Genomic DNA, 67,592 nt, shown 5'->3' with positions numbered 1-67,592 from the left:
ATTTTTTTTATTTTTTTTTTAATCGCGTATCTAAGGAAATCTCAGTATAACTTTGTTCATGAACAAACAGTGGCATGTTACATTATTATTAGTTTTTTTGTTAAAAAAACTCGCCAGCTAATGTGAATCGAAACCTGTCTTTCTAGCTTTTAAAGTCGTGCGATGTGTAAACCAGAATTCAAATAGAGAAAAAAAGACCTGACTGACAAGATTTAAGATGTGGCTGTCAATGTTGGATTAAAAAAAACACATTGCCCGACGTTTGTTGCATTGCTTGAAAAATAACTTTATTTCGAGAGACTGGATAAGTAATCCAAGTGTTTTTTTTAACTTCCTGAAAAACAACTAATAATTTAACTATATGTGCAAACGTTTTATGATATGTCGCTGTTGTGAATGTCTGTGGACATGTGCTGGCTGGACAGGAGGCTCCACTGTACACAAAGAGGGGCGGGAGGAGGGGACAAGCCAATACATACTCTTAGAGTTTGATTAATAGGGAATATAATACAAAAATATAGTACTAAAAATAAGATACACTCTACAGACATTCACAACGGCGGCTGTCAGAAGATAGGACACAGCGGTTCAGGCACCCGCTGAATGGAAAAGGGGCACTTTAATGTTCTGTATGGCTAATACTAAAGCCAATACTGGCTCAATACCCTCAATGGGCTTTGATGTGCTAATGCGTTGGTTTAACAGTCCTTGGTGTATTTATGCTATATTCACATGTACAGCTAGAATGTTCATTGTCTCCCAATGAAAGGCGGTGCCTTTTGCCGAAGTCGGGAGACATTAGAGGCTTGCCACACCCGGACTGTTAAACCAACGCATTAGCACGTCAAAGCCCATTGAGGGTATTGAGCCAGTAGTACCTTTTTTAGTACTATATTTTTGTATTATATTCCCTATTAATCAAACTCTAAGAGTATGTATCGGCTTATCAGTCAGGTCTTTTTTCTCTATTTGAATTGTGGTTTACACATCGCACGACTTTAAAGGCTAGAAAGACAGGTTTCGATTCACATTAGCTGGCGAGCCTTGTTAACAAAAAAAACAGACAATACACAGGGAGGGGGAGGTCAAGCCAGAGAGAGAGTTTTTTACCCTCTGTCTAAAAACCCAAATAGCCCTGGGCAGAGACTCTGGGGGGATCATTACGTGGTACAGAGCGGAGCTCAATCAATTCCTATGGAATGTGTTTTCTTTCTTCTTTTTTTCAGCATGGAATAAACCTGTTACTTGATTCATATGGATGCCCGGTTCCGCCAGGGATTCAAAACATTTTTTTACTTTTTCATTTTTTACTTTGCGCTTTACAACCCTTACTTCGTGCAACTGGAAAAGAATTCGTGATCGGATCAACGAAATGCTTCGTAGAAGGAGGCGCTCTTTTCCTCTAGTCTAACAGTCTGTCCACAAACAAAACATTCCTGTTAGACAAGAGGAATTGAAAAAAAAACAATTTTGTCAATGGAAACCGGTGTGTGTGTCTCTCTCTGCTGGATGTCCCTCTCACTCTCTGCTGAATGAATAAAAGCATTTTATTAAAAACGCGTTTGCGTTTGTCTGGTATTTACTTTGGTCCCTTTTAACTGTTTTTCGATCTACTGTATTGCTTTGAGATGCCACTTTTAAAGGTGATATGTAAAATAAAGTTTTTTTATTATTGTTATAGAGAAACATGATCAGATTTTCCCTGGTTCAGAAAAAAAGATCTAAAGTGCTACACATAACTTTTTTTAATTCGATTTAAAGTAAACTACTGTAGGTGTAACATAACATTCAGAAATACAATCACGTATTTGACAAATAAAAACGATTACAATCTAATCCTTCCACGTTTGATCCCAAAATCCCAAGAAATATAAATCTTAACAGGTAGAAAGCTATGCTGAAAGTTTATTAAGATACTTAGAAGACAAAGATACTGTATCAATTTATGTTGCATTAGCCTGATTATGATTAAAAAACACATATAATTAAACACGCGTTTGCGATTTAAATCAGAACACGATTTAAATCAATATAAATGTTTATATTGTAACGCATACTGTCCAGCCTCCATTTCTCTATAAAAATTTACTCTATTGCACACACACACACAATAGAAGCAGGAAGCAGAAGCAGGGACCGTTGTCAGAAGGGAAGAAGGTGACTATTCATTGTTATCAAAAATGACTTAGAATCGATCATGTTGCGATATTTTGAAATATAAAAGTCAATTGATTGTCCATAATATCGCTATTCTATTTTTTCGAAGAAATGTTTGTTAAAAGAAAAGTCCAGCACCAGCTGGATTTGAACACATTTGAGTTGGTAGTCAGGAACGTAGACCAGTAGGCTACAGGGGAAGTCACATGAAGAGGGATGCGAAACAGCCCTACACAGCCCTGTCGCAGTACACGAATATAATCATACCGTTATTGAATTCTTTAGATACGCGATTCCATATTATATTAGCAGAAAAGCTTAAAACTACCACTTTTTCACACGCTATTTCACATGCTATTTAAAAATCATTAGGGAGAAATGGAATACCGGTGTGTATTTTTCCTTTAAAGTACCGATTCCTGGAATCTGACTGGCTGACACCCTTCTGAAGTGGTTCCATAAAATCTGGTATACGGAAAAGAAAGCTTTGATACATACAAGTGTCTTTTAATACAGTCTTTGCTGTGCTCTTGAGGATCCTTGTGATATTTTGAGCTCTAGTTGAATGATAAGTGTCGCATTTTAAATCATTTTCGTAGTTAGAAATTATGAAACGCCCTGTTAAAAGCAAGGAAGGTTTTATGCCCGTTGAAGTAAAACAAAATGCCTGACAAAGTATGGCTTGGACAGATTCCAAGTGCTTGTACAAATGTGCTAAAGAAATTATACTTTGAGTATACAGCTTGTCCAAAGTCATCCATTATTAAAACTATTAGTTATATCTTCGGTAAAGGCTTTGATGCATAAATATTTCTGATAAAGGTAGGTTGTGTACTTTTGTCCAACTGAGCAATCTTGCTTTCATAAAATATACCAACATTTTAATGACTGATGATTAACATGCTGTAATACACAGTTCAAAATTAAAAGCTCAAATGCTGTACATGAGAGGTTAAGCTCCCCCTGGCGGTTTTACAAGGTGACGCCGGATAGTTTCCGGCATGACGTCAAATGACGCGTGATTAACCACGTGACACCGCGTGATGCCGCGACACGCCCACCGGGGTATGCCGCGAAATACCCCACCCATTTTGAATGGCTGCATCTTGTAACAATTATTTTAGCTTTGAGTGGAGGGACTGATAGAAAGGAATTTTAAAGATAGTGTGAATACTTTGAATGATTTCAACATATTTTCACACAGTGGAATGTAACACCTATCACTGCAGCGGGGAGACAGAACTGTACTGAAAATGTGGACCACTCAGAATCCGGGATAATTCCCTGAAGAAATAAAAACACAACTCTGTACTTATTGAATGTACTGTACACTACTGAACAGCCATGTCTAAAGTGCCTAACAAAAAAAGGGACAGATACGCCCTTTACTTAAAGAGATGACAACAGTGAGTATTTCAGTTTTTAATGAAAGACACCTAAACGCTTACTTGAACTAAGAACGTTCCCTGTCATATGTGTTCTCATATGGCCGTTTGGTGCCAAAGACCATTCTATGGGTGACAGGACCTTCTCTTGCTATGCCCAAGAGCTCTGGAATTCCATCACTAAGGAGATCAGAGACTTACTGAAGCTTATTAGTGCCACGGAGAGAAAGAAAATGTATTGAGTTTATGTGAGATAGTACTGTGTTTAAACGAAATACTTAATTTTCTAACAATATTACCTACTACATTAATATTTTGAATTATGTATGTCATAACATTATCCTGCGCAATTAGCAAGTACCATTTACTTTAACAAAGGAAGAATATTGTCCCACTCCTCTTTCTGGAAATAAAAATGTGTCCTGTTTCGTGAACATTCCTGGATTAAACGCATGTCGTTTTCTCTGTTTCTGTGAAAAGTAGAAATAACATGGTTTCCCAAACCTATGTTATTCTTGATGTGAAACCGCAGAAACATGTACTATACATAGGTGTTTTGCCTACTCTTTAAACATTGAACGGAAGACATTTACGATGACTTGACAGTCAGATTTACATCTACTGTTGACTGTTTATGTTGGTCAATTGTTAAATCTTTAAAGCACAAAAACCTCAAACGCTTTTAGACTATGGTATGCAGATATGCAATACATTTGAATTTGGGATTACAAACCAAAATGTTTGCACAGATATGAATGTAAAGAGATAAGGAAAAGCCCAACAAGAAGAAAAACCTTTTCAGTAGGTCACACAATCCACTATACAGTTTGTACATTACTAGCTTGCTGTTCACTATGACCAACAACAACAGTAACAGTAAGCCAGTTTCTCACATTATGAAAACCCAAAGAGAATGTAACATCCGGAGCGGGTTAAATGTCCTGAATATACGGGTTAAGGAAGTGGCAGTGTGCAGCTGCTTTGGCAAGGCCTGGAGGCTGTGCTCTGCTACAGTATAAAGAAATGTTATAAATCAGCTACTTTAAAATTCCATCACTCCCAGTTCACAAAACTTTAACAACACTGTAAACTGGTTGTTGGCTTTATTGCATGGGCTAAAGATGTCCTGTCCATAATCACGGCCCTAGAGAGTCATGTGGAGCACAGTAACTCCATGCCGATTTGCTAGGATCCGAAGCACCTACCACTACCTGTTTTTTATCTGTACTCTAGGTGTCACTATTGAGTCATATTTCAGTAGGACTTCCTGGGGTTGGGCACGCCAGCAATTTGTGAGAACAAGGGCAGTAAATGAAAATTGTCACACAACACTGACAGCTGTAATACCTCCCTTGTAGCCTGATCTTGTCAGGAGCTCAGGAGGGAGAAAGTACTGTTTGTAGACCACTTGGTGGGTGGTGTCACATTTCCCTACGAACCAGAATTTCCATCCAGTGATCCTATATGGTGATCTGGGACACTGTGGTGTGGTCTGATAATCAGAACTCCCTATCATTCTGTCTTCATTCCACTGGCTCAGCTGTATCTCTCATACCTCCAGATCTGCACTGCAGTGGGGCAGTTGGGGCAGAAAGGCTGCTGGCTCTTACCCAGGTGGGGCTCTATTTCAGTGGGGCTGTGTTCAATGTGCTTTGGGACATTGCAAAAATACAATGTTGAGGGGGTCTTTCTGATCTCTGTCCATATTGGTTTTGTTGACACTGCAGTATTTTATAATGCATACAGGTGGACATGCAGACATACTGGTTTGAACTGGAATGGAAGAACGCAGGACACAAGGGCTTCTGTGTAATTTTATACTGTGTTTTACAGGAACACATGCTATGAAACTAAGTAACCAGTTAAACTAAGTAACTAAGTAACTAAGTAACCTCAAAAGAGGTTATCTTTGGCCAGAAAGGATGAGGAAGATGTGCGTGAATTTGGAACACTGCCAATCTGATAAACACAGGGAAGCATGATAGACAAACAGAAAAAAAATATTTAAGGAATGTTCTCATTTAATCACTTTAAGAACAAAAAACAGCAGAGCGTCTCTGTGTGTTTCACTCCCTTGCGCGTGAAATAAAATAACTTCCTTTAACATCACCTGATTGTCTTTTAAGGGGAAATTTCACCCAACAGCAAGACATTTTTAGAATTAATTAGATCACAGAAAGGATTATGCATGAGCTAGACTAAAGACTCCAGCTATCTGTGTGTATTCAGGCCATGCAATATGGATGTGTCTTTTGTCAATAGTGCAACACTGAAAATGTTGCCACCCACTAAACTTCATGGCCTTGGTGAAGTTAGGATGTTAAGGAATTAAATCATCACCACCATCACAAACGGTTTATTTTTTTTTAAAGAAACCACTATCTGACACTGCATTTCTTTGCAACATAATAATAAACTATATTCTACATAGTGTCTTTAATAACCCATTCCTACATCACATTACATTAAAACAAGACAAAGGCCAAACAATAGACGTGTTGCAGCTTATATGTGGCACCACACAGCACAGTGGGTGCTATATAAATAGAGACTAACAGAACAGAATAAAAAGCCAAATTAAGTCTGCTGGGCCTGTGCTGTAGACTGCGGTCAAAAAAGATCTCTAGAGTTTCACATCTTGTAAAAAAAACTTACCTATATTTAGTGCATCGTGTTTCAAATGCTCCAACCTACAGGCAGAAAGAGACCTACGAAACATACTTGACTTCAGTTAACCTGCTGAGGACAGTGGACGAGGGGAATATTTCTGGTCAGCAGCAGAAGCCCGCGACAGTTTTACACAAAAACTAAAGAGGCAGTCAAGACAGTGGTAACAATCAGACAAGAAAGTATCAAAAAGACATCAAACGCAGTATGATGGTTTGTTTCTTAAGACTTATTTAACAACAAAAGAGAGACGCCAGAGCAAACTATCGGCTACGCAGCAGATATGACCACCTGCTTTTTGAAGAAAAGATGCATTTCTCAAAAGCCATCATCTCGATTAGTAAGTACAATGATTCCATAATATTATTTCAAAGCCTGTTGACTGACAAAATCTACCAGTTCAACATTCAGAGGAAGACCAGATCAACAAGAGGTACATGCTGCTTAAAGACATTTGGAATATCATTGCAACAACAATAATACTCCGTCAACATAGTGAGAATAATGAAGAGGAGCAAAGATATTTCTAATTATAGTGCAGTAGAAAATCAAGATTAATCTAACATGACATTGGAGGAATGGAAGGATATTGAATCTAAGCATACAACATGTCAAGAAAAATGTTATATATTTAATAGGGTATTCATCAATAAAGTAATCACATTTATTAACAAATAACGTTTATTAATAGCTAGAAAAGTATTTGCTTTGCTAGAATAGGTGTGTTGTATTGTAATGCTATATAGCAATGTGTATGTCCTTAACCTCCCCAGAAAACTAAAAATCAAATTGGTTTGAGCTCTCACTGAACAAAGGTAGGTCAGGGAATCACTTCTGAAATGGCTTAAAACTGCACAATACAGTAGATAAATAAATTCTCAAACTTTTACCGAGAAAAAAAGATTTGTGAGACAAAAAAGATTACCCATTGAATCTAAAAAAATGGAAATAAATGATCAATGAGCACCCTCATTGTCGAACAGATAATGTCATCACTAAGTCTTGTGTTGTCTGCATAAAGTATTGAGGAAGAAATGCAAGATTATTTTCAGCAATGCATATCAAACTACCGCTAATGTACTTTTGAGCAGTTGTGTGAATATGACAGGAAATTTGTTCTTAAAGCTGTAATCAAACTCTGTGTTGTTTCTAATATTCTTCAGAAATAGAAGCAACAAACTCATTTTAGAGACTCATGCTAACTCATTTAAACCTTTTAGCAAAGACTCTGGTGCATTATAATAAACAGATATTGTAAAGTACATAACATTATAACATAAACGTACTTGCTAGCATTCTTTGTCAGAAATAAGTGCCAGATACACTTTGTAGATATCACTCAGAAAGATTTTCTTCTATGTTATTAAAAAAACACACTTCAATTATCTGTTTTTCAACAAAAATAAACATACACCTTATACCTAAACTCAAAAATAGAATCTGTTTTTTTAAGTCATTTTGGAAAACAGGCAATTATGGAAGACTTAACATTCTGGTACTGTTTATTTATGGTTATGAACAATTAATAAAGTAACTGACTATTGAAGCATTATTTTTTTGCTGTATTTAGTTTATTTCATACACCTTTCTCTAGAGATTTAGATTTAAAAAAAAACAGCCTCAAAATTGAAATTGCATTTTGTTGATTTTCATAAACTCTTTATTGCCTTTTCTGACAGGAAAAATCCTGTCACAAAACGTAAAAAGAACAATAAGCAACACTTAATAATAAGATTACATCTAGAGCCCTTAATAAGTAATCTGTGTAATATTTATAGATAATTGATTGTTTAAAAAGGAATGTACTATCAATAAGTAACAAATGAGAATTGGTGTTGATATATAGACACTGTATACATGCTTTGTGGAAGATGTGATTGAATACCAACACATCGTTTGATAACTAGGATTTTTATTATTTTGTAAAAGACTAGATACATTGAACAAGCTAACCTTGAAGTATTCCTACTTTTGCTTTTCTGGAAGATAATTTATTCTTAAGTGACTATAACTTCTTATATGTTGTTAATTATCATCTATTGATTTGCTACGCTTGCAGTTGAACTGTTATTTTTCCAGTCTTGTCATAAAGTGTTACCGAATCTTTTTCTGCACATTTTTATCTTGATAAATCGTTGGGGAAAGCAACCCAACTCTTGAGGTCAACAGAAAACACTGAATAGCGGGAAAAGGTGGTTGATTTCACCTATTTTTTTTGTCAGAGAAATTCAGCCACAGTATTAAGAAATTAAGGTAATTCCCGGAGAGGTGCTTTCAGAAAGTCAAAAGCGCTCGAAAAGTAGAAGTGTCGTTCTCTCAGAGGGAAGGCACACAGTTAAATAATCAGTCCGTTTGCTATGAGTCAGTATAAAGCCCGTCATACTGAAAAAAGTGCCAGGAGGGGGAAAGTGAAGCAGAGAGTTGTAATTCCTGCTTTACGAAAGTCCAGGTTAGTTTTATTGCATTGAAGCCTCACGTAGTGCAAACCGCGACGAAGAAAAAAAAATGAACAACTTTTTTTGGAAGGTCCTAATAAAGAAACGTAGAGCAAGAGAAAGCAAATAAAAAAAAAACCGCTTTTACTGAAGACCGGATAGACCCGTACTAGAACCAGAATATCTGGCGCAAAAAAGCTTCTCTAATGAGCGAGGTCATCTGGACTCACACTAGCAAACCGGGAGCTCCTGTAGTCGATTTACTCCTCAGAGAAACGCGACTCGTTACAGCGAGATCTAACGTTGGTCAAGGCTATACTGCAGTTTCAGTTACAGTACCATTTCCCCAATGTCAAACCAGCTACTCCGCCAAAGTCCAGAATAACTCCTTAGAGAAGATCTTTACAGGTTTCTATATAATGTATCCTAGTTTTCTATATTGGTTAAACAGATTACATATGTTTCTACTGTACATAGAATCTAAAGAGTCTGTGTAAGTTAAATAGGTTTCTATGTTGGTTATATGGTTTTGTGTATTGGTCAGGCAGAATATACTGTAGAATACGTTTCTATAGCATTTAAATGTTCAATTCTATAGTTTCTATATTGGTTATATTGGCCAGTTTAGTAGCTACTCCTGTCCTTCCCTTGTATTTGACTGCTCAATCAGTGATATCAACATGCAGAAAATGCTTTGTAAAACAGGCAGGCAGGTACCTTCAGACTGTGTGTGTGAGTGTGTGTATGTGTGCAATTCAGAGGGAAAGGGGCAAGACAAATGATTTCAGTGATTTTCTAAAACAAACCCGAAGAAGACAAATTAATTCCCCTTCTATATCAGAATTTATTTCAAAATGTAAATACAATTATTGGCGCTTTTTAATACTGACTCATAGCTTCTAAGGATATTTAACTGCAGTATATATGCTCTAGCTGCTGAACTTGCCTGGAGGAACCTAAAAGTATAATCAGTTATATAGAACCTAAAAGAAAAAAACAAAAAATGTTATTCTCATTCCTCCATACTCTGAGGAAGATAAGGGAATATTTATTTTCTTTATTTTTGTCTTGCAGTTCTTGTCAGCTGTACCTCTTGGGTTTTGAGTGTCCAAGGTGAGTGAGTGAGGAAAATGGAGACCGCACCCTAAAATGTACTAGATTCACTGTTGACCTGATTTACTGATCATGACTGCTCTACCTGCGATCCAAAACCTTAACAGGAAATCCGCCTGACGGTCATAGAAACCTTAGCTGCCGAGTTAGACAAGTTGACCAGTATTAAACTGAGTTTTGAAAACATTTTCAAACAACTGGAATTAAAGAAAAATGGCTGACAGTATCTGCACTTGTGCATGTTGTGCATTAGCTCAATCAGTTGGATTTAGAATAAAATAGCATATTCAGTAACAATACTGTAAATTCCTAATGGGTAACAGTGCTTGAATTCACTAATATATAGTTTATTATTATTATTATTATTATTATTATTATTATTATTATTATTATTATTATTATAATAATTCATTCTACTTTGTTGTGCACGTGGTTAAGCTGAATTTGTTGCCTTTAGACATAGAGTCTACAGAAACCTAAATTAACAACTACAGCTACTGTATACAGAATAAAGTATGTAAGCGATTTGTGTTTCTTCCTGAATAGATGATGTGTTTTAATCCATACATCTCATGTCAGCCAATAACAGGGAGCCCAGAGTGAAGTTGAGCCCCCCAGGTGGTGAGATACTTGAAGGGGACACTGTTACCTTGGAATGTGAGGTCAATGGGGACCCCAAGATCTGGAGTTATTTCTGGTTTAAGGACAGTAAACAGGACGAATCTCATAGAAACCAGATTCAATACAGAATCAGTTCAGTCTCAATATCTGACAGCGGGGACTACAGATGTTACATTGTGATGACAAGTAACCCTGTAGAACAACATTCCAGCAAACCCTTTACCCTGCAAGTGTTGGGTGAGTAAAATCAACTATTATGACTTGTGGTGATCAAGGATTAGTTTCATTAAAATATTAAATATCAGAATAACACACTTGTAAATTTTCAAATTGTTTTATTTCAAAGGGGATTGATGCAGACACCCATCATGAAGCCCAGTGCTAAGAGCTATAAGTGAAAATGCTGGGAGTGCCCCTTGCTCTGTTACGATGGTTGTGTAAATGCTATTTTTATATTTTGCATGCTTGTCCTACAGAGCTCTTCACAAAGCCCTCGCTGTCCGTCCAGCCCTGGCAGGCTGTGTGGGAGGGGGAGACCATCTCTCTGCACTGTCAGACTCAGCTGCATGAGAGCAGACAGCACACAGCTGTCCAGTATCACTTCTGGAAAGGACCAGAGACTGTGGGCTCTTCAGGGTCGGCTCACAGCTACACTATTGCCGCCCAGCTTGTGGACTCTGGGAAGTATAAGTGTGAGGTGAGAGCGAGGGGAGTGAGGAAGACCAGCGATCCTGCCGAGCTGCATGTGACAGGTGAACTGATCCCAGATGTGATGCACATGTGAAACTGACAATGTTCTGGGTTTGATTATTATTGTCTGATGGAAATTTATAACTGTTGATGTGATTGTTTTCCCCTTTAAATGATTCATCAATCTTTGTATTACAGAGTTTCCTAATACTATACAGACAGTTGTGATAAACACATGGTGTGATGGCTGTGCATGATTCACTGATGAAAGTAGATGCAGAAATGTAGCATTAATGTGAATTGATCCAAAACAACAATTACAGCTTGTGAAACCATCATTGTATCTGGTTATGACTGTTAACCAATCAAGGCATTATTGTCTTGTGAACCAATGAATTCTTTTCTCTCTTCTATGTATCTACCTCCTTGTCCTGATCATATTAGAATTTGGTTCCAATTCACCAAGCAGTTTTCATCTAAGTATATATATTTTTCTGGTTATTTTTCACCTCAGTGTTTAGATATTTTTCAAATATTTGATTTTTTTCTGTGATTTTGACAAATTCCTAAAACTCCAGATTGTACTGTACAGACTATGGGACTTTATTTCTGTGACAAGGTCATTTTGTGAGGATGATAACACTGTACTGAACACTGTTGTTTCAGGGGGCAGGCCGAGAGCGGGGCTGAGCCTGCAGTCGAGATGGAGGGAGGTTTGTGCTGGAGAGAGAGTGACTCTACACTGTCGGGTTGAGGGAAAGCCTGACGGCTGGAGGTTTTCCTGGTACAGAAACAACGAAACAGACCCTGTGAGCCAGACAGAGAGAAATGAGCCAACCGGCTCCATTCTCACCTTCTCTCCAGCTGCTGTGTCTCAAACTGGCCAGTACAGGTGCAGGGCAGCGAGAGGACAAGTGGAGTATTACTCAGAGTACAGCGACATCATCCAGATTCACGTTTCCAGTGAGTATTACAGTCAAACCTCTTCTGAATTACATTTGTCAATCCCTTTCTCGTATTATATGCTAAATTGCCTTGGGACTTTAATTTGTCAAAATAAGTTAAACAATAGGAAGAAAATCAGAGAGTCTGACTTCATAATCTCAAACTTGTGGTTCAGAAACATTGCAAACAGTCAAAGCATTTTTATAGACATTTTAACATCAATGCGGGTAAGATGATGTAAGACAGTGGTCTTTTTCTTATGTTAGAAATTCATGTGAAAAGTTATGTGTTTTTTTTTTCAAACTGAAGTGCATTGGTGATGCAGGTGTGGTTCTGTCACATCGTCTCTCTCTTTGTGGTTTGAGCTTCATGTCTATTACTGGTATCATCTGGCCAGACACGCGCAGCTGTACGATGCACAGATGTTTACAGACTTATCATCGTTCAACAGTATCAGAAGCAGAACCCTCACACACACATACTTATTTTGAATTACACCACAGACATGGCACCTCTAAAACCGCTAAGCTCAGCCAGCATGCTCATTTAAAATAGCACGCTTTTTCATTTCCTTAAAAACATCGTTCAAAAGTAAGTACCAGCCACATGGCCTGCGTCTCAGCCATCCTGCCAGTGTGAGTGTTAACACACTGCAGGGAGCACAGTGCTCCGGCTGCACTCATTCTTGTTAACCTGTTGTCAGCAATTCCACCACCCCTTCATTCCACTGTGATGACAGTGAGCTAAAAGAACAAATCTCCCCATCTTGAGGAAGAAGGACGTCATGACTTAATTTACATGTTTCTGGTGACACAGCACCTGTTTCTCAACAAGGAGTACATCATGGAATGGTTAACACTGACAATAATATCCTATAGCCGCATAAAGTCATGCTGGGAGCTATGGGGTAAGAATATGGAGGAATCTTGCTCTGTACCTGGTGGTGATGTTTTCCTCTTCCTGGAATACCATCTGTTACTGTATGTCATGTCATGAATCCTGTCGTGAGCAATGAGAGATCAGCATTTTCTATCATGACTGAACCAGACATTCGGTACATATGAGTGAAAATATCTTTATCCCAGCACTGCTGATCATTCCCATGAACACTCTATTTCTGTGTCCACAGCTGTGCCAGAGACACATCTGACCCTGCTGCCCTCCGGGTCAGAGCTCTTTACAGGAGACAATGTCACTCTGAGCTGTGATATTGGGCTTCGCTCCTCTGACTGGCTCTACTCCTGGTACAAAGACAGCCCCCAGATCCTGGCCCCCGGCAGTGGGGCTCAGTACACAATCCAGTCTGCTGCCCTGTCCCACAGGGGGCAGTACTGGTGTAGAGCTGCCCGAGACGACGCCTCCTTTCAACTGAGCTACAGCCAGCCAGTGACTCTGCACATAGCAGGTGAGACAACGGACCTTCAGAGGGATTCAGATAAGGATCTGTTCAACCCTCACCTCTGCACGTTTCTTATCTTTTCTGTTTCAGATTTGTATTACGGACATTTTCTTCTCCCAAGAATGTTATTTTGCTTTGTGACATAGCATTCCAAAATAAGAGATTCACAACACATTCTTCTCAAGACAGTTTAATTTTTTTTTTTAAATGAATGACAATCTGATTTCTCTGGACACATCCTCTGAAGGTGCCTGGGTAGATTTAAGAATAAAACTGTTGGTAGTTTCAGGGCTGTGACTGGAGTTATAGGGATGATGAGGATTAGGGTTAGTGAACAAAAGTGACCAGCCAGAAGTCTCCAGTGATCTATTGATGTGTGTTGTGTGGTTACAGTGGTTCACTGTAGATGTAGAATTTGGAGGACAATGAATAATCAGACCAACATAAATGCCTGCCAAATATTTCTACAGTGCGCCCACAGGCTGAGCTCACCCTGCTCATGGGATGGACAGAGGCGTTCATCAGTGAAAATATTACCCTAAACTGCATGATCCCTGGAGGTTACTCTCAATGGAGTTACAAGTGGTACAAGAATGGAGAAGAGCTGCCGGTACTTCAGCCCAACTCCAGCAGTCTGAGTGGCGTGAACTACACTCTGACCTCAGCCACCGTGCGGGACAGTGGTCAGTACACGTGCTCCGGCCAGCGCACCTCTGCTCCCTATTACTCCAACAGGAGCCGGACTGTTTCCGTGAGGGTGTCAGGTGAGTCCTCTTCCATCACAGGTCTGTGTAGTGTCATGTTCATTGTAAATGTTCACATGGATCCAGACAACCCAAGTGCTGCAAAACTGTGGAAAAGACATGCAGAGGTTTGGCAAAGCACAGAACCTATATCAGAGAAAAGATGAACCAGTAGTGGGTGCTGACCTTGCTTTCTGTGTGGGTCCTAAGGTCTAGTGTAGTGATGGGAACACTGTTCTCTAAAAAGAGTAGTCCTGGCCAAATAAAGCCCCTGGACTTTACCAATCATGGCCTCCAAATAATCTATGAATTGATCTTCATAGATCTTCATCTGTGTATTGGCTTCATTACTCTGTTCTCCTCCCTAGTGAGAGCTGTTGATTTCTTGTAAAGGTTTTTGAGTGGAGGGTCTGGAAAAGTGGTATATAAGTGTATTTTATTATTATTATTATTATTAGTAGTAGTAGTAGTAGTAGTAGTAGTTTTTTGCATAAACAGGGCTTCAAACAAGTGACATTTGCACCAGTGTCATGAAATACAGATTGTGAAACTGCTTTTTAAATAAGGGATTCGGCATCATGCACAGACTCCACCAACCAACACATGATCACTCTTTATGAATGGCCAACATCATTAACATGATCCTTCAGCTTGAAATGAAATAAACGCCTGGAGGCTTGTCAAACTTCTCATTTTAACACAGATTGTTTCTCTCAGACCTCCTGCCCACCCTGAACCTGACCCAGGATCCGGACAGGAAGATCTTTGAAGGAGACGCAGTGGTTCTGAGGTGTTGGGCACAGGACGGGACCCTGGGCTGGCTGTACTCCTGGTACAAGGACAACCTGAACACCACTGTGCACCGGAGTGACCGCAAGGATGTGGCTGGAGCGAACTACTCCATCACAGCAGTTGACTTGTCTCACAAGGGGCTGTACTGGTGTGGGGCAGAGAGGGGAGAGAAGCCCATTTATTTAAATTTCAGCCAGCCAGCTGTGCTGGAGGTACACGGTGAGTCTCAATACAAGCTACAGAGATGCAGAAGGGCAGCAGCTACTATCCAGAAACAGCATTTAAGATCTTACTGACTGTGGGCTGTTTAGTGAAGAGACGTGTAGACAATGTTACTGCAAAGTTACTTCAAATGTTACTTTCTCATACAAACAAAACAGGCAAGAAAATCACAGAATGAACAGAATATGTTATTTTTATTGCCTTTAACTGTGTCTCACAACCTACAGAGAGATTCTTCAAAATTAAGTTCTGTCAAAAATAACATCCACACATATGAGGCAATTGGAACTGGAAAATAAAGTAGAGATTGTATGTTGAAACTAATGAATATAAGTCAAAACTCCCTGAAAATCTTTATAAAGAGTGGTGTTCCAAAGCCTGGTGTTTATGTTATCTTATAAAGTTGGTTTTATCCTCAGTAAGCTGCAGATCAAGCTGTAATGTACTTTTTGAGAATTTCTTTGCTTTGACACACTGCTGATATACTAGTTCATAGTTTATAATGTGCTTCTTCCTGTATGTTTGCAGAACGGCCCCGAGCAGTGATATCCTTGGGACAGGAGTGGTCAGAGGTGTACGCAGGAGAGACTGCAGTACTGAGGTGCTCTGTCCCTGGAAGTTATCCGATGCAGAGCTTTGACTGGTACAAAGATGAACACACATCTCCAGTTCACCAGTCTAAAGATGAGAATTGGACCATCCTTTCAGCTCTGGAATCACACACAGAACATTACTCCTGTCAGGGCAGGAGCAGGGAGAATCCATCTTACTCCAAAAAGAGCAGTCCAGTCGAGCTGAAAGTACAGGGTATGGTGTCTCATTCACTCTTACTTGCAGCTTTTCTATATTGAGTAGAATAACAAATCAGGCATTTTCCCTGTTCTATAATATAAGAAATCAGGTGAAATACAGCACAGCAACAGTGAATATCATCATACAGCAAAACTAGTTTTGCATCTGACAGTGTAACATTGTAAGCTCACACTTACCTTCAGATACCTTCCACAGGAGTCCCGTAGAGTTATTTTGTTGAGCCCTGGAAAACACTAAAGAAATTTGAAACATTTCTTAAACCAAACAATATCAGTGTAAAACAATCAAAACCACTGATAAAAGCATCATCTCCTTCAATAATGTCTTCTTTTGGCAAATTTTCAATCAGTTGAAAAATATCTGTTAAAAAGGTATATAAATAAGCATCCATTTCAGTACAGAGCAGGGTTAGGGTTACAAGAAACCTGGAATGTTAAATACTGTTCTTCTAGCTTCTAGCTGCATGTTCAATGACAGAATTAAGAGTGTATACCATTTAGAGCAGGTTTTCTTTTTATCTTACTCAGTTCTGGGATCCAATTATTGAATGGATGCAGTGGTGCAATACACAGCACTAGCAGCCAGTAGTATTGAAAAAAAAAATATCACATATGAACAAAGTATCACTTGTCCTAAAGCTGACTTGGGCCCCACAATCCAGCACTGAACGTTAAAAATGTCTCAGTAGTGTGGGAGTGCTAACCCTAACCCTACATGGGGTTTCAAATGAGCATTTCTGTCAGTGTCCTATCGAGTTTCCTGATAATTTTATTTAAATAACAGAAATGTGATCAAAATAGGGAGTTTATTAAATAAAAGTGGACGTACAGATGAGAAATTAAGAATAACTCCTGAATGTGAATTTACAGTGTAAATTTTATAGTGAAGAAACACACTGCCAACCATCACCTGGGTAAATTGACTAATTCTTTCTATATTAAAGTCGTTGTTCTCTGTTTCAGTCATCCGTCCCAGAACTTTCCTCTCCCTGCAGCCTATGCACACAGAGGTGTTTGAAGGAGACACAGTCACCCTCTCCTGTGTGGTGGAGGATGGTTCTCCAGGCTGGAGCTTTAACTGGTACAAAGACCATCTGGACAAGCCAGCACACAACAGCCAAAGCTCCAGTTACATCATCAGCCCTGCTAATCTGTCTCACACTGGCCAGTACTGGTGTCAGGCTGTGCGAGGAGAGAAACCTTTTACCCTGGACCCCAGCCTGCCCATCAGGCTCAATGTGTGGGGTGAGTATTATGAAGTATTATGAAGTGGACTATGATTGAGCGAATGAGCACTCATGACAAGAGGATGTCATGACCGTTTAGAGCCTGATTCGATATTTCATAGAAAATGGTGTCTATCAGACGATCAGGGCATGGATATGGAAGAGAGCTACCAACTGGTCTCCCAACACCATTTCTAGAAGTATTTTTATATTTCTGAATGCTTGAATAACACTATGCAAATGGATATTATTCACATTTCGTAGGACAGATGAATACATGTTATTCACCAGTGACACAGTGAGAATACAGAGATTATTCTCCTCCTTGATTCAGTGTGGTGGCTGGCTCTACCCAATACACGACTGTTTGCCTAAGCCGAATGGAAATTGGTGGTGTCTTGGGTGACGAGAAGTGGCAGCCCAGATTCATCTATCCCTCTCCGGGTGTCTTGCGCAGAGCTGTTCACCCATCCTGCCCTGTCAGCCCAACCGAGGAGCTCAGTCACGGAGGGCGACTCCGTCACTCTGCACTGCGACGCTGTGCTGAATGAGACAGCCCTGCAGGAGAAGCTGCAGTACCGCTACTTCAAGGAAGGGGGAGCCTGGAAATCGGAGAGCTCAGAGAAGACTCTTACCATCCCAGTGATGCGGCTCAATCACACGGGGCGGTACTGGTGTGAGGTGGAGGCCGTGGGGCGGAGGGTTTGGAAAAGAAGCAATCAGATAGGCATCACAGTGAAAGGTGAGCCCATTCATTGTGGACAGGTTATTCCCCGAGTCCAGCCCTGACGCAAAACAAGCCATCAAACACATTCTTATACTGTAGTGCTTTTACAATTTAGTTTGAAAAGCTAGTATATTCGCAAACACATCTCCTTAATTAAATGAAGGTAACAGCAGAATATCTTAGCTTGTGAGGTCACTGTGTTTGGGTGATATTTTACCCCACAAGCCATTAATTTAAGAACAGTGACAAAATGCAATCACTGGTGCCTTGAAGAAAGAAAACTTAGGATAAAAACTATACATACTACTAAAAAGGAAATTGATTTTGTTGTGATCAAATGTGTTTTCCCCCATTTGACATTGCAAGAAGTCTTTTAGGGAATATAAATGATGTCTCATTCTTCTTCGGCAGAGCTCTTCCACAGAATCAGTCTCACAGTCCTGCCCCTGGGGCCTGTCTGGGAAGGAGAGACTCTGACTCTGCACTGCACCGTCCAGTTAAACACCCCTGCACACACCCCTGAACTGCAGTACACCTACATTAAGGACGGAAGTGTCCTGAGGTCCAGACCGGAGGACAGACACTCTGTTACAGCAGTGAGGCTGAAGGACTCTGGGAAATATCTCTGTGGAGTGGAAGCCCAGGGAAAGGGGATTCAGGCCATGAGCAGTGCAGTGGAGGTCAATGTGACAGGTGAGTCACACTGCAGAGGGCATGAGGAAGCCAGTCAAAGACAGATTTCCCTATTTATGTTCCTCACTTGCTTGTCTATCGAATTGTGCTTGATGTTTGTGCATTTTGATGACTATTCATATCTCTCTAGAAAAGTGAAACAAAATGCTTTGTGTGCAATTCCTCCACCAGTAGAAGGATATGAGATGGCATATCCCAGCTTGCACCTATATTGCATTAAAAATAATCTATCACATAAAAGAACAAATGTCATGAAAGAGAGAAACAGGATTTACTGTAACTGATGCAGCAGCAGTGACATTGTTATTAGAGAATCATTTTCTTACACAATGAGGAGTCACGTGGTTCTTCAGCTCTGACAATGTTCCTGGCTGTGTCTGCAGAGCGTCCACAGCCCAGAGTGACCCAGGAGCCAGCGTGGAAGAAGCTGTACTCTGGAGAGCCAGTGACCCTCAGATGTCTCCTCAGTCAACATTTCCACAGTGTGGAGTATCTCTGGTTCAGAGGGGATCTGCAGAACCCTGTGGTCAACACAACTGAGCGCAGTGTCAATGGCAACAGCCTTCAGATCTCTTCAGTGGTCTTGTCTGACCGGGGGCAGTACCTGTGTCTGGTCCGTAGAGGGCGCCCTTCTCAATACTCACAACTCAGCGACCCTTTTCTCTTAAATGTCTCTGGTAAGACGGGCTGCAGCTTCAGAAAACACAATAATACATAATAATTCTCACGCTGTGTTTCACTCTGAGAGCGGGTTTCCATTCTGTTTTGTGGTTAAGCAGAAACCTGAAGAGGATCAGAACCCAGAAGTGCTTTTAACTTTCACTGGCAGACTTCCTACTGACTCAAACACCAACTGTCTGCCTCTGGAATAAAAGTGTTTCACTTTTTTTGGATCAGAACATAACTGAGCAGAGTGTGGGAACATGTGACCCACCAGCTTTTTCCTAGTTCTTCTCACCATAAATAGTGAATTCCTAGTGAATAATAGTGAATTTAATTCATATCATTATTTAAATAATTTTTAATAGAGGAAAAAATATTCAACACACATGAACAAAAAAATAAGTACAGAATTTAAATGATATGAGACATGGCGGCAGCTCCACCTAGGAGCCCAGAGCGTTACTGCAAGAGAACACATTTATTTTTTTACGAAAGATGCAGTTGTATCATTGTTAATTACAATGGAAGCCAGCTCACGTGATGGCAGGCACTCTGTTGACAAATATCTGCCCTTTGCTCTTGGGAATGCAAAACATTTTAAGAACAGGTTTCTGCAATACAAGGTTTTGACATTTAAGGGCAGGAACTGCAAATTCATTAAGAAGGTCTCCTGTGTTTACAGCATCAGTGGAGAGTTAATAACTCCAAATTCCTTTATTTGCCAGAGTAAGACTGTGTGACTATTACTGTACTTTACATAATATAGTTGCTCATGGCTTTTTTTTTCTGTGACCATTTGCAGTTCCTATTGCTCTCCAGGTCAAGATTCTTGATTTCACATTTGATCAGCTGGGCTGTTTCTCTCTGTCTCCCCCAGTGGACCCCCCCAAGGCCACACTGACGCTGCAACCTGATTGGACAGTACTGTTTCCTGCAGAGTCGCTCACCATGGGCTGCAGGCTGGGAGGAGACTCCAGCAGCAGGCAGTATAGCTGGTACAGAGTAACTGCAGGAGGAACTGAATCAGTACAGTGCCAGTGGAAGAATGGGAAAAACTGTAAGGTTACTTTCAGAGACGAGTCTCACAGCGGACTGTACTGGTGTGAGGCCCAGTCTGGACAAGAACGCAGCAAATCTGTGCACTTCAGAGTGCTGGGTAAGAGATGAAAATAATGCCATAAATACTCTTGATAATAAAAATGTATGAATAATATTCCTTATAATAAACATTTTCAAGGAGTGTGACAAAGCCCTTTGAAGGGGTGACGAAATTATACTCAATGTCACATGATAAATATTATATTTCTTTATATGCATTACATTTGCAGATGAACTATCTTATTGACACTATCCTGAGGACTGGATGACATCTGTCTCCAAACTGTCCAGTAGACTCACTGTCCAGATCTCAAGTGCCACCTTCACTAGTGCTGAAAAACACAGATCTCTGGAGACCACAGACATCAACTCAGCTCCAGACACACAATCTGATAGAGAACATTCCAAATTACTTTAATTTAATTTGTTCCTGCTTCCTTAATGAACATCCCTTGTATAATAATATCTGTTGCCCACAATTGCATCAGTGGTCTGTAACAGGTTATCAGAGCCACAATGGGGCAGAACTGTAATTGTATGAAAGTAGAAACAGAACACCAGCTCGACTGGGCGTCCTTCCACGGCTCACAGGAGAATGTTCTGATATCCTCAGATCGGAGTTTGATCCTGCAGACACCTCCACAGCCCCTGACTGAAGGACAGACGCTGACTCTACAGTGCAGAGAGCGGAAATCACAAGCGAAGAGATATGAGTTTTACAAAGGCAACGAAGCCCTGACACCTGACAATGGAAACACAGTGACTATTTCTGCAGTGAAGAAGAGGAATGAAGGGCTCTACAGGTGTCAGAGGTCAAAGGTCACGTCTCAACCAGTGCTGATCTCTGTCAGAGGTGAGCCGATCCGAAGTACCATCAGGGAAAAAGATAGCATTTGTATAAGTGCATTTTGAGTAATATGTTTCTGTTGTAGAGAACAGCTACACCTTTCATTGAAAGAATAGTTTAAATGCCTTTCATCTAATTCTATCAGGACTTTCCAGTGAGAAGGTGTGACTGAATACTTTGCCTCAGCACATTTTGTTGAGAATGTTTTCCTCCTGTGGTAGTAAAAGCCAATCCAGCTCATCACTCCAGCAGAGGGCGCTGTGGAGCATTGCTGACCCAGCCTGTGTCCTGTGTCCTGCTCCCAGACCTCTTCTCCCAGGTGACTCTGAGAGCCTCCCCAGGAGCCAGAGTGCAGGAGGGGGAGCCCGTGAACCTCACCTGCGAGGCCGAGCTGACGGGATACTACAGCTCCTCGCTGTCCTACTCCTTCTTCCGGGACGGGCAGCCTGTGGTCGAGGGGAGCAGCTCGGCTCTGTACTCCATGGCCAAAGTGAACCGGACGCTCACTGGGAGCTACAGCTGTGTGGTAGAGGCAGAGCACGGGATTCGGAAGAACAGCACCGTCACAGCTGTCACGCTGGCAGGTCAGTGTGGGTGTGGAGTCCTTGGTGCAGGGCCTCACAGAGACGCTGAAGCAGACCAGTGTGGGCATGATGTCCTTAGAGCAGGGCCTCACACAGACGATCAGAGCAGGTCAATGTGGGCATGGCGTCCTTGGTGCAGGGCCTCACACAGACGCTCAGAGAAACTCAATGTGGGCAAGGAGGCCTTGATTCAGGGCCTTACAGATGCTAGACTCTCAGGGCAAGTCAGTTTGGGCGTGTTATTAATGCACTGACCTGGGATTAGTTTTTGTCCACTCTCTGTGTGGATCAGCTAAACTCAGAAATGCAGTTTAGACCTGTGTCTTTAAATGCTTGATGATGTCTGATGTCTGATTCTCTGATAGCAGGTATATCAAATCGAATTGTACTTGTGCTTTTTCTTTTTCCACAATTCAGACACTCCTACTGCCATCCAAGCACTTCAGCTGGTGTGTTATGTATTGTTATATATTGTAAAGCTGTTGAACTTTCCCAGCTAATTTAATCATTTAATCGTAGACAGTACAATACAAGATAGACAAACACTGACTGCCATGCTGCCATGTCAACACTCTTTCCATCTCATGAATCCAATTGCTTGTACTCTCAGATAGTAGGGAATGAAGTTGACAATAATTTGCTCTTGGATGTCACATTATTGCCCTATGCTAGTAGGATGCCCATATTATATCATGTCATTTGCCAAACTGCTTTATACCCTACGGTGTCGCGGGGAGCTGGAGCCTACCTGGCAAACAACGAACGCAAGGCAGGGTACACCCTGGACGGGGCACCAGTCCATCGCAGGGCAAGTGCAAGCCAGTCATGGGGACAATTGGGGACATGGGGACAATTTGGAGGCCATGGTAAAGGCCGAGGGGGGAAATTTGGCCTGGACACTGGGATAACTCCCTACTCTTATCGAGAAATGCCCAGGGATCTTTAATGACCACTGAGAGTCAGGACCTTGGTTTAACATCTCATCCAAAAGACGGCACCCACTACCATATAGTGTCCCCACCACTATACTGGGGCATTAGGACCCATACAGACCGCAGGGTGGGTAGCCCCCACTGGTCCAACTAACACCACTTCCTACAGCAACCATAGCTTCCCAGGAGGTCTCCCATGCAGATACTGACCAGGCTCACACTGCTGGGCTTCAGTGGGTAGCCAGTTGAGAGCTGCAGGGTGATATGGCTGCTGGCTGCTGGCCCATATTATGTTTTTTTTTTTAAATTTGCAATTCAAGGCATTGATCTCACACCTGCCCTTTTACAAGTAAGTAACTGCAAAAAGGATGAATTAATCCTCATTTCCCAATGGTGAAGGTGAGGGATTTTGTTCTTGGCTTTAGGAGAGAGAAAATATCTCTGGAGGTGGTTAGCATTGCTGCCTCTCAGCACTGGGACCCCGAGTTTATTTCCCAGACTGCTATCTGCATGGAGTCTGCATGCTTTCCCCTTGTTCACATGGGTTTCTCCCGAGTGCTCTGCTCTGATTTCCTCCCCCAGTCTAAAGACCTGCTGGTAGGTTCATTGGCTTCTGTGAAAACTGACCCTAGGTGTGAGTGTACATCTGCCCTGCAATGGACTGACATCCTGACCAGGGTGTATCCTGCTTTGTGCCCAGTGTTTGCTGGGATGAGCTCTAGTTTCCCTGCGACCCTGTATTGAATAAGGCAGTTAAGATGGATGGAAAACATCTCCTTCATCCTCAAAGGCAAAGGTTTTACTGGATAAACCTTCCTATAGCTATACACAGACTGCTTTCCCACTAACGTTACTGTGCTCCTAGTTCCTTGGTGGCTGATTGGTGGGTGTGCTGGGGCGGTAGGACTGTTTCTGCTCATCATCTCCATTCTGTTCCTGCTTTGTTGCAAAAGGGACAAAACGTCAGGTGAGTCTACTTACATTATGGGGATAATAGGGCTCTGTGCTCTGAGCGAACTACAGGGGGGATATCACTTTCTGAAATCTAGACCACATAATCGGTGCAGCAGCATTCTCTACTGGCTAGAATGCCACAGTAGCGCTGTGTGGCTCTGAGCCCACCAGAGGCAATAACTGAATCTTGGCAGGGGCAGTGAGCTTCTTGACATGTAAGGTAGAAGTAGATTTCAATGTGTGTTTGAGTTTTTGGTAAGAGAGAAGGCACTGTGAGGGTTCAGATCGTAAGTGAGATAGGCTGGGAGCTTAATAGTTTGATAGTGTGGGGGTAAAACTGTAAAATTCTGTACAATCTGTACAAACCAAAAAACAGTCTATTCTTGCTTTTTAATTGTTGACTCAGGGGTGTACAGCTTTTAACTTAACAACGACCTACAGAGCACTTAGGATTCCCTCCCACATTGTGTTTTATACATTACTTGTTTAACTAGTGCAAACTAAAGAAATGCTTTTATCGAACCATGTTGAACTCTTTCGTTGTTCAGCTGTAAGGAGTCTTGTCTCTTATTTCTGTATGGAAAACAGCATGCAGCTTTTTCCACAAAGGGTGCAGGGAGTATGGAACAAGCTACTTTTATAGATTCCCAAAAGTCTGAAGTTGGTGTGCTTTTGGATTTTCTGGATTTTGCAGAGAAATTAAGGTGTGAGGATGTCCTCTATGAGAACGTTGACCTGAATGACAAGAGAAAAGGTGAGGATCAGCTCGCAATTTTGTTACTGATCATCTCGCTCCCAGAAAATTGATATTTTTACATCAACGGAAAATGAAGAAGAAGAAAGGCTTTGCACTTTCCAATCTGTATGTCTAGTTTATTTTGATCCTTGGGTGGGCTTTAAAATATACAGTATGGGTCCATGTAGGTTTTCCTTTTTTAAGTAAGAGGTGTTGCCTCGGGTTAAAAAAAGACAGCATCTCTAGCTTCCATGAGGGCCTGGACGAATGACACCCCAATAGGAGATATGTCCCCCAAGTACTTTTTGAAGACCATAAAGAGCTCAGAACTAGGGTATTCATTGGTTAGCCTAAGTGGTGTCAGAACGAGGGTGAGAGGTCGTTAGGTTTCACAGCAAACGTGCAATGTGGCTCTACCACTAATAACCAGAGACTCAGCAAACAGCACGGAAAGACAGACACCAGAAAGTTGGCATTTGAGCTGTCTATGCCTCAAACCCCCTGAAATCTGATCTCATCGCTGTACAGAGTTTGCGTGTTTTGCAGCCGCTATATCACAATGCAACTCACAATGGACAGTGCACTAAAAGTGTGAGCCTGGTCAGTACCTGGATGGGAGACCTCCTGGGAAAGCTAAGGTTGGTGCTGGAAGAGGTGTTAGTGAGGCCAGCAGGGGGCGCTCACCCTGCAGTCTGTGTGGGTTCCTAACTTTCCAGTAAAGTGAGGGGCACACTAATCTACAAAAAACTTGCCTACACTCAGATGAGACATTTAACTGAGGTCTTGACTCTCCGAGGTCGTTAAAAATCCCAGGATATTTCTTGAAAAGAGTATGGGTATTCCTCTTGGACTTTATCAGTCAGGGCCTTATTTTAATCTATGAACTGGTTTCATCACTCTGTTCTCCTCCCCACTCATAGTTGAACATCTGGCACAGTTTTTATGTATCGCAGTTTCAATGAGTTTATACTTGTCTATATGTCAATGCACACGCTATACTTTGGGTGTGGAGTGGTGGCTCTGTGGCTAAGGATCTGTGCCTGTGGCTGGAAGGTTGCTGGCTCAAATCCTGCAGCTGGCAGAGGAGTCCTACTCCATTGGGCGCCTGAGCAAGACCCTCAACCCCAACTGCTCTGGGGGTGCTGTACAATGGCTGAGCCTGTGCTCTGACCCCAAGCTTCTCTCCCTGTCTGTGTGTCTCATAGAGAGCAAATGGTATGTGAAAAGACAAATTCCTAATGCAAGAAATTATACAGGGCTAATAAAGTGATGTTATGTTATATCTCCTCTGATCCATACACTGCAATGTCAATGAACTAATACAGTATTTCTCTAGATTTCGTGTGATCCATACATTACAGTGCCAATGTGTGTAGATTTCTTGAAGTCTTCTCTGATCCATGATTTTACTGCCATTCCAGATCCAGAGATACAAGAGGTGTGCTATTCCACAGTTTCCTTCAGGAAAAGTAAGGATTTCAACAACATAACTAAACTGCAATTTCAGTAATGGCTTGCCGTCTTTCCAAGTCCCAAACTTCCTCACAACAAAGAATGCTGGGATAGTGTGGGCAGGGAAGCAAATGGCCATTAACATGTTGGAGGGCTGGTAGATTTCAGACTTGATCGCCAGTAACAGATTGGGCCAAGACCCCCCAGAATGAACACCTTTTCTCTTCTGAAAAGTGCCTCGATATCTTCAGCATTTCAAGTCTGGTTACAACAAACGAAACCTCTCAGCAAAAACACCAAAAAGACTTCCTTCCGGACTATTTTGTTTAACAGAAATCTTGGGCCGCACCTCATTTAGTTGAAGTAAACAGAATATCTCAACACTGGTAACTCTTGTCTCTGAATTCCAATATATCTTTTTTTCTTTCGATGATCTTTACTAGGAGTACACCCAACAGGAAAGAATGAAGTTACCAATTCAATGGCTGACTCGACGAAGCCGGGAGACAAGAGAGGGATCACAGGTGTTGACCTACATTCTCTCACAAGCTGAGATGTTAAGCTTTTCAAGTAGGCTTTGGGAGCATTCCCGTTTCACCCTTAATACCCTTCTTTCCTTTCATCTTCAGATAAACCCCGCATAGACTGCAACGAACTGGCCTCCGCCCTCGTCAACCTCAAGAGCGCAAACCGAGGTGTGCAGACTTTCTGCCTTCACCTACAGTTCCACTTTCCCGCTAAAATCGGTGTAGCTATCTCAATATCGGTGTTGTTGGCTGCATTGCCTATAACTCCGACGATGGGCCTCCCGTCTGCTATCGTCTGTCAGCGGAGAGACCAAGACCTGCCCGCACTTACTCACTGCCTGCATAACTGCGAGGTTTATGTGGGTTTATTCAGTTTCTGGGCTGGGGACGGCTCTGTAAAGTGTCAGTTTTTGAGTTATTCTGATCGCCCCTTATGGTTTATTAAACTTGGACACAAATATTTTTTTTGCATCATGGAAAAGGTCCGAATTCTGTAAAATTGTATTATTTTCAATTATTTTCATGTTTTGTACTTATTACTTAAAACAGCTCTCTCAACCTCCCCAACAATCGATCAGATTTCCTTTTTGTACTCCCCTCGACACCAAACTACTACATACTAGGACTACATGTTGTCATTTTCTTTACAGATCAGCCCCAGACGGGATGCACAGAGCCTATTTATGCTGTTTCTACAAGGACAAAAAGCAGAGGTAAGGATTGTCCAGCTTGTCTTTTGTGAGCTGTTTAATTTTGAGCCTGCGCTCGAAATTGTCCCCGATCACCAGGGAAAGGGGAACCAAGGTGTTTCAAAGTTTATTTCCCAAGTACAGATTATGATCTTGCGATTGATGTTGAGCATGTTGAGATTCTCTCGGTACATTTCCGGAGTGTGTGTCTTTCAGTTCAACCCCAGGTGTCCGACGGCGCCTGGCCCACCTCCGTGAACGAACTGAAAAAGAAATTCCGGGTCACAATCAAGAGTAAGTGGCTACAGATTTCTTGCACTGTTCTCAAGCAATCATTCCAGTAGTGTGTGAAGACTTAAAGGTTTTAATACCAACCGCTCCCAGAAGTGAGCACGATTGTTGCCTTAAAACGTCAGGGGATAGCAATTTAATTCCCTGAGAATTGTGTGCCTTTCTTCCCTAGTCCTTAATACTGTGCACTAACAGGTGGGCTTAATTGGTCAAAAAAGACTTTTATATTGATAATCTTCATTATCTTTGCTGACTGCCCTATCTTTCTTACACCCAAGACGTTGTGTTTCTTCTCTTTTCAGCATGGATTAAACCCATTACTTGTTCCTTTGCAGCTTATGCATGCTGACGCAGCTCCCCACCTGAACTACTTCATGTAATAAACAGTACTACCACGTACTGTAACTCCAAGTAAAAGAGCAGAGAGGTGGCATTTCTAAAACACCACCATAAACGGGCAGCGTTCCTTTACAGTCCTGCTCCTTATAATTGATCATTTCTCTTATTACAGACAAGGCCCCGAAGACGAACAATGACGCACAACATCAAGGTAAAGACAGACTCGTGTCTCTCCAGCTGTGCATGACGCGGAAACTGCGGGAAGCCTTTGCAAATATCACCAGCGGAAACTCGAGAGAAGCATTACATGAAAATGCCCCGGACCGTGTCCCCTTTTTTTTCCCCATCAAATTGCGCGATAAAGAGAGTTCCCCCTCTTTCGCGTCACTCATCTCGTTCTTTCACTCGTGCGTTTCAGCTGGGACAGCGGCCAGCAGGAGCGAGCAGCCGTACTCCATTATTGAGCTGAAGGACAGGACCAAAGGTATGGACGGCCGTAATTCGCACGAAGAGTAAGTAAGGCTACGCGTGCAGAGGAGAGCTGTAATATCATGCGGGTCTTCAGGTGAACCTCTTTCTCTTTTTATGCTGTAACGCATACGGCCACCATTGTGGGCTGTTAGAACCTGCTTACGAGAGCGGTGACGTCACCGCCCTTCCCTGTGAATAGCAGGGACCGCAGCCGCCGGGCTGATGGGAGATTTCCCTTTGGCTCAAGTGACGCCGGAGGCCCGGGTCCGAGTCCCCGACGGTGGGGGACCGACCTAAGGCAGCAGAGACGAAGGCGCATACCCATTTTTAACCCCGGAGCGTTACAATACTATAGTGTTCCACTCCCCCCCTCCCAGTAGTTATGGACTGTGCCGTTGACCCATGACCTTGAGTCACAGCTTCCCCTTGCCCCATGCCCTACATAAGGGAGGGGGGGGGGGGCAGCCATGAGCGCTAGTTCTCTTTGCACCGCCTGGCCAGCTCTGGGAACTGCGCTACCCCTTTCCCCTGCACCTGCAGCGGCTCTCTCTCTCCTTATGTCTTCCTGGTGAATAGCCCTTTCCTCTGTAACTAAAAGGGCAGTAAACCCCCTGCCTCCTGCCTGTTCTCTGTCACCGTCAGGGCTGTCTCAAAGGGGGGGCGAAGGGGGAAGCCGCCCCGGGCCCCGCGCTTTGCCCCCCCAGTCCCCCTTCACACACGCAGCAAAATATTAATACAAACATGTTTAAATCTTTTAATAAAGCAACACACAGAACTCTTGTTTTAACTCCAGATGAAATCTCAAGTTAGCGGGAGAGCAGATGCTTTATTCAGAGCCGGAGGCGTGTCCCGCCCTCACTACGTCACAGGCGTCGGTTGCCAGCTAAACGTGATCGCGGCAGAACTGAACAAGCTTGGACGAAGAGTTAGCAATTTAGCAAGTTAGCAAGAGGAACAGCGCCGAGCACAAGCAGGGGAAATTTCAAAAATACTACAGCGGGTGCGAGAAAAGAAAGAGGAAGCAGAAGAGAGAGGGTGCAAATGCGGCACTCGAATTGTCTGTGGGAAGGTTCGTTGTGAAAACCAAGAGCAAAGACGAAATGGACACGGGTGGTGATCTCGACGACGACAAGGGTGCTGGCGTTGAGACACCTGACGGTACCGATAGCATCGGCAACAACAGCGATGAGAAGTTCTGTCCGGTTCTGTTTGTCTGGTTTTGCGCAGGCCAGTTAGGGAGCTATTTCATCACCTCAGTGTTGCTCCCTGCCACCACCACTACACACAAGACCCCCCCGGGCACCCCGCCCACCCCTTGAGACGGCCCTGGTCACCGTCTGGGCTGGGGTCGATTTGCTCCATCACGTAACTATACTCTGTAATTTGAGAGTACTTTTCTTTGTAAAAATGTTTTTGGGCTGCTTTCAGCATGAAATAATGCCTAAACATGATTGCTTTCCAGCTGAGAATCCAGCACCCAGCTGTCAACAGCCATACTCCATTGTCGGATTGAAGAAGATCAAAGGTAGGGATGCCTGATGAATAACAGAAGACTGAACCACACCTGACTATACAGAAGAGTGCTGTAATGTCACCTAGGACTTCTGTTCCTGTGCGTTTCCTCACCATAGAAGACACAATACAAACCTGATTTGAGAACAGGCATGCTTTCGGTGGAGAGTCTCACCTTTTTGTTTTTGCTCTGCAGAGACAGACTCCATCTGGACTCGCTCCCCTGTGGCGCCGGAGCCGCTGTACGAGGAAATTCCGGATTAACACGCGCAGAAGGCAGCGCCGTCTCGCGGAGGACTGCGCGCCGCAAACGTCTTTTTTCCAGATGAAAAAAATCTTTTCACAGAGACCCAACCCCGTCCTCTTTTTCTCACTCGTTCTCTACATTATTTATTGATTTGCAAAAGCAACGTTTTTTTTTTGCACATTCTCTTTTTTCTCTTTGTCTAGAGTACGAAATTATATTTCCATCTTCGTATCCTATCTCCTATGCAGAATAAATAATACGACCGTATTAAAGATCTTTGTAATAATTATGTACACCTGTTGGTATTTCACGGACTATTATGAGCCCAGATTAAATGCTTGCAACAATAACACACCTTTATTTTTAATAGTTTCTTTGACACTGTATTAAAATACTATAATATAGAATTGTACACACTTTATCACTTGACTTGGTTTAAAACGTCATGGAATGATTAAGTAACACAACGATAAAGAATCAACACAAACTCTAACAAAGTCACCGGTCTCATCTGTTTTTTTCCCCTTAAATCTAAAATCTCACAATCCTTGGATATGTGGGTAGAGACCTTAATAGTCAGTCCAAACGGTTGCACTGGGAAATCTTTTTTCCTTCTGCTGAATTAGCACACGGATTAATCCGTTTTAATCTGGTCGCCCCACTTTGAAAAAGGGAGTAAATGAGAATTTGCGCAACCCCTACATCCCGTTCTGACACAAACACTTCCGGCTCCTCCCTCGGTGAAGACTCGCGGGCCGCGGTCAGCTTTCTCTTGCCTCGTCATTCTTTATAACCAGGTCTTACCCCATCCACAAAACAGAGGAAAACAGCTGGTTTTTGTTTCAACCTGCGTAATCAGTAAATGGGCTACTTGTTTTCAACATTCGACTTGACATTTTTTTTACTCGAGACGGTCACTTCATTAAAGTTACGGGCACCCATACATCGCCTCAGAATCTGGTTAGAACCCTTGCAGTGCTGCAGCAAATTAAATAAATTAGACCAATGAGGTCACTGAAAAGATGGACTGGTCTCCCATTCCGGGTGTAAACATCCTTGTGCCCTTTGCTCGTCAGGACAGGCTCCGGCTCCCCCGCGGCCCTAAATTGGAAGAAACGGTTAGATAAATGGATGGATGGAAGGCTAGCAAGAATGGGAGCAGAAATAAAAAAAAGGACACCAGGCCCTCCAGGAGACGAGTTACAGACTCCTCTTAAAGCCTTCCAAGTCTGGATTCACCATATATGTCTTTGCACTGTATGGAGAGACGTACCACTAAACTGCACTGTCCAGCTTCAGGGAGGGTCTCCAATTGAATGGAGACATTTGCAAAATATATCTAAACATATATTCCATTGCTTCCTTTTCACCAGTCTCCATTTTTGGTGCAATATCACTTTTGCATTCTCTCCTTATATTTTGCACTTATGTTACGGGATTACATTAATATGCTACCGCACTTTACATTTCATAAGGAGAAATACAAAAAACACACCACCCCTTGGGTGCAGCACTCCTAATTCTTCACTTCAGAAGCCAGTGGGAGATGATTTTAGATCAATAAGCTATAAAGCCTCATTTTGGCCTACCCGCACATTGTATTAAAAAAACAAACAATGAAGTTAACAATTACAAATTAGTCCACAGAGACTACAAAGACTACAAAGGCACATCTCGTAGAAAGTCTCTTCTGCATGGCTGCAACTGGAGATACTATTATCCTACAGCCATCCTACCAGCAGAAGGCAGTGCTGTGCAACAGACCGAGCCCCTGACAGACTATGACCCTCAGCCGTGCTCACCTGTGTGCTACTTACACCCAGCTGTCAGGCTGGCCCAGTCTGAATCTGCAGTCTCCGTAGGACACAAAATCAAGCTTTGACCACTTGATTCTCGGGCGTCGGGGCTGGTTTAACAAAATCTCCCTGGGTTTGTGAAAGAACTTGTTTGTGCATGAGGTAAATTTTACAAATGACAATAGGCCATTCATCCCATCTCACTTACCTGTTTGGTAGTAATCTCACCCAGCACTGTCCTGACTCAAGCAAGGGTATCGGCTGCAACAACACTTGCTCTGTACTCCCATGATCTTTTGCATAAAGACACGCGTCCTCTTCTCACTGTCCTCTTCTCACCTTAAATGTTCTTCCACTAAGAGGGCCTATCTAGCTCATCTGGTTGCTAGTCGTGAATTGATCTGCAGGTCACATCCAGCGGTTTCTTGAAATAAGCCAGACTGTTGGCTCCAACACCATGGCAGCTAGCCTCGAACCTGCTTGCCAAAAAACAATTTGCCTGTCCCAGCAGCTCAGACTAGATCCAACTTTCATAATTCTTCTTTGCACTTCTATAGCGCTTTTCTGGACACTCCACTCAAAGCGGTTCACAGATAATGGGGATCCCCTCCACCCCCACCAGTGTGCAGCCCCACCTGGATGATGCTCCAGTACTCTCGCCACACATCAGCTCTCAGTGGGGAGGAGAGCAGAGTGATGGAGCCAGTTCAGAGAGGGGGGTTATTAGGAAGCCATGATTGGTAAAGGCCAATGGGAAATTCAGGTAGGAACATCCCAACTCTTTTTGAGAAATGCCCTGGGATTTTTAATGGCCGCAAAAATTCAGGACCTCGGTTTTACTCTCATCTGAAGGACGGCACCTTTTCACAGTATAGTGTCCCCCTCACTAGACTGGGGGCATTATAAGCTGTACAGTGTATACAGACCCAGGGTGAGCACCCACTACTGACCCCGGTAACCCCTCTTCTTTAAGCTTTAAAAGACCAAACAGCACAGCCATCTCACAGTTCGGGTTTGGCTTTATTTCAGGTATTTACAGCTTATGATTACCTACTCAAGTCAGTTATTAATGTCCAGTTTTCACAACGGGGGGGTTAAACATAGAAGATCATCCGTTAGTCAATGTCCCAACCAGTTCATTAACATTTTAAAAAAAATAACAAAAATAAAGGAAACAAATCTCTGTAAAGGTAGTGCAACAATTAAAGAACAAAGGAAAATAAATACATGTATTTACAAATCACATCTTAACTTATATGTACAAAAGAAATTGTTAGTTCCCAACTAAGAGATTCCACTTAACCAATTTAAAGGATGAATTGGCATGTTTCATTATTTTCTGATTCTCGAATATAAGCTCTATATATACTGAATATATAGATGTAAAAAGCATTGGTGTTCCATTCTTAACCCAGCAACGTCCACAGAAAATCGAATGGCAGCACATTTTGTGTTTCCTCAAGATTCCAAAACTCCCCCCCTTTCCTGCCACCCCCCTACTCCCTTTCCCTATTCAGAATTCACAGCCCAGGGAGGGAGCCCTGCGGTTTTGGAAAAAAGGAGCTCGATTCCCACAGGAGTGGGAGCAGCCAGTATTCTCCCATCCTGGTCTTGCCTCCATTTCGTGCTTACACCCTGTTCACCAAAACAACGGGTGAGCTCAGTGCCCCGCCTGCTCATTTTAAACTGGCAGGTCCCGGACTGGACACGTGGGTGACGAATTGAAGCTTCTATGCTCCTATCGATCCCAGCGATCCTGCATCATTCAGACCAGGAGGGTTACCTGGCAGTACTTGTTTAATCCACCGACAACTTAAAGAGCTGGTCGAGGTTTTATTTTAAAATTAAGCCCAAAACGCACTGAATCTCCTAGTCGAGGGCCTGGACATGGACTGTGCACACCGATACAGATGGGGGTGTCGAGAGCTGATGTGCACCAGCTATTGTATCGGTGGGATTGTCTTCACTGGTGCCGAGACAAGCATTTTCAAATTCCCCTACACCAGTGGTTCCTGGTCCTGGTGACCCACACAACCTGCAGCTTTACATTCCAACACACCTTCATTAGATAACTGAAGCCTCAACTGAGCCAAGAAGTTTGCTTCACAGGAATACTGGCATTTTGATTTCTAGCCTTGCGTTTTGGGATTTCATTTCACTTACAGAACACAACGGCTCCAACATGTTTGAGATCTGGGATCAAACAGTTAATTGATGAATATCATTCATGTCAGGTTAATGAAGGGGTCTGATTGTGTAACCAAGGGCTTGGCTAGAACCCAAAACCAGGTGTGTGTGTGTGTGACTAAGACCAGCATCAGGAACCACTGCCCTAAGCCAAGGGCAGTCAACCAAAGCACCTGGATTCCATGCCATTAATTAACCCAGACGACAATTCAGGATTTGCTTAAAATGACCCACAAAGACCTGGAATCCAGGTCCGCCCTTGAAATCCTGGAAGAGCGTCTTGGAATCTTAATTTCAGGAGACGCACAAGTCCGGCCCCCTTCATATACCAGGAGTGATCATGTGAAGAAGGAGCTTGCCCCTGCAGCACTGATGACTCGCAGATACACGGGCTCGGTCACCCCACCTTGGAAAGGTCAATGCAGTGTCGTGAATGACATTTACAAGCATCTGTGCCCACAGAGGATTAACACACTGCCCCCTTTTAAGAGTTCATTATTCAGAAGGGTCCGTTGCAATTTTCGGGTAACGGCAGCTCATTGATTTCAAGGAAAAAAAAAAGTCACCGCCCTGCTTGCAAAATGCCAAACATACAAAACATACACACATTCTGGGAAAAAAAATTATTTTGCCCGTGTTGTTTTCAGAACCGCAAATGCATGATTTGTATAGGAAAGAGGGGTCCAATTCTGGTTCCACGGGGCTGGTGTGCGTCTTAAAGGTCTGCATCCCAACTCGGCTCTTAACGACCAAAATCAGCACCGATTTGGTCAGAGCCAACCAATTTCCCAACCGGGCCCAGCTAATTACCAGCTGGTGCTTTGATTAAACTTGGAAAACCTGCCGACACGGCGCCCAGGACCAGAGACTGGACCACCCTGGTTTAAGACATGAACAAAAATCTCCTTCATTTTTCACCAGAGCCTGATGTCGGTGTTTACCAATTTACAAGGTGGGGGGGGGGGGGGGCAAGGAAACGCAATGTATAGATCGGAAGGAAAAACAAATCTCAAAAAATAGATTCTTCAGCACTCATGTCAAAATATACAGTACATTAGTGGCTCTGTTATACCCACCATAAAGAAATAGCAGCCAAAAAACAATAATGATAAAGAAAATAAAAACCTTCTTAGGCGAGTACATATAGACCACCTGTTTGTCTGGACGGTAATGGTGAATGCCTATGGGCCACACAGAGACCCAGACTAGCTCGTCAGACTAGCTCATGGTATTGTGCAATTATGATCACTTACGCTTTGTTTCCAAGCAGTTAAAGTCAGGTTTCACGATAAACTTGGAATGGTTTAAGTGTGTGCAAAGTCAGTTCATGAATACTACCCCTAACGTAAACTAGACTAGTGGTGGGCTACCTGTGTCTTTATTAACCTGTTAATAAACAACCTGTTACTGGTTCATGCCAATGGACGTTGACCAATAAAAAGTTACTTTGTGATTTTGTCGTTTTTGTTAATTCTGTATTAGGTGGTAGGGCTTTGGTTGGGCCCTCTACATGTTTCGGGGTAGCCTGTCTCTGTCCTAGACCCTTACCAGCCCTTTTAAGCCATCACCTAAGTTGTAAGAGACCGTTTCAGCCGTGGAGATTCCAAGGGGCGCCCCCTATAGGATCCAGGGAGGAAGAGAGGCCCACAGGTCCTTCTGCACGATACATGCTGGCAAAAAGTTTAAGGTCATCATTTCTGACTCCTAAAGAAGTAGATGAAACACAATGGTATACCAAGCAGAGTTTAACTACGGCTTCACAGAAAATAAATATTAAAGGGTAAAGGGGGTAATGACCACTGAACTAAGGTGGCTATAGTTTCACCTAAAGAAATGTATTTAAAAGAAATCTGAGCACTGGATTATTTTTCTCTCTGTGTGTGTGTGGGGGGGGGGGGGGGTGTGGGGCTGAAAAGGTTATGAAGATTGATGTATGATGTTCAAACCAACAAATACCAGTTTGAGAGCAGCCAGAAACCTAGCTTAATATCGTGGTTCCTGCACAGTTTCTGCAGACTAGAGGGCACAAAACACCCCTCCCTCTTTCCCTTGGATGAGACACCGATCTATCGCATCGGGTCACACCCCCCCAGCACTTATACAGCTGGGTGGTCTGAAGTAACTGGGATACAGTACCTCTAGGTACATCAGCAGTGTATGCAGCTCAGAGTCGAACCTACTGCACTGATATGTCCAAAGGCTTACCCGCTGTGCTACGCCACCCCCAAACATCCTGGTAGATACTTTAAAACAAACACCCCATACATTTTTGTTATGTGTAAGCTGAAATAATTACTTGCTTTTAATCATAGGTTTTCTCATGTTAAGAGATTCCTAAACTGTTCGCGTTAAGGCGTGAGAGAACAGGAACGATAATCGCTGCTGCCATCTGGACTCGATTCCCTTGTCATCCCTGACTAGCAAAATGCCCGTTTCCAAAAGACTCCATGCTATTACAGGTCACCTGTGGTCGGACTACAGCTCTGTCCAATCCTGATAGAATAGATCGCAAACAGAGAAGTTCCTCAGCAGTTCACTTCCTTTTCTTCCGTCTAGTTTCGGCTGCAGTGGTAAACCACGGAAATTGGGCGTCAGCTCCACTAAAAGCAAACAAACTTCATCTTGCCGGATATCTGCAGGGAATAAAATATCCTGGTGCAGCCATACGTACAGTGAGCAAACGTCACCTCTCACACTCCAGTGGAGAGCGATCAAAGCCATCCTACTTTTAAAACGGATCTTTAAACAGAAGGTTCCACTTCTGTTCATCAAGCGTTAAGGCACTCAAAGTTAGGTTTCACTACCCTTCTGCTCAGAAGCCCTTGACTGGCCAAGACTGAACAAGAACCCAGATTAGTATCCACACAGGATAAAAAAATAAGTCTTCTGCTATGCAACAAACAGCTAAGCTTGTCCAAAAGCGTTCTACAAAGAGAAACTTAGGAAATCACAAAAACAGCTGTTCCACTCCTGCCTATGTAGGGTGATGACTAAAAAGAGGAAGGATCAGATTTGAAGAAGCTCAACTTTGATTCGCAAACTATAACGTTCAACAATCTGGTGCATGTGTTCCCAAGAATTTAGGAAGAAGAATGCGAGCTCTGATCACTTGAGCTAGGACCAACTAATGATGGTAATGTAATTTTTTAATCGAAATTAAAAAATGATCTTTGAGGATCTTCTGAGGGCTAGGGTTTTGGGGAGTAAAATTAGCAGGGAGGGGCGTTTTTAGTATGGAAAGATGGCTATCAGGGGCAGGCAATATCTCCCAGCTATTAAACACAGATAAAAACTGGGTCCCTAACTTACAGAACTCATGTGTTTATACGTGTATGCATTATCCAGAACACACTGGGGAATCTTACTCTTTTAAAGCATGACTCATCTCCCATTTGATTCCTCTTTCACTTTCGTCTGAAATTTCTCGGACTTTCCTTGACGGGAACGTTAGGTGCTTTCAGATTTAGGAGGGACATGTTAAACTCGCAGCAAAGCATAGTGGGGAAAAACTAGGATTATCACCAATCCTGCTGTAGCTCAAGAGAGAGCTCAACACAAAGACTTAATGATGGAAGACTTAACTAATACCAGGGTCACGCAATACCAGAAAAAAAACCTATGTAGCTGGACACATTCATTGGTAAAAAAAAATATCATAAACACAGGTCTTTCCCCAACCAGTCTAACCACTGCATTTTCCCAGCAGCCTGGCGATGTGTGGGAGTCCTAAGGAACATGATGCTTTCCCAACCAGAACAATATCTAGTTCCCAAGTCCTTTTGAAAAGAAGAATTAGACAGATCCATAGATCCAGCAATTCAATCACACACACACCACTGGTCTCAGCGCAACCTCCGCAGAAAGCAATCTTTGGAAGAACGTGGATGGGGAGTGGGTTGTCAATATTTCAAGGCCTTGTGGGATACACCCTCACGTAGTGTTCGTTCAGCAAGTCGACTCTGCAGTCGGATCCTCAAATTCTGACCAGTGAGTTTATAATTGGAGACTGATGACTGAAAACTAACACTCTGTGTACCAGTCGGAGACCCGTGCAAAAGCCTTCAATATCAACTATCTTGCTGTGGAGAAACAAAGAAGAAGCCCCTCAACCTGACACCTGCAAGGATTTCTTCTACCTCGAATCAAGAACAAAACTTTTAAGATCAAAATGTAAAACTTTTAAAATCCCAACATTCCCTCTTCGCGGAACGAGCGGACAACATCTCAACGATGCTTTAAAGCCAGATTCCTCAGAATTTAAGGTAGGTTGGCTTATAAAAAACGTTCAGGGTGACTTGAGAACTTCTAGGAGGGGAAGAAAATGGCAGGGGGGTGTTTAATTAAAGAGATTAACGGCCTCTAATTGGCACGGTCATTACCTCCGACAAGAAAGCTCAGTGTCAACAAGTGGCAACTGACCCCCCTTTCCAGCTCCCATTCACCTCCATCTTTAAAAAAAAAACACAAAACGGGCTCATCTCTCATCTCTCCCACCCCTCCTCACAGGAACCCCTCCGCCACTGTTTTGTTTTATGTGAAGTTCTGGACGGGCTGGCTGACCCTCATACAGGCCCAGTAACAGGCCCGGCCCATGCAGATGAGCGCCAGCAGGATAACCACGACCCAGGAGGCGTAGATGCCGCCGTACCGCTGCGCGTGCTTCCACGTACCAGCCTGTGGAAAAAGCAAGAAAAAAAATCAAATAGATAAAAAAAAAATGTTCGCTGAAAACCAGGCCCACCAGACACCTCGCCAAAAGGACAGATGGTTAGGTAGCTCTAAACGTGTCTGTGAACATTTTAATTCACATGAACAGGGTCACTAATCTTCTCCGGGCCCATGAAGAAATGCAACCGCCAACATTTTCTTCCAAAGACCAAAATAGCTGTGCACTTCCAGTGCCACGAAACACCCCTTCACCATGACAACACCTTCAACACGAAATGAGGAGTTGTCAATTTTGGAGTCAGCAGTGGGATTTTAGGGAAGATGCATTTAGGTCTGAAAACAGGGGGAAGGGGTATAAGGAACAAATAATCCTGCTGTTGGACCCAGCAATCTGGAATCTTTAGTAGAAGCACCATGGAGTCCTGGTTCGTTTGATTACAGAGGGGGCAGGTTGTTTTCATTCTGTCTGTTATTCTGCCTAATCCATTACAACCGAACATAAAACTGAGACATGCGTCTCCCTCTCTAGTTTCCCCCCATAGTTTCCCGGGGGAATCAATTCAATCTCACTGTCATTTACGAACAGATTCATCAACTGGGGTTTCCGAACTGACACTGGCACCAAAACCACAGACTCCGGCGTTAAAACGATATCTGGATGCAAAACGTGCCACATAGCGGCAGAGAGCAACAACCCTTTGCGCTCTGGGACAACAGGGCTACTCTTTTAACCCTCCCAGGAAAACCCCATACTGAGAGAACTAAGGGAAGGAGGGCCAACTCACCGCGAGACCCCCAGCAACCATGGCAAAGAGAAGACCCATCAGGAAGCACCACAGACATCTCTTTCGTGGGTACCTCCTCCCGATGGAAGACCTGGAGAAGAACAGGAGCCAGAGAGCAAAACTCAGTTCCAGCTACATAATCTTGCCTGCCTACAACATCTCTACCACCCCACCCAAAGTCAGCTTCCTTCTTTCATGCAGCTACTCAACTTCTCCAGCTCAGACAGCGGAGTCAAGACAAGTATTTCTACTCTGCATTACAGCCGGCGAAATACATCTTTTCCTCATCTCTAGTATGACGTGACAGGCCACTCTAGTTCTCCTAGCTACCTCCAAAGACCTGAAGGTGCACCACTGAAGCAAGGGATGCACACAGTGGAATTCAAACCAAACAGGGCACCTGTACACCAGATACATGCCGACTACCCACAACCTAGTTCTGGCACTTCTTGGCCAGAAGATGCTGAGTAGTGGCACAACCCTCTCGTGTCCCACCTGCAGACAACAAAACCATACTGTGCACTTCAGCAGAGGTTTTGTCCAGAATATCTCTGGAAGTGAATTTAATGTGAGCAATCACACAACACTACTCCCCACCCCCTGCAGGCGGTTAATTGCAAGAGGCCTCCTTCAACAGCCTCCTCACTTTCATGTCCCCAGGTGTGATTAAAGTATGCAGAAGATGGAACCTCTCTTAGTTCTGTGTACAGCTTCAGCCGAACTGGTGTTGGTGTGAGAGAAGACGGACAGCTGACTGAATGTCCTTCTGATTTATGCCAGCAGCTGTGTCACCCTGCACACAACTCACAACTTGCAACCCACTGAAACTAAACAGGTGTGAGTGGGGACACTATGATGTAAATAGGCGCTGTCCTTCGGTTGAGATGTAAAACTGATGTCTTGACTCTCTTTGGTCATTAAAAACCCCAGGGCGTTTCTCGACAAGGGTAGGGCTGTTAACCCCGGTGTCCTGGCCAAATTATCCACTGGCCTTTACCACTCATGGCCTCCTAATAATCCCCATCTCTGAACTGACTTCATCAATCCGTTCTCCTCCCCACTAATAGATGGTGTGTGGTGAGCACACTGGTGCACTCTGGCTGCCGTTGCATCATCCAGGTGGGGCTACACATTGGTGATGGTGGAGGAGGGGAGTCCCCATTACCTGTAAAGTGCTTTAAGTGGAATGTCCAGAAAAGCACTATATAAATGTAAGGAATTATTATTATAGAACATGGCTCTGACTGTCTCCAAAAATTCAGTTAATACACCTCAACGATGCCTGACCAGATGTAAGATCTTTAAGGCCTGACAGTCTAGGAACTACTGACTGCTTCTGCACCAGTAAACTCCTGCTTCAAAACAAAACCTGCTATATTTGCAGATTATATTTGAGATCCCTGCTGATCTCTAATTAAAACTCATCAAGTGGCAAACAAAATAAATCTGTGCTTTCATTTTTCTCCACTGCTGACCCATGGAACATATCTCAAGTTGGTACATCCCCTGAATTGATTAATGGGACAAGATTGCTTACACTTTTCTGCAGTGAGGGCATCGTGCTAATGTTCTGTCTGTAAATTCTGTCCACTGCAAAAGAGAGGAGAGACAGCGTTAAGGTCGCCTGAGGAACAGCGATCAGACACGCTTGTTTTTCTGTAGACAAGTCTAAACTGAAGAGAAATAAGCAGCGCTGGAGGAAAAAATAAACATGGGTGGCCAGGGTCTGACAGGAAGCAGAAAATATCAGTGGTAAGATGAAGGAGAACAAGTCAGCAGCCTATATTTTTGGAAAAAGGTTGCGTCACAGGACACGCAGGACAAAAAATACTTTGCTGTTCTTGTTACATGACCCAAACTGTTTTTTTTTTGCTTACAGAGCCTTATCTTACAGTAATATCTATTATGGAATTTGCTTCTAAGCATCCCAGTTTTGGGGGGTTGAGCAGTAAAACCACTAACAAGCACTCAGCTTGTACCCCATATTGAGTGTGACACAACCCTCGGGGGGGGGGGGGGCAAGAATAACGAAGCAGGGTGCCCCCATCTCTTCCTCGTAGGACCGAATGGGGACTGAACTCTTGGTTGGGAAGACAGCCAGTCAAACTTAACACGCGCATCCTTGAGAGGTGATAGCAAGTACCTGGAATACCTGGGGAGAGCCACTGAGAAACATCACAGACAGGCACCGAGGACCACGGCTGGAGGACATGCCCTCCCCACAAGCTCTGTGGGAGGAGAGTGAAACCGGAAACCTACCAGGAAGGTGTTTTTGCAGTGTCCACAAGTGACGCGAGCTCCTACAGGCTGAGGCTCGGGGCTGGCTGGACCAGGATGGACGGGCCCCAGGTTTATGATCCTTTTACTGCCGGACGAAAGCGAGAGAGTTGAAACCATTTTGACACCAGTCATGGAGATAACTAACCTGCAACAAAACCACTCGCGAACCACTAAGAAGGCGGCGGCATTCCTCTTCAGTGTAAGATAAGATCAGATCACTTTATCAGGCACATATGATTTCTTGCATTAGCAATTTGTCTTTTTGCATAACCCAGCTTGCTCTCCATGAGACACACCGACAGGGAAAGGAGCTTGGGGTCAGAGCGCAGGGTCAGCCATTTATACAGGACCCCTGGAGCAGCTGGGGTTAAGGGCCTTGCTCAGGGGCCCAACAGAGTAGGATTCCTCTACCAGCCGCGGGATATGAACCGACAACCTTCCAGCCACAGGTGCCGATCCTTAGCCACAGCGCCCACTTACTCCTCCCATTACTTACTTATTGTGTGAGTAATGACATTAATTACAGTGGAAGCTGGATCAACCGCTCATACATTCTGCTGTTCTTGAATGGGATCAGTAGGCTACTTTGCAAATTGTCTGATGGCTTTACAACTCACTCCAAAAACCATAAAATCGAAACAGCATACAACCGAAAGCTCCACACATCACTGGCAGATAGCCAGATGGATACCAATAAACGCAGAGGGAGAATGTGACGTAAATCTACAGGCCTGCGGTGACGCTCCTCAAAGACCCATATTTAGCCGGATGTCCTCTCGGCCACTCCCACTTCCTCCCACTCCCATTCCTCAGATGCCAATGCGGTGGACAACCACCTCTCTCTCTCTCCCTTTATCCTTTACCACCTGTGCAAGATACATCCGTTGGGGGGGGGGGGGCAACATGGAACACGCACTGAACGCTCTTTTAGCGAACCACAGCTGGCACGGGGGCTGGAAGAAATGAGTTCCTCAGTTCGGAGGCATCCGGAGCACACAGGTGCTTACATAGAGAACAGGCGAGTCTTCCCCGAGAAGGGAGAAGTGGTTCCAGTACTGGCACAGTTTAGATCAATCGCTAATGCTCCACACATTTGTGGATTATATAAAAAAAGAGAGGGGGGTTAATGGCTCTTTCCAAAAACAGGCCCCGGGGCTCACCAGTACGGTCGAGGGCAGGCTATCCTCTGCGACGTCACCTTGCAGATCAGCAGGCAGTTACAGGGACAGCGGACGTACTTCTTCCCGGCGGGAGCGTTCTTGATGGGCTGGAAACCAGCAAACAATTAGGACACAGGGGGTTCCCCATCCACCGGATGCCTGCAGGATTTCGAGCTTTCTTTAAAGCACCGGTACCTGAGGAGCTTGGAGCAGCTGCTCAACTCATCCGCTTCAGCCAATAATTGAGCTGACGCAGCTTTGTGGTTTTGATCCAAACCAGACTGCATATGTATTTACACGTTCAGGTGGGTAGCTGCGTCAGCATGCGTAGGCTGCAAAGGAACAAGTAATAGGTTTATTCCATGCTGAAAAAAAGAAGAAAGAGAACACAACGTTTCGGCCGTGGAGCCTTCTTCAGGTGAGAGCACCTGAAGAAGGCTCCTCTCACCTGAAGAAGGCTCCACGGCCGAAACGTTGTGTTCTCTTTCTTCTTTTTTTCAGCATGGAATAAACCTATTACTTGTTCCTTATGTATTTACACACCAACCCACCAGGACTAGGATTGGGGAATCACTGAATTAGGGTCACTCATATTTACTCCTGACAACCATTTCACTTCTTATATATCTAGATTGGCGGGAGGGGGGGGCTGTCTCTATGACTACAGTGTTTAACAGCAGTCGAACGACACCCTATTAATTAATGAGTATAGAGGAATCGCACTGTGCTTTCTGATAGTTCATGTCCTGCTCCTAGTAAGCAGGTCGGTAAACGGATTGAGAGACCCACAGAGGAAATAAAAAACAAATCAAGCTTTCACACACCAAATCACTGAAAATTAGATCAAATACTTCTCGGATTAAATTAAAATTTAAATTGTTTGCTCTGTTTTCAGGGTCCCTGGGGTTTCTGGGTTTTAACCTCCCTCACTAATTTGACCAGAACTGTGTAAATGGCCTCAGACATGCCGCACAGTGAAAGAATAGTCCCGAACCACTGTCCCATGCAAGTACTGGGCTGCAGAATCGTTCATCTGCTACGAGTCTGAAAGCTCGTAAGCTAGCACATTCAACCCCTTCTTTGATGTATAGCTTCAATGCAAGCAACCTTTCGATCTCCACTTCCCCCCCCCACCCCCAAACCAAACCTTTGACTACGCTGGTTCATTCCACGTCAGTCTCGCGGCGCCCCACTGCTCTGAGCTGACTCAAACCAACATCAATTAGAGCTTCCCTGTGTCCTGGGGGAAATGTGCTTCAGGAGTGCGGCAGGAGTCCAGCACAAAACCGCCAACAGAAAAGACCGTACCACTGCACGTCAGCGGATCAGAGAGTTATGTTACGTTGCAGGGGAGGAAAGAAAGGTGTCTCTGACTCAGGGTGTTTTTCTAGATTTTCCAGTAAGAATAGCTGTTCAGGACCGGACTTTGTGCTTTGTGTCTGTTACAACCCCAAGTGTCTAGGGGTAAAGGGGTGTAACATTTAGGACATTTTTGGGAAGCAGGTGGGTTCTGGCGAGGGACAAGGAAGCGTGATAACAAGGGTGGGTGCAAAAGTGATGATCTTAAGTTGAATAAGTGACTGGATGTAATTGGAGACAATAACACACAGGGGTAAGGAACTAGAGTGGTGCCAAAGAAAAGAAAAAAAAACAAAATGGAGCTGGCTAAGAAAGTGAGGGAAAGCTAACCTGACTGCAAAAGAAAACCTGAACACACGGTCTTCGGCGTCTTCAACACCATAGCTAACCTTCACTGACTACCCAAAACCATACAAGACAAACGGCACTCATCCGTACTAAACTAGTGTGACTAATACACGAATCAACTACGTGTGTGCAATATGTACCCAACAACCTGAACTAACCTTATACACAACAGTTCACAAAATACACAAGGGAACTACGAATACAAACGAGAGTAGACAAGTAACAGGGTACAAAAGAACACAGAGGTTGATACAATAACAAGTTTGGGCAAGGTAGTGGCAAAATGAGGATAACACAAACGAAAGTACAAAGAGACAAACAAAAACCAACAAAACAACAAAGCCGAAGCAAAAGCAAAACCAAAACCGAAGCGAAAAGCAAAGTCGAGCGGGACCGAAGTCAAACAAAAGGCCCCTTCCATCTGAAAGCCTCCATGTTTTATACTGAATAAGATGAGTTCTGATTGGTCGAGAGTTAACTGAAGATGACGTCATATGGAAACAGTGGTGTAATGACGGACCAGTGGGGGAAGGGAGAACAATCAAAGTCAGAAGTGTGGACCACAACAACAAAAACACACAGACCACACACTGGGACGTAACAGTGTCAGCTGGCATTTGCTAAAATGATTGCCTGTTGAAAATGGATGGTCTTGTGTATTTACATGTGGCGCACCTGATACCCATTGTTACTGTTACTGGGCCTGTATGAGGGTCAGCCAGCCCATCCAGAACTTCACATAAAACAAAGCAGTGGCAGAGGAAGGGAGGAAAAGATGAGAGATGAGCCCGCTTTGTGTTTTGTTTTAAAGATGGATGTGAATGGGAGATGGAAAGGGGGGTCAGTTGCCACTTGTTGACACTGAGCTTTCTTGTCGGAGGTAATGACCGTGCCAATTAGAGGCCGTTAATCTCTTTAATTAAACACCCCCCTGCCATTTTCTTCCCCTCCTAGAAGTTCTCAGGTCACCCTGAACGGTTTTTATAAGCCGACCCACCTTAAATTCTGAGGAATCTGGCTTTAAAGCATCGTCGAGGAAAGAAAGGTGTCTCCGACTCGGGGCGTTTTTTCTAGATTTTCGGTAAGAACAGCTGTTCAGGACCAGACTTTGTGCTTTGTGTCAGCTGGCATTCACCGAAATAATCGTCTGTTGAAAATGGATGGTCTTGTATTTTTAGATGGGGCACACCCGATACACATTTACATATTTTACCGTTATATTTTACAGAGGCGTCTCCCAGGAAAAGAGGCCATATTATTCGCAGTGAATATGAGCTGAGACTTACCTGTGGTGGTGGTGGAAGGGGGCAGGGCAGGGGTCTTGCAAGAGTGAAAAGGAGGTGAGCCCTCCGACAAGACCCCTTATGACTTGTATGTTAAGGGGGCGGGGTGGGAGGGGGGAGCGTGGGGTTCAGGTACTCACCGTGGCCTCGTTGCACACCCCGCACTTGACCACATGCTGGTGCATCTTTCCCTCCACGTTGATGAGCGACTGGCACACCCGGCAGGTGATCATGGGGGCGCTGCCGCTCTCCGGGGAGGTCATGGGGGAGTAGGGCGGGGGGTCCTCGCCGGGCAGCACCGAAGGCTGGGAGCTGGGGAACCCCGGGAAGCCTGCAGAAAGAGCACCGAGGAGGCAGGGCTACGTCAGAGGCACACAGGTGTTGCCTATCCTTGGAGAAGAACCTTTTCCTTCCAAGTAGCAGCTACATCACCCTGCAGCTCCCAGCTGGCAGCCCCACTGGAGCTCAGCAGGTGTGAGCTTGGTCAGTACCTGGATGGGAGACCTCCTGGGAAAGCTAAGGTTGCTGCTAGAAGAGGTGTTAGTGGGACCAGTAGGGGTCGCTCACCCTGCGGTCTGTGTGGGTCCTAAGGCCCCAGTATAGTGACGGTGACACTATACTGTAAAAAAGGCTCCATCCTTTGGATGAGACGTAAAACCGAGGTCCTGACTGTCTGCCGTCATTAAATATCCCAGGGCGTCTCTCGAAAAGAGTAGGGGTGTTACCCTGGTGTCCTGGCCTTTACCAATCGTGGCCTCCTAATAATCCCCATCTCTGAACTGGCTTCATCACTCTGCTCTCCTCCCCACTGAGAGCTGGTGTATGGAGAGTGTACTGCACAATTTGGCTGCAGTCACTTCATTCCAGATGGTGGTGGAGGGGAGTCCCCATTACCTGTAAAGCGCAATGAGTGAAGTATCCAAAAAAGCACTACGTAAGCAGAAGGAATCATATCTTTCAAGTGCATGAGGAATCTGAGTTTACAGGAAGGCTATACAGAGGTGCAACATCAATGCCGTGAGACCTCAAGATCACTTTATTGGCCACTTTATTTTCTTGTATGAGGAAATTGTCTTTCCACATACCCCATGAGACACACAGACAGGGAGAGAAGCTTGGGGTCAGAGCTGAGGGTCAGCCATTTATATAGCACCCCTGCAGCAGTTGGGGTTAAGGGCCTTGCTCAGGGGCCCAACGGAGTAGGATTCCTCTGCCGGCCGCGGGATACAAACTGGCAACCTTCCAGCCACAGGCGCAGATCCTTAGCCACTGAGCCACCGCTCTGCCCCAATTGCAGGTCACAGAGGAGACCAACAAGAAAATTTGCAGCTAACGGCAAGAACTGCAACAGAGAGGGTCTGTAAATCTTAAGCCCGCTATTCATGATGCCAGGCAGAGGTGACCTCCAGCACAGCAAATCTCCGAGATAAAAGTTTAACAATATGATCTTATGTAGAGTTATTTAAATTATCTTCTTAAAGCACTTTACAGGAAAAATTAAAAAAAAACCATCAAGACAGGCGATGAAATTAATACAAAGGAGCAGACACAGACAGCAATTACACGAAAGCCTTTCCGCAGGAGAAGGTAATGAGTCTGGATTTGAAGTTGCTCAGGGAAGGTGACTCTCCGATATCCTCTGGGACAGGATTCCAGAGCTTTGAGGCATAGAAGGAGAAGGGCCCGTCTCCTACAGAATGTAAACTAGCCTGGGAAACAGACAGGAGACCCCAGTCAGAGGAGCGAAGGTTGCGAGGGGGGGAGTAGGAAGACTGTAAGCCATGCAGAGCCTTACAAGTGATCATGAGATCAGGGGCTCTCGATGCTGGTCCTGGAGACCCACACTCCTGCTGGTCCTCTCTCCAGCCTCGTTTACCCAATTCCCCAAATAAAGCCTGAACTGAAGACAAGTATATCCACTGCAATATTTGCAAGTGTTCCCCCCCACTACTTAAAAGTTTGCAATTTTATGCAAGAAAGGCAATCGTTAAAAGCCGACCTCCAACATGTTGAAGAGCTGAAAACCATCAACCTGTCCGACTAAGCCCGTTATTAAGTCAATTAAGGGTTCAGCTGTGTGACGGAGCTGAGCTGGAACAAAACCCCGCAGAAGTGCGTGTGGGGATCCAGGACCAGGAACCCCAAAATCAGATTGAAGAAGGGCACAATTTCATTTCAATTCAAGCTTTATTGTCCCCTAGGGGAAATTTGTTTTACGGAACAGTCAAACACAACACAATGACAGATAAACAGCACCAAAAGGGAAGAGAACACAGTAGTGTTACAGGAGATGAAAAACAAGAGACGAGAGACAAGTTAGTTACTTTGCCTTGTTTAATAGTGTACTTGCAGTGGGAATGAAAGATTTCCTGAGTCTGTTGGTTTTACACCTGGGGGCACAGAGCATGAATTCGCAATGGAGGGGGTGAGACACACACATTCCCTGATGCTTTTGGCTTTCTTAGTCACCCTCTGTTTGTAAAGGATACTGAAGTTGATTTGATTATTCCCAATTATTTTGCCACTTACATTCACTAATTTACCAGCCTATTACAATCACTGGTACTTACGATACCAATTCTTGTTCCCTTGCACCTGAGCTCCTAATTATCTAATTAAATGACTCAAATGCTTAACTGGAGATGTCGAAGCCTGTCCTTGTTCTAGAGAAGCTGGGCATTTAAAGAGGCCGGTAAATTCGAGTGACAAATTATCCTCAGGGAACAGAATGGGCTCCCCTGTCTTAGGCCTGCACAGGGCTTTTGTGCCCACTGAGGTCAAACTATGCCAACCTCGTTGATCTTTAAAAAAGGAATCATACAGAAACATTGAGGAGGGGATTTAAGGACTAAAGCAAGGAATTTTAAAGACTTAAGTCACTAACCTTTAATTAAGCTTCCTTAAACCACAGTTCTTCAAATATGTCTGCATGTTGTGGAGTGTTTATGAAGCTTGTATGAATACACCCTTGTGACACTCATCACAAGGCTACCCCACCCCTCCCCCTCCATTGCAAGAGAGCTAAACAAGAAAGAGAGATATTGGCCATTCAAAGGTCATTTTTTCACACCTTCTCTGACTTTTTTTACCCTTCCTCTCACAGCAAGAGCTCCTTTGCTACTGCAGTTCCCCAGTTCCCTGCTTTATTAAAAATAATTAGCAAATAAAGCTTGGTTTTTCCCTTCGCTGAAAGGAGGCATTTCAGGAATGCTCTGTGGTTGCTAGGCAGCGCAGATTTACCTTATTAAACGCAGTGGACTTTTTTGTTTTTGCGCGTTTGCGTCCTAAGGAGTTTCACAGGTCATGCAAGTCTCTCCTCCCCGTATGCTATGCGGGAGCAGGTCCGTTCTGCTCGTTCTGTCCCCTCTCGGAGGCCATTATCTGCTTGGCCGCTACCTCCTGCTGTCCAGCAGACCGAAAAGCACCAGCTGACCACATGCACCATCTGCAGCCCAGTCCCTGGCATTGCCCTGCAGCACAAGACAGACTGCCAAGGCCCGGGAGGCTATCCGGAATGTCAAACTCGGCTGGCCGCTGCTGGGTCATGAACGTGGGGGATCTCTCTGTTAAAGCGATCCAGCTTCTGCGACATGTCTGGGCAGCCCTGCTGCAGACTCCCATTACTCTTGGCGAAAGGAAGGGCCTCCTGCTCTCGAGATCACAGGCTCTGGCAATGTCAAACTCGGCTGGCCGCTGCTGGGTCATGAACGCGGGGGATCTCTCTGTTAAAGCGATCCAGCTTCTGCGACATGTCTGGGCAGCCCTGCTGCAGACTCCCACTACTCTTGGCGAAAGGAAGGGACTCCTGCTCTCGAGATCACAGGCTCTGGCAATGTCGAACTCGGCTGGTCGCTGCTGGGTCATGAACGTGGGGGATCTCTCTGTTAAAGCGATCCAGCTTCTGCGACATGTCTGGGCAGCCCTGCTGCAGACTCCCACTACTCTTGGCGAAAGGAAGGGCCTCCTGCTCTCGAGATCACAGGCTCTGGCAACGGCTCTAACGCAGAGTGTAAAAAAATCATAACACCCCCCTAATTCCAATTTTAAGGGGATTTACTTTCACCTCTCTTTCTTAACAGGTTTGGGGGTTACTTTGAATGCATTCGTTTCATTTTAAAAACGAGCACTGACTAGAATGATGCAAAAACAAGATTTACGGACTTCAGATAATAAACATGCTGCGTCTGACTAATCGGGCAGTAAAACAGTACAGCTCCTTTTCCCCCTTAGTGGGGGCTGGGAGCAGAATGTGCGTCGAAGCGCTCCAGTAAGCATTTTTCTGCCATCACGATCCTTCGAGTTGCGAAACGCTAGGCCAAAGGCAAACCGTGGGCTTTTGGAGCTACAAACAAAAACTTTGACATGGGAAAAGTCAGCTGTTTGGTCTTCGTCGGAAGTGCCGACAGATAAAAATTGAAACGAAAAGGAAACCCCCTTTCAAAAGAACCAGCAGCGACTCTCAGTCCCGGTACTGGAGGACCCCCAATTTCTGAGGGGTTTCATTTCAGCTGGACCCTCAATCACCAATGCTAACTTCTGCTGGTAACCAGTCTGCTTTTGGCGACAATAATACCTCCGTTACAGTGCATTATTTCCAGGAATGTCGGAACACAGAGGTTAGCTCTCTGGTCAGTTTGCAAATGATGAATTTGCTCCCTTTTTTTCTGGATAAACAGATCTAGACAGGTGAACAATTGATGATGGACAAACAGGTGAGAGAGACGAGGTCTTGGGACAACCCCCCCCCGGTAATGACACAGTGACAGGTCACACCCACCACAGGTCCGCACTGTTCCCTTTCCTCAAGTTCAATTGGTTATTTTTCAGCTCACACCCCTGAAATTGCCCAGTTAGCACAGGGTGTGAGCCAATTTGAAAAATAAAAATAAATATGTAAATAAATGAAAGTGTGATTAAAGAGCAAATCCAGAATAGCCAGGTGTTACCTAATGATAATCCTAATAATCCCCATCTCTGAACTGGCTTCATCACTCTGCTCTCCTCCCCACTGAGAGCTGGTGTGTGGTGAGCGTACTGGAGCATCATCCAGGTGGGGGGACACACTGGTGGTGGTGGAGGGGATCCCCATTACCTGTAAAGCACTTTGAGTGGAGTGTCCAGAAAAGTGCTATATAAGTGTAAGCAATTATTACTATTATTACTACTACCATGTAGGACAAGAAAAAAGAACTACTGTACCAGGGTATTGTTGACATAAAGGCCCGAGTCCAGAAACCAGGAAGCAGATCAGTTACTAGGACCAGTTAGCAGTGGTGATGAAGGGCCCAACTGGAACAAAACCCAGCGGACACAGAACCTCCAGAGCCAGGATCAAAAGTCACAATTCCACCCACTGAGCGCAGACCGTAATCCTCACCATGACCAACGCTTGGAAATCGCTCATTAAAGGCGTTACAAATTCTAACACTGGAAAATTGTTGTACAGTTTTGTTCAGGCAGTTAAGATGTCAGGATTTATGCTTGATTCTGCCCTGGGGGGGGGTGGTCTATGTACAATTTACACACCAGACCGTCAGCACTGGGAGAAAGAGAAAGCTCTCATTGTGTCGCACATTTCCTGACCGGCATCACAGTACAGTACGAGCCATCTGTAAGTTTTTTTTTTTTTTTTAAGCCTTGAGCGCACAACTAACACATTGCCACAACACTGAACTTGTGCTGGAATACATCCCATCAAGAAAAACCAGGAAGGCGATTCCGATCATGAAAAGAAGTCAAAGTCCCTTTTCACCGTGACAGAGCTACAAGACCTGCCTGCAACATTAACGTTCCGGTTAGCAGGTTGTGCACAGGATCAGCGGCAGATTTGTTTCAGATAAGAACTCGGCGGGAAGGAGGACCAGCAGGTGTGCTTGTGTGAGTTCTTAGGGATGTACAAATTCCACAGGACACAGGTTCCCAGGAAAAGGACCGGACCGCCCTTCTGTCTAGAGCCCAGAAAGAGAAATTCAGGGAGCAGCAGAAAAACTTCTTCGCTCGGGTGGGCACTATACATCACGTGCGCCGCTGGCAGACCGGCCGGAGACCGGCGAGATTTCGGGTTCCGAAACGGGGCCGATTCACAACACAGCAACCACTTTCACAGCCGATCAAACCTGAACGTTAGAAACCAACAAAAAAAAGGAAGCAATCCCGAAACAAGACTAATAACATCTGGCGGACTATGCAATTAAAAAGAAAAGGACGGGCAAAGCAGACGACCTGCGCTTTGCTGCAGCTTGATGTTTTCAGTTCTAGAACAACAAGAACATTCTAGAATGACAGCAGCTCCTACAGCCTATTCCTGATCATCAGGTTCTCCAGATACAGCATCTTCACAGCTCCCGATTCATAAGATACTCTGGAGTGACACACCAAACTGCCCCCAAGAGCTCAACATTCCCTGCATGACAAAACACACTATTTCCGTGTACGAGTTCTTAAAGACAGCTTCCGGAGGCTTCCTTGTGCTTTCACGCTAACTTCTGAATTCTCCGAATAGTTTGTTCGCCCTGGAACCGGCCATCTTCCTCCGAGAGTAAATTAAACTCTGCCCCTTCGATCACGACTCATGGCCATCCGCCCTGCAGTAAGGCTGCCTGCCACTCACAATTTCTTCACCGAGAGATTCCACTCTTGAAAAACAAAACGATCATTAACAGCACAACCGGGACCTTTAGAAACCAAACCATCCATTTTCTAACCACTTCATCCAATTCAGGGTCGTGGGGGAGCCAGAGTCTATCCTATCATCATCCAGGTGGGGCTGTACACTGGTGGTGGTGGTGGAGGGGATCCCCATTACCTGTAAAGCGCTTTGAGTGGAATGTCCAGAAAAGCGCTATATAAGTTTAAGCAATTATTATTAATTATTATTATCCCAGCACTCAATGGGCAGAAGGCAGGATACACCCCGGACAGGATGCCAGTCTAAGGCAGGGCCCCCACAGACACTCGAACCAGTTTTCCCAGAAGCCAATTAACCTCCCAGCACGTCTGTGGGCGGTAACTGGAGCATCTAGAGGAAACCCACAAAAACTCAGGGGGAACATGCAAACTCCACACAAACAGCGCCCCAGGTCTGGAATTGAACCCAGGGCCCCAGCACTGCGAGGCAGCCATACTAATCACTGAACCACCTTGCCTCCCACCTTTATAAATATTATTATTATTATTAATTTGAAATAAAAAGTGAACCATTTCTAACAGCTGAGAATTTTAAAGGGAACAGCTTCTCATCCAGGATTTGAACCCACAACCTTTCAGCCACAAGTCCAACATCCTTCCCAGTCCTCTACAGTACTAACCCATTACTGTCCCAACCACTATCCTCATATAAAATAAGATGGTCCAATTATTTTTCCTTTAACATTATTAAAGACGTTTTACCACTTAAATTAAATAAACAATTCAGAAAGTTTTACCTGCCTTTCCCTAAATAAAAGAAGATGAATAATTCTACTATCCCTGCATTACCAGTCATCTTTCCAGAAAGGCTCACTTGTGAATACATGTTTGCCGGAATAATGATGATAATAATGTTTGCCAAACACTTAACATGAAAGATTTTGTACAGATGGTCAGAAGCAGATTTTTTAAGGACTAAATGAATACATAACACAATTGCACAAGCTACTAAGGAGATCGAGAGGAGTAGCTTCCTTCATTATACCCTGGGAGAAAACCACGCAATTACGCACAGATAAGGAAACGCTAAAATTAACTCTCGTGAGTGCACACACGCTTTCAAGAGGCTGTTGTGTGGGGGCAAACAAACACTAAACTACATTTCCCACAAGCCCCTGCAAACACACTCCCGAGCGGTCGGCGAGGCGGGCAAAAGAGCTTGGCTCCGCCTTTGCCAGAACGTGGTTGGCTGCTGTATGGTGGAACCGGCAGAAAGAGCCACGGGGTTGCTCGAAACGCCCGTCAATCAAATCAGGTGCTCGGGTGCTCGGCTGCAATTGCAAAAGCAGCGTAAACATTGCGGAGCATCATCAATTCATTGACCAAAAAACAAACACAAACAATGAAAACATCTTCTTATAGAGGGAGGCGCCTGCAGCTATTAAAATGAAATAATCTAGCAAAGGACTAAATCATAAATGCAATCCTTTCATTCTGTGACCGCGAATTCGAAGAGCAGCGCCCTTTTCGTAGCCTTCTTTCTTAAAGCAGTCAAACCAAGTAAGCCGTCTTCAGCCCCCGTTTCGCAAAAGGGGGAGTCCTGTTTTCACGCCCTGAAACTTGTCCGGTTTTCACGAACACGCGCGAAAACCCACACAGCTCGTCTCTGAAACACCCGCTGCCGGAGCGCATATAGCAGGTCAGCAGTTTCAGGTGGACATGGCTGCTGCATTCACTCTGCATTAAAACACGCGTGAGACAATCGATATTTCTCCACTCCGTCGAATCAGCCCCAGCTAAAAGAGTGACACGACATTCATAATATACCCAGCGTGCGAATGGGGTACGCGTGTGTAGGGGAGGAGGAGGAGGAGGACGAGTTTCACAAGAGACGTCCGAGTGCTATCGACTACGCACAGAAACGCAGAAATCCATATTTTTGGAGGAAAATGACGATCACTTTTTGGGGGTGGTTGAAACGCACAGTGAAATGCATTATCGGCCTCTAAACAGTACCGGAAAAGCTGAAGAGAATTACAGGCTAGGAGATTCCCGAATTCATACCATTAACAATGCATCGCTTGGACGAAGGACACAAGCTACTTTTTCACGCACGGTCTTTAAAGAAATAAATCCCTCCTTTATCACCTCAGAAAGTGGCCATCAGTGCAAAGGTTAGCGAGCCATTATGCTACTGTAACTGGACGCCTATAAGATGCGCAAACATGTTTTTCCTTCGGTCTTATTTCCTTCATTTTGCTACAGCGGGGGAGTGTTTATACTGGAGCCCCACCGGCGCTCACCCACTATGCTACAAGGGAGGCAAGGCAGGTTTCGGCGCATCGCTCGTACTCACTCTGCGGCTTGTTCGGGAGGCCATACGGCGGGGCGGAGGGCAGCCCGCCTCCGGGGGGGCCCCCGCCGGCGCTGAGACCTCCATCGCTCAGATCGGAGAGGAGCGGGGAGCGCTCGCCGTCCGCCATACCGGGTGAGAATAGGCAGGGAAGGGAGCCTGCGCTACTGCGCTGTGCACCCGGCGTCATATGACGAGGCCAGAGCTCACCCTCGCCATGTGACACCTCCCTCTTCCAGCACACACTCACACTTCCGTAGTGCGGTGGCGTTTGTTTGCGCTCGTACACCTGACCCGTGGCCGTGAGCGGACGCAACCTTACTGCCAACTAACCCCACACCACTGAGATCACATCTGCAGCCCTGATGATCCCAGAGAGTCGTAACGCTGTAGGTTTCGAATTTATCGACTGACATCGCCTGTTTAAACAACGGAGTCAGCCAGCCGTCGTATCACCTTACAACTCCCAACTGGCAACCTGAACGGGAGACCTGCTGGGAAAAACTAAGATTGCTGATGGAAGAGGCGTTAGTGGGGCTAGCAGGAGGCGCTCACCCTGTGGTCTGTGTAGATCCTAATGCCCCAGTATGGTTTACTATAGTATAGTAACGGGGACACTCCATTGTAAAAAGGCGCCGTAGTCCTTCGGATGAGACGTAAAACCGAGGTCCTGACTCTCTGTGTTTTCTCGAAAACAGCAGGGGTGTTACGCTGGTTTCCTGGCCAAATTTCCCATTGGCCCTTACCAATCATGGCTTCCTAATAATCCCCATCTCTGAACTGGCTTCATCACTCTGCTCTCCTCCCCACTGAGAGCTGCTGTGTGGTTCTGGCGCACTACGCCTGCTGTCGCATCATCCAGGTGGGGCTGCACACTGGTGGTGGAGACGTCCAGGTCCATTCTCAAGGACCACAGTCACAAACTGTTTTCTCTAGTACAGTCCGGTAAACGGTACCGAAGCATTCGGTCAAAGTCCAACAGACTACGGAACAGCTTCTACCTCCAGGCAATAAGACTGCTAAATAGCCAACCTGCAGCTCCTTTAGCAAATCACCTGTAATGGCTACATGGACACAACGTTCTCACTGTATTCAGCATAACTGCACTACTTGTATATATTGCACACACCATGGACACATAGCAGCTCTACTCATATCGAGTTTTGTCTGAGTTTATTTTATTCCATTTCTATTACATTATTATGTATTAGTATCTAACCTTACTTTGTAACTCATTTTGTGATTTTTACCCCCCGTGAGCTCGCAGAAAAGACACTTCATTGCCGGCAACTACTGCTGCATGCGGTGTTGTGCATTTGATAAACTTTGGTTAATTGAGGAGAGTCCCCACTACCTGTGAAGTGCTTTGAGTGGAGTGTCCAGAAAAGCGCTATATAAGTAAGCTATTAGTGTCCGCTTCAGGGCTCTTGCCTTCCTCTTTAATCATAATCAACCCTACTGGGACCGGTTTTAACTTTTTTTTACTTTACCATTCCTGTGTGGCTTTCAGGTGCTCATGGGTTCGTCTTGTTAAGTGCATCGTTGGGTCTTTTTTAACCCGACTGCAAGGCAAATTTACGATCCGGGATGAAAGTACAAAGAAACACTTTAAGAATTACATCCTAGACGCTGGGACAGTGATAGAGGTGATTATAAAAGCAAGGGCAGATGCCGGATTTTCATTTTGGAGAAATTACAATGGACAGGGTTCTGACACCCTAAAATGCAAAGGTTACCAGCTAGCCTTTTTGGATGGGTAATTGATCCACTGAGTCTCCTACAGCCGCTTCCTGGAACAGATCAGGGTGGCAGCATTAATTACACGGCTGGACAAAGTGATCCACACCCCCACCCCACTTTGTGTAAAGAGGTGGCCGTTGTCCACGCTTTCGTATGCGCTTCCACTGCTGTGGTCTGTGAATGGAGCAGCTACACTTGTATGCAGAGAAGCACTAAGCAGCTAGGAGATGCGTTTACAAAGTTGAGCATCCGTTGGTCCCCGTACAGAGGCTGACGGACCAATAATTTGACTTACGTGAATACACAGTTCGCTGCATTTTTGCAAACTGTTTCTGGAAGTAGGAACGGGAAGAAAATTCAAGTTCACTTGAATGTTTGGTAATATTTAAGAATGAAAGTCCGAGCTGGGTTGGTTTAAAAGGACGCAGGAGAGGAGGCTGCGAACAAACTTCCTAGGCAGATCCGCGAAAAGGATGAAGCAAGAATATTTTATTCAGTTTTAAAAAAACTTGTTCACATACAAAGATAGACAAAGTTTCGATCAGGACAGGAAAGATGTTCTATGAAACCCGGAGATGCGGCTGTTCAAGAAGACAACCTAGTTTTATTCAATAACCTTTCGATGCACAGAACGGTTTCCCGACCTCCTCACCATACGACAGACTCACAAAAAAAAAAAACGACATTACACTAATACTGGTTTCCGCTTCCCCCCACCGGTCAGCCTGTACAGAGATTAGCCTGTAAATCCTGTCATTTTTTTTTTTAAATGACATCGCAGGACCCCCAGCTCAGAGAAGCGGGGAAGAGGTTGAGGTTGCAGAGCTAAGAAAAGAGGAAGCGATCAGCTGGCATCTTTCTTCTTCAACGCCGCCGACGTCGGTTTTACCCGATAAGACAGGGACTGTCGTGGAGGGAAGAGAGAGTTTAAGGTGCTGGAGGAGCTGGAGAGGCGCAGGTGGTCTCCGGGTGCACACGCGTTAGCCAGAGACGGCGCCGCCTCTCCGATCAGCGCCGTCAAGGACTTCTGCAGTTTTGTCCAGGAAGCCCGGAAGGCGGAAGTGGAGCTTTCCACATCGGACGGGATCTTCAAGCACCTGAGGTCCATCGATTTAGGAAGGGCGAATTCGGGCCCCTCGGCGGCGGCCAGCTTGGCCTCCACAGCCCGGAGCTTCTGAAAGAAGAGGAACGGGTCAGCCAGCGCCAGCGTCTCCTGCATCTGACGCCGCGTGTCCTTCAGCAGCGCCTGTCGGAGCGAGAGCTTGGCCACTCTCCCCCGGAACTCGTCCTCCACCCGCCGCTGTTCGTCCTCGATCACCTCCATCACCTTGGACTTGTAGGTCTTGGCCTCTTTCACGATCCCGTCCAGAAGGCTCGCTGTTTGCCGCGCCATTTTGCCGTTGGAGGCCTTCACGGCGCTCTCCGCCTCCTTTCCCCTCTGCAGGAGCGTCTGGCAGACGGTCAGCTTCCCGTCCACCTCCTTCAGCCGCAGGTCCAGGGTCGTGCCCAGCTCTGCCCGTGCCTTCCGGAAATTTTTCACCTCGTGCTTCTTGTGCGCGCCCTCGATGGCGCACACGACGCAGACGCAGGTCTTGTCGGTCAGGCAGAAGTACTCGACCGGCTTGGCGTGCAGCGAGCACCTCCTACCGCCCAGGTCGGGGGCGGGGTCCACCAAGACGTGGCCCCGGAACGCCGGCTTGAAGTGGGGCCTGAGGTGGTCGGAGCACATGGCGATCTCGCATTTCAGGCACACCTTCGCCGCCGCCTTGGGGCTGTCCAAGCACACGTCGCAGGCGGCTTTCGGCGGGGAGGTGCCGTCGCTCGCTTTAAACCCCTCCACGATGTTGGCCAGCTTGAAGTTCTTCTGCAGAACCGAGCTCCCAACGTGCTCGCCCCGGCACTCCGGGCAGGTGTGCGGCCAGCCGGCCTCATCCTCCCTCCGGATGACCTCGGCGATACACGCCAGGCAGAAACTGTGACCGCAGGGCAGCGAGCTGGGCTCGCAGTAAAACTGCAGGCAGATCGCGCATCTCAACTCGTCCACAAAGGGCTTCTCCGATTTAGAAAGGGCCATGTGTTTTGTTTGCAAGCACGATTCCTTTAAAGAATAGAGCAGGAACGAAGCCCCCAGCCTCACTGAAATATTAAAGAGACGCGGAGAGAGGGCATATTTATTTACGACCTCATTAGCTCATTCTCTCATTCACAAAACCTGTTCTCATTTAAACAACACGCTTGTCATTAACGCTTAAATGTCTAATCGGCTGTGGTCTGCATCTGAGCGATGAACGATGGAGGAAGGATAACCACATCGACGCATCGTAATTAGTAATGCCTTCGAAGCAAGGTCTCGGGGCTTTCTTCCGTTTTCGACCAAGCCTGAATCCTCACTTATCTCATTCTTTTAAAAAAATAAATAAAATCTAGATTATGATTTTTTCCTTATATTTTCCTCAGAGGTGGTGATACAGGCAACCAATTCAGGGTATAATGCTTTTCTGTGTGTAGTTACTTATTGGCACGGGGAGACGAATTATAATTATCCGATTAGTCAGACAATTAAGGCAATTAAGAAACAGAGCTGGGGGAAGGCAGACGATAGTCGTAAAATATCACACGTGTGACCCTTCTCGGGAAATTTGGATGTATGGCCTAGGAATTTTTATGTAGCACGCAACGTGTGTTTACGACGCTATTACGCTTATGTTTCGGGGTTACTGCGTTACGGCACTTACTGTAGGTGCCTCAGCGCGTTTTTGCCATTTTCTGTTAGTCCTAAGAACTGCACAGTAAAGAGCTGATGTCTGCGAAACATGTCCGATTCAGTCTCTGGATTTCCGCGATGTAACAATTATGTCCCGAAACAAATGAGGCTGTTAAAGTGACAAAACACATTTGGAGAACTACAGTATATGACTATTCGGTATCAATCGATCTTTTCGATCCAATCGATCATGGAAGAAATCTGGGAATAGATGCATGATATGTGTGATTCTTCTGTTACTGAACTGACATCTTAACTCGCTTAGTCGTGCTTTCAAATGTAAATATAGTATTTATCTAAAAATCTACAGTAATGCGAAGCTCTCGGTGGACAATCGTCAAGTACAGATATAACAAAATGCTCTGCTTGTAATTCGGAGGTCCGGGAGAATTTTGCACAGGCATAACCTCTCCCTAGTGAATTTCCTGACAGATGACAGCGTGCTGCTGAGCTGTTGTCGATTAAATACCTGCAAAACTTTCTGGCTTTTCCACGATAACGATTCACTGCCTCTAAATAGATCACAAGTAATTTTATTTTCAATATATCATTCATATGCATGTTTTTTAAATCTTATTCTTAACTCGGCAGTACTGTACATTTTGACTTCGCTGGTTCACACGTTGTAACCCGAGTTTTCCATGGGCCGGGGTTTTACAGTAATGGTACAGTACTGTTCTTGATAGCAGGTGCTGAAAGAACAGCTCCCGGTCGGGAAATGGCGTCGAGACGCCAATATCTAACGAGATATTTTCAGCGGAAAGTTTTATCGACCACATTTCTTCAGCTCTGCCTCTGCAATTATGAGAAAATGAAGACGTGAGGGAAGCCAATTCAGATACATCATTACCAGAGCGAATTGGTGCATGTGAGGGGGACTTTTTCGCAGAGAAACGCGTCAGTCGGCGGTACCCTTCACTGCCTTACGCAGCGTAACGGGTGATAATATGCAGCGACGTTAATTTCTTTACTCTTGCAGTACGAGGTTGCGTCGCTAGATGATGCGCTCAGCGCGGTTTTCTAGACCGTTCACTCCAGACACACCTGTGGAGTTCGCGGAGGAGTATTCTGTGCAACGGCAGCCTTCGTCAGGACCGTTAATGGCTCTGAGGCTGCGAACAGCGTGCTTGGCAAACGGGCTTGAGCACCACGCTGAATCGCTGCCCGTGTCCTCTGACTGCGGCTTCTGAAAAGAGTGATGATTAACAGAAAGGTAGGGGTTTACGGGGTTATTTCGCTCTGTGCGGCCTACCCATACCAGGAAAGCCCCGAGCTCAAATTTCTGCCGGACCCCGCAGGGAGGTTTGGTCTGTGGCGTTCAGGATCATCTAAGCTGGTGCGAGTTTTATTGCACCTTTGCATGTTTTTGTGTGTATTTTTTTACCTTTTGTGAACAAATACCTTAAACGTGCACGGCGGTTTCTGACTATGGATGCCTTCAATAATTTATGCTTTCTCTTTTTGGAGTAAATTGGGTTGGATTATTTTGTGGGATTTTTATTTTGTATTTTATCTGTTTCTGTTGTATAATTTATGCAAAGTGCCATAAGAATACACTGTATTGAAAGGTGTTAAAGTGTATAAGTATTCCGTTGATGGATAATAAAGTAGGTTTTTCAGAATTACCGTGATGGTTATCAGTAAGATAGCTGAGCATTGTTCCTGAAGCATTTAAAAACGTGAATCTTATCACCACCCAATGTAGCCTCATTAGCTTTTTTAAAATAATTGTTCAAATGTTCAATCCATTCTCTAACCACATTATCCAGTACAGGGTTGCAGGGGTAGCTGGATCCTGGCGGGCAAGAGACACAAGGCAGGGTACACCCTGAATGGGAGCAGGGCACACACAGACACACACTGACACCAGGGCCACTCTTCCCAGAAGCCAATAAACCTACCGGCAGTGTGTTTTGGGCCTGTGGTAGGAAACTAGAGAACCCAAAGGAAACCCTTATGAACACAGGGAGAACACACAAACTCCACACAGAGAGCACCTCAGGAATTGAACTCAGGGCCCCAGCAATCCTACCCATTGTACCACCTTGGGTCTAGTGTTGAAAAACAGCATTTCAGCCTCACGCCTTAAAATTCATCATCGTTCCTGCGCCCCCTAATATTATCTGTGCAGGAGGGTTCATAAATGTCAGGCATGACTGAGGTGGAATCAAGTGATTGAACTGGGACCCTCCCTGTTTGTGAAGCAGTTTTGGATGAAAAGCCGTATAAATGCAAGGAATCAGCACGATTTTTATCAGGATTAAAGCCTTTTCTTCTCTATCCAGGAAAGGGAGCTGGAGATGTATGACCCCCTCTGATATAGGGGGACCATTCTGTGCTAGAGATGTTGGCGGTGAAGGAGGAGCCCAGCTCGTCACACCCTCACTGGGAGATGGACCAGTGTGCAGAGGAGGCTTCGGGGAATGACGGCGCCTGTTTCGGAGACCGGTTGAAAGTCCATGGGAAAGAAGAGCTGAAAGAGGAGGAGGGTATCCCGGAATTTGTCCCGGAGGAAGGAAGTGCAGCAGCACGTAAGCTTTTGCTTTGCTGTAACAGCTGGTCTTCCCAGCTTCAGCACTTGAGATATGAAGTCTTTGTCATTTTGTTGCTGGTTATAAACGGAAACAGCATTTGCGTGGGTGGGGATTGTTGGGAGTTGGTTGGGGATCTTAGCTTTAACTGGAAAAAGACAAAGATTTATAGATGTTTCCAGCTGGATTCCAGCGATAGCACAAGAATCAGAACTGAAGAATTTTAATAACTCTTACACTTAATAAATATCAATCAACCCTCCCAGCTGGCTATTCTAATCCATGCTTAGGCATTTCTTGCAGGGCGGTAGCAATGGCCAGATTTCAAAGACCATCGTAACCGTTTCGTTTCCTTTCCCCCATCGTAGATGCGGAAGGGCGAGCCGCCTCCTCTCTTCCCTCTGCAGAGACATATGCCAGCAAACAGGGAGGATCCCCTAAGCAAGTCGGCGATCGCCCAGCCGCGCTATCGCCACCCCTATCTTCCGCCAGCCAACCCCACCTCCCCTTTCCCCTTGTGAGGCTCACCCGGATCGACGACTCCTGGCCGCGGGATGCAATCCGCGCGGGCTACGTCCTGGGGGACGGCTACAAGGTCGCCTGCGAAACGGGCTCGGAGCGAGCCGTCCCCCGCAGCGGGGAAGCGGTCCCACAGGGTGTGCAGCCTGAAGGTGTGCCGGCGGATCCACATGGGCGGGAGCCGCTTCCGACAGATCGAGCACTCGGAGCGCCCCCAGAGAGGAGCAGCCCTACCTCCGCCCGTAGTGCAGGAAGAGCCTCCTCTACCAGGCCGAGCTCCGGGCGAACGGGCAGACCCACACGGGGCAGACACCCTACAGCTACGGGCAGTGTGGGCAGAGGTTCGGGCTCTGCGAGAGCCTCAGGAAGCACCGGCATGTCTACGCCGAGGAGAAGCCATATGGCTGCCAGCGGTGCGGGAAGGGGTTCGGCCAGCCGCAGAGCCTCGCGGCCCGCCGGCGCACCCGCACGGGGGAGCAGAGCTCCAAGCGCCTGGCGCACCTCCACGTGCCCCGCTGCTGCCCCCAGTGCGGGAAGAGCTTCGGCCAGCAGGACCACCGGCGCGTCCATGCGGGGGAGCGGCCCTTCCCCTGCCCCGCCTGCGGCAGGAGCTTCGGGCCCGCCGTCACGCTCAAGAACCACCGGCGCACCCGCGAGGGGGAGAGGCCCTTCAAGTGCCCGGGGTGCGAAAAGAGCTTCGGCCAGTCGGGGACCCTGAAACGGCACCAGCAAATCCACGAGCGGGAGGTGATGCCGAAGGGGCAGGCGTAGGGTTTCATGAGACCCTTGTGCGCTCGTTCACGAGGGTCTCATTGCGACGACCAGGGTTTATTTGTGGTCAGGGTTGACCTAACCTCCGAGCACTTTCGGAAAGTACAGCAAACAATACCCAAGGACTCTGAATTAAATCTATTGTAAGAACTTCCTGTGCTTTACTATGTAAAAGAGTCACATGCGGTAAAGCATGGTGAAATAACAGCTAGGTCATAAAGCACAGAAATGTATGTATGGTAAAGTGCAATGCGGACCATGGGAATCATGGTAAATCCAAGGAAACATGGTAAAACCCCAAGAAATGACCATGAATGTTTACAGTGCTTGATACCAAGTCAACGTTTCACAGGGATCCTTAATAAGCCTCAAGCTCAGATAATGCTGTGGATCAGGGGTCGGCAAACTACGGCCCGCGGGACAAATCCGGCCCGCTGAACTTTTCTGAGTGGCCCGCAGCTCAGAAAGGGTAACTTTTTGCATCAGATGTTGAAAATCTTCCACCAGTGGTCTCTACTTGTTAGCTCTGCTGCTCTCTCTCAGCACTAACGGTCAATTGCAGAACAACACCTATTGGACAATGCATTTTACTTTGAGCCTATCAAACGTCAGCTTTAGCCTAGGTTGCATATGCCTGTGCTACAACTGATTCTTACCGTAAATTCATTTGGATTTTTGTTGCCTACTGTTATTGGCTCAGTCACGCAAATGATGTCTAATGTATGCGACCTTGTTTGAAAGCAGGTAAAGATTTCAAATGGTTCTAAAAGTTATAACCGACAAGAGGCTAACTGTAAGTCATTCCTGCCGTGTTGGAAAAAAAAAAATTCGATGCAGAGGGTCAAAAATTCAATGACAAACAGTCAGAAGAGTACTTTTCTGTCCCTTGGAAAGAAAAGGCAATGTCTCTTATCTCTCGGGATACAATCACCGTGATTAAAGATTACACCATAAAAAGGGCATTGCGAGGCTAGGTTTTCGGAATACACAGGAGTTGAATGTAAGAAAAAAATTAGAGCAATTGAAAAAGTCGCTTCAGGGGCAGCAAAAGCTGTTCAAGAGAAAATCCGAAGAAAATGTTGCGGCTACCCGAGCTAGTTATCGAGTATCACAGCTTCTAGCAGCAGCTGGCAGACCCTTCACGGACGGTGGGTTTATTAAGCCATGTATGCAAGAGGTCACAGATGAGATGTGACCAGAGAAACGCCACGTATTGCAGTCAGTGAGTTTATCGGCTAGATAGAGGATTTCACTCAGATGACCCAGCAAGGTTAGTACAGTACATTTTTTTTAGTGGCCCTGGCTCTAAAAAGTTTGCCGACCCCTGCTGCAGATCATAGCAGCAGATGAGCTGATGTTTACCAGTGCTCCCCTAATCTGTGGATCAGCATAGAAAAAGACAAGGAAGGCCAAATTATGAAAAAAAATATTATTTTTTAAGACATAAAAATAATAATTAGTAATAATTGCTTACACTTATATAGCGCTTTTCTGGACACTCCACTCAAAGCGCTTTACAGGTAATGGGGATCCCCTCCAACACCACCAGTGTGCAGCCCCACCTGGATGATGCAACGGCAGCCATAGTGCACCAGAACACTCACCACACATCAGATATCAGTGGGGAGGAGAGCAGAGTAATGAAGCCAGTTCAGAGATGGGGATTATTAGGAGGCCATGATTGGTAAGGGCCAATGGGAAATTTGGCCAGGACACCGGGATTACACCCCTACTCTTTTCGAGAAACGCCCTGGGATTTTTTTTAATGACCACAGAGAGTCAGGACCTCGGTCTTCCGTCTCATCCGAAGGACGGCGCCTGTTTTTACGGTATAGTGTCCCCGTCACTATACGGGGCATTAGGACCCACATGGACTGCAGGGTGAGCGCCCCCTGCTGGCCCCACTAACACCTCTTCCAGCAGCAACCTTAGTTTTTCCCAGGAGTCTCCCATCCAGGTACTGACCAGGCTCACACCTGCTGAGCTTCACTGGGTTGCCACAAAAAGGCACTAGGTGGCATGCTGGAGCAGTGGTTTTGTATTGTTGCCTCGCAGCACTAGAGTCACCGGGCTTAATTCTGGACCTGGGGTGCTATCTTTGTGGATCTTGTATGTTCAAGCCATGTTTGTGTGGGTTTCCTCTGGGTGCTCCAGTTGCCTCCCACAGACATGCTGGTAGCTTGGGGATCTTGTACAATTTGCCCCTGGTGTGAGTGCATCTGTGTCTGGTTTGTGTCCGTGTCTGCTCTGTGATGGACGGGTGTGCTGTCCAGGGTGTACCCTGCTTTCCAGGATAGGCTCCAGCTCCCCTGAATTGTAGTTCACAGTTAGAAAATGGATGGATGGACTTGTCAATGTCCCAGTAAATAACATAACATCACTTTATTAGCCCTGTACAGTTTCTTGCATTAGGAATTCATCTTTTCACATACCCCAGCTTGCTCTCCATGAGACACACAGATAGGGAGAGAGCCTGGGGTCAGAGCACAAGATCAGCCATTGTACAGCACCCCTAGAGCAGTTGGGGTTAAGGGCCTTGCTCAGGGGCCCAATGGAATAGAATTCCTCTGCCAGCTGTGGGATTTGAACTGGCAACCTTCCAGCCACAGGTGCAGATCCTTTGCCACAGAACCACTGCTCTGCCAAATTGGCATGTGGACAGTGGGGGTGTGTGCAAAGAGCCTGGAGCCTAGTTTTGGGGAGTCTGGAAAAATCCTCCCAGATGTGCTGTTGAGTCTGATGCCTTCAGGAATGGGCTGGAGGAGACCATCCAATAAAGAAGACACTAGCAACCTAATGAGCAAATATAGACCCTTTAAGAAAATGCATTTTCTTGTTGCGAGTGAAGGCAGTTACAAACCGTGAGCTTGAGGACTGTGAATGCGTATTCATTTTGATAACATGGGGTTGTGCCAATGTTTAGATTTTAAAAGTGTAATTGTGTTAAGTGTATACTTTTTTATGCTGTATCTGTTCAGTGATATTATGGGCATCACAATATACATAATGTGTAAACATAACACATGATCTTGCTTTATCTGACTGTGCTGGTTTAATATTATAAGTACATGCAATATTTTTAATCGGTTTTTTTTTCATGGCCAGTAAATCATACCTAGACTGCATTATCGACAGACATTTCCACTGATGACCATAATTATTTAAATGATAGACGACTGAAGGTTATTTTCAGTCAAGGACTTAGTTGCTTAATTGAATCAGTGGGTCAAGACTGGCATATCTTAGCCACTGGTCCAAGGCACCAATGCAACTTTAAAAACTGGGACTGTGCCGGGCCAGTTGAAGATCGCTGCCTTATAATCTTGCTTAGATCAATTTTTGCCAAGCACAAGGAAGGCTGATCGTTGCTGTACATCTAGGGAAAGGTCAAAATCATTCTTGTGGAGAAGGACCCAGTCCTTGCTAAAATGGTAAATAAATTCACGGTCCACTGTGGCATACATGTCCACTGCGCAGTAAGCAGAAAATTTCCATATCTGAGCCAAAGAGGGTTATTGGCCCCGAGCTTATACTGGTGTCCATGATCTTAAACCCAGACTAGAGTGCATGTGACCCCCCCCCTTCTTGGACAGGACACTGGTCAATTACAGGAATTACTCCCCCATCAAAGCTGGTGCCCCACATATACAGCAGCTAGGTGGACTGGAGCAACAGGCACAGTACCTCACTCGGGGTACATCAGCAGTGTCCTTAGTTGGGCTTTGAAACGATGTGTAGCACTTGATTATAAAACCGTTAACAATTATGAGAGATCCGTCTCAGCTAAAGCAATAGAGAGAATTAAAAAAACAAACTTGGTAAAGTGGGTGCCCAGTGCAGAGATCACCAGCTCAGATGTGGGTTATGCAGTAACCCGACAGTGACCAGAGTTCCCCAGGAGGGGGTGCAGTTGTCAGATGCCACAATGGCTTGTCAGCGGTCAAGGCGGGGTGGTTGCTAAGTTCTCAAGTGGGAGCTGAGTAAGAGGAAGATGTCTTGGTGGGATTATAGCAGTGAGCCCAGCTGACTAGCAAGTGCCGATTCCAAGCAGAACTTATAAAAATAATATAAAACACCAAAATATATCAGAGGGGGAAAAAAGTCAGTTTTGTCTTTTTTCAGTTCAGTTCAGTTCTTGTCCTTTGCAGTTGTCCTTTTTTTCCAATAAAATTATGTATTTAAACCTTTCTTTGAAAATCTCTCAGTTTGAAGGGTTCCTTATACAGACAGGCCTTATGCAGAATTTATTTCATCTCTTACATTATGGGGAAAAGCAGCTTTTCTAGGAATTTGTCACATTTGCAAGAGACAGGAAAATGAAGACCTTTCCATTGTCCCTTTCTAGGGTTTGCTTTGCCTAAAAGGTCTGTATTTACCTTGTTCAACTGTTGTTGTTTGTTTTTACTTTTCAGGTTTTTAAGTTTTCTGGCCGAGCACAGCTGTTAGACCTTT

General features: G+C 45.0%; 4 protein-coding genes and 1 long non-coding RNA gene across 5 annotated transcripts; 2 read left to right on the top strand and 3 right to left on the bottom strand.

Moving 5' to 3' along the window:
* Nucleotides 1–9,724: 9,724 nt before the first annotated feature.
* On the top strand, nt 9,725–30,313 carry LOC148833899 (basement membrane-specific heparan sulfate proteoglycan core protein-like). The gene is made up of 26 exons (XM_088917930.1): nt 9,725–9,757; nt 10,337–10,615; nt 10,855–11,130; nt 11,735–12,031; nt 13,143–13,418; nt 13,883–14,176; nt 14,873–15,166; nt 15,698–15,976; nt 16,945–17,226; nt 17,665–17,949; nt 18,346–18,627; nt 19,011–19,304; nt 20,168–20,446; nt 21,002–21,241; nt 21,541–21,819; nt 23,617–23,718; nt 24,400–24,459; nt 25,863–25,910; nt 26,337–26,417; nt 26,523–26,588; nt 27,071–27,133; nt 27,326–27,403; nt 27,912–27,950; nt 28,158–28,223; nt 29,673–29,735; nt 29,919–30,313. The coding sequence occupies exons 2-26, from the start codon at nt 10,558–10,560 to the stop codon at nt 29,984–29,986; spliced, it is 4,449 nt and encodes a 1,482-aa protein (XP_088774056.1). The 5' UTR covers nt 9,725–9,757; nt 10,337–10,557; the 3' UTR covers nt 29,987–30,313.
* Nucleotides 27,150–29,972, bottom strand: LOC148833900 (uncharacterized). The gene is made up of 2 exons (XR_016091113.1): nt 29,898–29,972; nt 27,150–27,372 (listed from the first exon to the last, which is right to left on the bottom strand). It is a non-coding gene; the product is annotated as an uncharacterized LOC148833900 (long non-coding RNA).
* Nucleotides 30,314–32,768: 2,455 nt separating the features above from the next.
* On the bottom strand, nt 32,769–55,005 carry pip4p1a (phosphatidylinositol-4,5-bisphosphate 4-phosphatase 1a). The gene is made up of 7 exons (XM_088917142.1): nt 54,819–55,005; nt 45,976–46,166; nt 42,846–42,952; nt 41,665–41,770; nt 40,943–40,995; nt 39,406–39,496; nt 32,769–38,626 (listed from the first exon to the last, which is right to left on the bottom strand). The coding sequence occupies exons 1-7, from the start codon at nt 55,003–55,005 to the stop codon at nt 38,483–38,485; spliced, it is 879 nt and encodes a 292-aa protein (XP_088773268.1). The 3' UTR covers nt 32,769–38,482.
* Nucleotides 55,006–57,399: 2,394 nt separating this feature from the next.
* Nucleotides 57,400–58,629, bottom strand: LOC148833897 (E3 ubiquitin/ISG15 ligase TRIM25-like). The gene has a single exon (XM_088915701.1). The coding sequence runs from the start codon at nt 58,627–58,629 to the stop codon at nt 57,400–57,402; it is 1,230 nt and encodes a 409-aa protein (XP_088771827.1).
* Nucleotides 58,630–60,355: 1,726 nt separating this feature from the next.
* Nucleotides 60,356–67,326, top strand: LOC148833896 (uncharacterized). Its single transcript, XM_088917212.1, has 3 exons — nt 60,356–60,532; nt 61,605–61,850; nt 62,219–67,326. Exons 2-3 carry the CDS (start codon nt 61,664–61,666, stop codon nt 63,085–63,087), a joined length of 1,056 nt encoding a protein of 351 aa, XP_088773338.1. The 5' UTR covers nt 60,356–60,532; nt 61,605–61,663; the 3' UTR covers nt 63,088–67,326.
* Nucleotides 67,327–67,592: the final 266 nt, after the last annotated feature.

The sequence above is a fragment of the Atractosteus spatula genome, chromosome 5, assembly GCF_055471065.1.
Source record: "Atractosteus spatula isolate fAtrSpa1 chromosome 5, fAtrSpa1.hap1, whole genome shotgun sequence".
NCBI lineage: Eukaryota > Metazoa > Chordata > Actinopteri > Semionotiformes > Lepisosteidae > Atractosteus > Atractosteus spatula.
The sequence above is the reverse complement of the archived record's forward strand: the minus strand, read 5'-3'. Positions and strand labels throughout refer to the sequence as shown.

What these genes read in the sequence shown, in the direction of transcription:
- LOC148833896 (XM_088917212.1), top strand. Translation starts at nt 61,664, where the DNA reads ATGTTGGCGGTGAAGGAGGAGCCCAGCTCGTCACACCCTCACTGGGAG. An exon ending in GGAAGGAAGTGCAGCAGCAC is followed by an intron (nt 61,851 to 62,218) that starts GTAAGCTTTTGC and finishes CCCCCATCGTAG; the next exon opens with ATGCGGAAGGGCGAGCCGCC.
- LOC148833897 (XM_088915701.1), bottom strand. Translation starts at nt 58,629, where the DNA reads ATGGCCCTTTCTAAATCGGAGAAGCCCTTTGTGGACGAGTTGAGATGC.
- pip4p1a (XM_088917142.1), bottom strand. Translation starts at nt 55,005, where the DNA reads ATGACGCCGGGTGCACAGCGCAGTAGCGCAGGCTCCCTTCCCTGCCTA. An exon ending in TGCCCTCACTGCAGAAAAGT is followed by an intron (nt 39,497 to 40,942) that starts GTAAGCAATCTT and finishes GTTCTTCTCCAG; the next exon opens with GTCTTCCATCGGGAGGAGGT. An exon ending in TGGTTGCTGGGGGTCTCGCG is followed by an intron (nt 38,627 to 39,405) that starts GTGAGTTGGCCC and finishes CTTTTTCCACAG; the next exon opens with GCTGGTACGTGGAAGCACGC.
- LOC148833899 (XM_088917930.1), top strand. Translation starts at nt 10,558, where the DNA reads ATGACAAGTAACCCTGTAGAACAACATTCCAGCAAACCCTTTACCCTG. An exon ending in TGTTTCCGTGAGGGTGTCAG is followed by an intron (nt 14,177 to 14,872) that starts GTGAGTCCTCTT and finishes TGTTTCTCTCAG; the next exon opens with ACCTCCTGCCCACCCTGAAC. An exon ending in CAAAAGGGACAAAACGTCAG is followed by an intron (nt 23,719 to 24,399) that starts GTGAGTCTACTT and finishes TGGATTTTGCAG; the next exon opens with AGAAATTAAGGTGTGAGGAT.